The sequence below is a fragment of the Apis cerana genome, linkage group LG2 (genome assembly GCF_029169275.1).
Source record: "Apis cerana isolate GH-2021 linkage group LG2, AcerK_1.0, whole genome shotgun sequence".
NCBI lineage: Eukaryota > Metazoa > Arthropoda > Insecta > Hymenoptera > Apidae > Apis > Apis cerana.
This window is the reverse complement of record NC_083853.1, coordinates 137,832-195,667: the sequence shown is the minus strand read 5'-3', so window position 1 is coordinate 195,667 and position 57,836 is coordinate 137,832. Positions and strand designations below refer to the sequence as shown.

Below are 57,836 nucleotides of genomic sequence, written 5' to 3'. Positions count from 1 at the left end.
AAAATTTAAATATTGAAATGAAAAGAATTTATATATCTATTATAATTAATTTCTATATTCATTAAAAATAATAAATTCAATATTGCATATTAAAATATCATTAATATAAATATGTAGATTCTAATATTTGATTTAATGATAATATTATAATACATTCTTTGTAATATTATATTTTTGGGTAAACATATTTGTGTGATAGATTTTTTACTACCTATTTTACTATAAAAATGTAATTTATTCATTGACAAAATCTTTATTTTATACAAAAAGAGAAATTATTTGATAAGATATTTTTTTTAATATATATATATTTTTTTTTTAATTAATTACAATTTTTAAAAAAATTTTGAAGAAAAAAGATAATGTAATATTTATATTTACAATCTTTGTCTAAACAAATATTTCATACTATTACAAATCTTAATAATTTTTAATATAATTTCATTTTATTATTATTTTTTTTATATTTGGATCAGATGAAATTTCATAATTATATCTAGAACATATATATAATATAATTAAATATATGCTTAATTTATAATATTGTTCCTTATTTATATGAAATTTTTATATATTTAATATTAATTAATACAAGAAAATCCTTTGTTTATAAATATATTAAAAAATTATTACATACAATTTAATATAAGTGGTAAAATATAAATAGAGAATTTTTTATTTTTTTTATCTCTTTTAGAAATAAGTCAAATTATTATAAACATAATTTACAAAAATTGTAATCTTTAAAAGCTATATAATTTATTTTATAGTATATAACTTTTCTTATGTTTTATTAAAATTTTATTTTCCAAACATTATAAGCCAATTATAAAATTTTCTTTTAATTTTAAATAAATATCTATTCTTGATATTTATAATTTATATCAAGTTTTTATAAATAATAAATGAATATATTACAAATTTACTTTAAAAAAGTGCAATAAAGTTTAAGTAATGATCAATTAAAAAAAATTTTTTTTAATAAATATTATATATATTTTTTCCTAAACATATGAAAAATTTCATTTCTCATAATAAAATGTAATTTCTTTTTATTATAAAATTATCATAAATGTAAAAAAATATGCAAATAAATAAAAATGTATATCTAAATACTTGTCAATGTTAATATTAATTATTTGAATATAATTTACTATATAATTTAACATATTAAATATAAATAAATAAAATTATCTAACATTTGATATGATTTCCATATTTAGTATATTAATACATGTACATACTTCGTTCTTGTTACTAATACAATAGTAATACAATATTAATTTAACATGAAAATAAATAAGGAAACCTAACACATTTATTCTAAAATTGAACAATTTATTATAAGACAAAGAGAATGACAAAGGTACTTACATATCTTTTTTACATAATATAGTTTGTAATAGCTGCTTATATATCATATTAAATAACTCAATTCTTGAATTTACAAATTAAAAATTAGTACTATAAATACCCTTATATTTAATTAATTAATACTCTTATATCTAGATGAACCAGTCAAATACGCATTTTTTCCAACCATTACAGTAGAGATAACATTTTTATACACACTATTAATATTTTGTAAACATGATTATTGTTATATAACATTATAACATGATTATTTGAACCTACTTTTGTAATGTGTACAGCATTACACAATTTGAAGACATTTGCTATAATTAAAAAACACTATGAATTCTTTATGCACTCACATTAAATATAGCTTTGATGCTTTATAATCAAGATTTGTAAAAACATACTTAAAATTTTATTTTTGAATTCAGTCAAACAATATACATGTTTTATAATAGAAAAAATTATCTTGCACCTTGCTTAACTTTTTCTTGTTGTTCTTGTTGTTTCTTTAATTGTTTTTCTCTCATTCGTTCTGCATCCCTAAAAAACAAAAATCATTTATTTCATATAATATAATATATATTAAATAATTAAATTAATTATTTAGAAATCTAAATATTATTATTTTTCTAAAATTCTATTAAGATCAATTTAATATTATTAAAAATAAAAAAAGTATATGTAAATTGAATATACGTAAATTATTTATATCATTTTGTACTAATTCATAACTTAAAATCTAAAAATTTTGTTTATATTTATATTATATATATTATATACAACAATTTAAAAATAATAACATTTTAAAAATAGTAACATATATGAAAATGTAAAAAAATAAATTAAATGTATTAAATATTATTACCGTGCTTTCCGTTGTTCCAATGAAAGACCCTTATTACTTTCTTGTTCAGCTGCTGATTTTCTAACAGTTTTTTTCATATTTTTGGCACGTGCTAGCTCTCGCTGATTTCCACCTATGTCAATGAAATATATTTTTAAAATTATTCAAAAGAATATATTAAAAATTAATTTGAATATAAAAAATAAAATATTTTATATTAATTTAAATATCAAAATGAAACAATAAAAATAAATAATATTTTACACTCCAAAATAATCAATCAATGTATCATGTTATTCATAATTATACTAATTATGAATAACAGTTATTCTAACCAATAAAACTTATTTATAAAAGATTTAAATAATGAAAATAGAAATATTTTGAAATATAATATTAATATAAAAAAATCTATTCAAAATTATAACAAAAATAAATTCATGACAAATAGATATCATAATAAATATAAAATATGAAATTATATTTCAGATAAAAATCACATTAAGAATTTTCTAGAAGTATCAGTTTAAAGTTCCAAAATCTAGTTATCGAAATAAAATTATAATGTATATTCTACAAAATACATTTGTATAAAAATATAAAAAAAATTATTAAAATAAAAAAATATAAAATATAAAAAATGCAATACAAAAAATATAAATAGCAAGAAAATTATAAAAGACAAATTACGAATTATTTAATCGTGAAAATATATAAAATTATAAAAACAAAATTATATTTAATAGAACTCATTTTTTTTATAAATAAATAATATAAATATAAATAATCAATATATTTACAATTAAATATTATAATTTTCGATGTTTAAATTATTCACAAATGGCAGACACGAAATACACATTATTCCAAGATTTCTATTATATCGTGCTTATTTCATGCACTTTTATCAAAACAATAATATAAATTACTTACGGGTCATTCTTTCAGTTCTTGACCTCCGATAAGCAAGTACTTAAAAGTTTGGCCCTGATTGAATGACGCGAAAAAGCACGTCCACACACCTTTCCTCTTTACGATCGTTGACTAATTTCTAAACCAAAATAAATCTTGCGTCGTCTCAGTTGACGAATATCGATGTAAATGCCATCTATACATGGGATTGATCTTTTTGACATTTCGAAAATGGAAGAAAATGATCAGTTGATACCATGTTTAACGCAAATATGATTAATAAAATAAAAATAATATTTTTGTAGTATTTTTATAGTAAAAGTCAATAATATCACATATTTTATTAGCAATCAATCTTAAATATTAGAATGTTATATAATTTTATATTTTAAATTTATATAATTTAAATATATTTAAAAAATATTTTTGAAATATTTTTAAGATATTTTTTAAAAGAATAATTTTTATATAAATACTAGATATATATATAAATTAATTTTACAATTAGTAACATTATGAATATTACGTAATTAAATATATGTGGGAAAAAAATTATAAATAAATTTTATTTATTTAAATGGTTTTGTTCAAAATATAATATGTAATTTTAATATTATATATTAACATATATAATAATATATAACATATATAATAATTATTGATTTTATATAAACATTTTTTCTCTCTTTCTTTTTTTTTTTCTTATATATATAAAAATTCAATATTAAATTCAATTGTTTTCTTATAAATGTGTATCAAAAATTTTTGCTTTTAATAAACTGATATTAAAAACTTGTTTGATAAAATAAAAAGCATGTAATAAAAATATATATACTTTTTAATAACAAAATAAAGAAAATTTTAAAAACAATTTTTTTTAAACAATTAAAAAAAGTTCAAATTTAAAAATTTAATAAATATAAAAATAGTGTTTTATTAATAATAAAATAATTTAAATATTTAAAATAAGATAATTATCAAAATCAAATTATTAATATCAAAATCAAACAAAATAATTTATCAATTTTTCATTTTTCTAATTATAATATTTTTAATACAATTTAATATTAAAATCTTAATTATAAAAACTAAACAAATATCTTTTATAGTAATAATAATCATTATAATTTTAATCTTTCATAATCTTTAATAATAATAATAATAATAATACAATAATAATACAATAATAATAATAATAATACAGCAATAATACTCATTGTAAATTTTTTAATTATGACAGGAAAATTAACTTAAAATAGTTCTTAAAATATTTTGCTACAGATTATAAATTATTTGAAATATGTAATAATTATTTTAACAAATAATTATTTTAAAAAAATATTTTTTAAAACAAGTTAATTGTGTTATAAGCAATGTTTAATAATATATCTTTTATAATAATTGAAAAATTATATTTTTCAATTTATTTAATAATAAATAATTTAATCATTGAATAATATAAATTAATAAATTATACATCACTCATTAAAATCAATATAATCAAAATAATTTTTGATTAATTTATAAAAAAATTTTATATTTTTTATTTATTTTCTTATTTTTTATATTTTTATATCTTTGTATTTTTCACTTTGTTTCTATATTTTATGTTATCATGTATCATTTTGATTATTTTACATATTCTAAATTGATATTTCTATGTTTAATTATTATTTTGAAATACAAAATTTAAGTCAAAATTTAATAAATTTAAGTTTTTAATCAAGAAAATTATTTAGACATCAAATTTTTAAGGTTGAAAATATTTATAATAAAGCATATATATATATATATATATATATATATATTACATATATATGTAATATTATATTGTATATTATATATAATATTTATGTTTATTATAATAATTGCCAAGATTTTTCAAAAAAGTCTTTTTGCTGATGAAGAAGTTTTGAACAAAAATTAATCAGTATTCAATTTACAACAAATTACAATAATAAAAACTTTTTTTTTCAATAAAAGGTTAGATTTTTAAGTAAATATTATTTTTATATGTCAGATTTTATATATCAATATATTTTTATATATTTTTATATCTATAATTTTCAATCAAACTTCTATAAATACAAAGTCAAATTATTTGAACTTAAGCAATTCAATGACTAAATAAATGACTAAATAAATAAAATTATTACATATTTTAAGAATAACCATTTATATTTGTAATATATTAATTATTACAATTTAATATATATATAATCAATTATTTCTGCCATCTCATATTATTATTATAAATTATTTATTGAATGAAAAAACAAAATTTTTAAACAAAATCTTTATAATATCAAATAGAATATAAAATATGAGATTTTTAATCTCTTAAATATATGCTATTTAATTCTGTCTATTAAAATTGTAAATTAAATTTAAATTTGAATATTGACCATTGAATAAAAAACCATTACATGGTTTAAAAGCCAATAATTATTAATATATTTTTTAAATGATTTTCAATGCGAATTACAATTATATATTATTATATGAATTATATATTATTTATTAAATTATAAATGTATTATAATGAATTTAGTTATATATTAAAAGTTTTTTTGTAGTATCTCTTTTCTATGTAATTATATTTTTTTTAATATACAAATTGATGGATCCCTATATTTTCTTTAAAAAAAAAAATATTAGAAATCTTAAAAAATTGATTTAGAAATCATGATTTTTATTCGAACACTATTATATTTATGTATTATGTATACAATATATTACGTTGAGCTGATTAAAGATGAAAAGTAATTATTTTTCAAAAAATTGGAAATGGAAATTACTAAAGATTATCCTGAAAATCTCGGACAATTAAAGTATTTATTAACAATAAAGGACAATAAAGTATATATATATATCGACATAGTATCAACAAATACCGGTCAACCCCGTTCGATTTTTTCTTGGTTCGATCCAAGTGGAATTTCGGGTACCAGACACTACTAATTATAATCAATATAAGTATATGTATAATACTAACATACTTTTAAATAAGATATAGACTTCTTTCATGCAATATTTTTTTTTATATTTTTTTTTATATTTTTATATTGGCCAATATTGCTCAAACAATTCCCTACTATAAAAAAAACATAGTTTATTACAAATACAGTATTATTTGATAAGTAAAATTGCAATAAAAATTCTTTCTTGAAAAAATAATATTACATGACTACTTCATATTTCATATCATTTCCACTATCATTCTCTACTTCTATATTTTATATCTATATAATAATTTCTATTTCCACAGTATAATCATATCATAAATACACTGATTACAATAGTAAATTTTTCTTCGAACTTTACTTCAAAATGACAATTCTTGGTAGCTATAATATAAAACTTGGCAACATTGAAGTGTGAATTCTATTTACTATGGTGATAAATGGAAAAACAAATATAATTATAAAATTAGCTGAAATATACATGTATATAAAATATATAATTTTTTTAATAATCATATATAAATAATGTATAAATATTATAAATAAATAAAAATAATATATAAACAATATATGAAGATATATATGAACTTAAATTTAAGGTTATATTGTTTACATTTAAAAAATTTTTTAAATTTACTTAAAATTACAAATTTGATTTAAACAAATATTAGTGTAAAGTAAAATAAATAATTTTGTAAATGAAATTACAATTTTTTAAAATGTTAATCAAACGTCTAAGTTAATAGAAGTAAAAAAAAAATAAAATTTTTAACATTAAACAAAAGGATTTAAATAGACATATAAGCGAGAATAATTAATAATTTAATTCACAAGAAAAATAAATTATAAACACTAAATTGTGTTAAAAGACAATGTTATAATAAATTAATTCATAAGATCTTAATGCTAAAATAGCATAATGATTAATACTGGTATTTAATACTGGTATTTAATATATTTTTAAAAATATAACAATATTTTTGAAAATAGAACATAATTTAAATTAAATACTATATATATATATTAATTTACAAAATTCTTTTATAATTTTTGCAAAAATTGAGAAGATAAATTACTATTATTTATTATGTCTTATAATTGTATATAAAAACAAATAATTTCACTTTTTAATAAATAGAGAAATCTCTATATTTATTGAATCTCTTTATAATCAAAATATACATTATTTTATCTTTATTCTTTATTTTCAATGATTCACAAATGTAATATTTTAGTAAAAATTTAATATTTTAGAAATAAAATGAAATCAATATGCTTATGATTTTGAATTCATTCGTTAGGATTTTCATTAAATAATAATGTAAATTTTTAAAAATAAATGTATATATAAATTAAGAAAAAAGGAAAATATTGCAAATTTTGAACATGTGAATAAAACATTAATTATATCATTAAAAGTTAATTTTATTATGTTATAATATTATTTTATATTATTATAAATTTAAAAAAGCAGAACATTTTATAGAAGATTAAATTTATGAAATAATAAGATACTGATTTTCTTCAAAATTTCTTATTTTTGAAAATATAAAAATAGAAATATAATTTTTGTTCGATTTTAAAATGATATCATTTCTTTTATCAAGAATAATATAGTAATAATTAATCTTGCATTAAATGAAGTTAGAGAAAAATAGATTAAATTCATTTTGTTTTCTATTCTATTGTTCTCATAAATTTAAATGCTTATAACTTAATAAGTAAGTTTTTGTATATTGATTTTTGCATTTATTTTGATTCTTACAATCAATTCTTCGAAGATATCTGAACATATTAATATTCTATATATTTCGAAATATGATTTTACAATAAATAAATTCTATTATTTTTTGATATTTTAAATATTTTTTTACAAATCAATTTTTATCAATTATCAATTTATTATAATATTATAATAAATATCAAAATATTTATGTCTTTTAATATTAAAAAATTAAAACAGTTCGATATTGTTAACAGACAATTTCAATCATAAGATGAATTTTATGATTATTGACTATGATTATTGACTATTATTACAAATAACAATTTTTTATATAATTTTTTTACTTTATAATATAATTTAAAATATTTTATCTTTTAAAATTCATATTTCAAATTAATGTAAATTATCCAGTTCTGATCTCGTATAAAATCAAGATAAGATATTACAGTATACAATATTGTGAAATCACATAAGATTGTACATATCAATATGGTTTAATCATATTATGCGAAAATTAATGTTATTCTTAATAAGATTTTTATATGTATGAATTATTTATTATATATTTTATTTATATACATGTACAATTATATAATTATCTCGATACATAACTCGTCATTAATTTTCAAATTCCACTCAAAATTCCTATGAAAAATCTGATCATTGGAAAAGTGAAAAAAAAATAATAATAATAGAATTGAAATAGAAATGAGGAAACAAATGTTTTATTTATTTATTCATTGTATTTTCAGAGTAAGCACACTCACACTATTTCTCTATTTCCATTTCTAATTTACTACTATTATTTTTTCCCACTCTTCAATAATCAGACTTCATAATACAAGTTTGCTCCCCACCAATGAATTCAAGCTATTCTCTCTTTACTTATTCTTTCTACAGTATTATATTTTCCAGATGATTATTTTTTCTTTACAATTTAAATTTCATGGGAACAATTTGCTTACCATTTTTATATCACGTACGTATCGGTTCATCAGAGAATAATATTTTAGCGTTAATGGTAGTTGAAAAATTAAATGATAAAAAATTATAAATAAACATAGATCGAAAGAATTTATAATTTAGAATAAAATATAAAAATAAAATATAAAAGTCTATACAATTTTTTGTATTTTGTATTAATTTTGTATTATTAGTATATCCGTATTATAAGGTATTTATATATATAAGATATTTATTTTATTTAAATATAATAAAATGTCTTTTAAGAACATAATATTATGAAAAAAATATATTCTTACAAAATTCATTTCATATAAGAAATAATATAATACTAATATGCAATATTAATAACTTTGTAAAAAAATATAGAGATTATAGGATAGAATATAAAAGATTAACTTTTTAAAAGAAATTATATAATTTTTAATATAATTTAATACAATTAATAAAATTTTTTTATATATTATAATATGAAAGCTTAAATATTAAAATAATTTTTTTAATTCTTTGACAAATGTAGTTTTTGAAATATTTAAAAATATTATTTTTTTAAAGTTTTTTAAAATCTTTTTTTTTATTATTATATTTATTGAGTAATTAAAAGTTATATTAATTTATTACATATTTATATGATACGTAATAATATTCCTTTGTAATATTTTAATATAGTGAATAACTGAAATCACGGATAGTAGATTATACAATATGTGTATATTATACGTATTATGTGGCAGAATTTAAAATGAGATATTTATGCTAGATTAATAATTTTTTAAAAAATTTTAAGAATTCTTAATGTATATACGTATCAAAAATCTATTTCTAAACATAATAAAAGATACATAATAAATTATGTATAAAAATACGTAATTGATATTATTTCAAATATGAAAGTGATACATTTACTTACATGTAAGTAAATTGACTGATAATTACTAATTATTTTTACTAAAATTTACGGATATTAATTGGAGAATTTAGAAGTCAATCAATATGTAATTTAAGAATTTTTTTATTATTTAATTGACTTGACAACTGAAAATTTAAATGATAAAGAGAATATAATTTTTGAATTTAAACCGTTTTTAAAGAATGTATACTAATTGATATTTTTGTGTACTAATTTTTGTTTTTTGTACTAATTATACATTTCTAAATTCTCCAACTATCCATGACCATTGTCAGACATACTATATATATCGTATTTCAACTGTCATTTAATTATATCACTTATTATTTTATTATACTAACTATGAAAAGACAAAATCGAAATATACATATATTTATTTATTTCTCAATATTAATTTCAAAAAGCATAGTTTTCTATTTTCGAAAATGTAAATAAATTTATAATATTTTATATACCAATATTATAACATCGATTTTATTGAATTTTATTTATTTTATTAATAGAATTAATAGAATAGATTATTTTATTAATAGATCAATCTTCGCAATAAAATTATTTGTTATTATATCTTTGAAATAAAATTCAGTGTTATTAGATATTTTGAAAAAAAAAATATAAAAATTCAAAATATTGTTTTATGTTTTTTAAATAATACTCTCATCTATTTTATATATTTTTATATATTTATATTTGTAACGAAGATTTAAAAAAAAGGATTTAATTAAATATATTTTGGAATAAATCTATTATTGTATTACTTTTAAGAAAGTATTTTATTGATAATTACTAAGCAAGATTTAGATATTAAAAATATAAATGTAAATTAGATATTAAAGATACAAATAAATATAAAATTATCATAAAGCAGATTTTAATAGATCATTATTTTTATCTATTTATAACTTATAAAAAAATGTTTATTTCAATAAAATTATATGTCTATTATATACTCGTCAAATATTAAAATTCTATTTTTTTCTTAATTTTTAAAAAAAAATTATTTGTTATCTTTTAGCATGTATATGAAATAATATATATATTTATATACATTTTTTAACTAATTCAATTTTAACTAATTCAATTTTTTTTAACTCAAGTTTAATTCAAGTAGATACTATATACAAAGAATTATTAATATTTCAAAAAAAATTAATTTTTTTTATGTTTGAATATAATTTTACTATTTTTAAGTAATATGATTTATTATATCCTATCTCTTAACAAATAGTCTAAGTATTATTTCTGTATTTTTTTTGCAAAATATTAATATTTTTAGACAAGATTTTACGAAATTTTCTCTATAACTTAAATATAAGTTGATATTTAATAAACAAATTTAAGAAATATATGATATTTTGAATTAAACCAAATCTGTAAAGCAAATCTGATAAGTACATAATAAAAAAGTATAAATTAAAATAAAACCTGCTTAAATTATTGAATTTTTTATTAAAATATATGTTAATATATTTATGAATATTTCAATATATAGTGTTTGAAAAATTAAATTATTTAATTGTAATTAGAAAATTGGAAAATTGATTTTATCTCATTAATATTGATATCAACATTGTATAAATAAATATCTTTTTCGAAAATTATGTTATAAAAATTTTTCTTTTTTAAATTTATATAAAAATTGATTTTCAAAAATTTTCAAAAATTTTCAAAAATCATATACTAATAATGATAGAATGATTCTTTTATTCATTACTATTGGTTTAATAACATTAACTTTGAAATCAAAACAATTATCAAAATATAAGTATATATATACAGATTTGCTTTAATTCAAAATATAGGAACTTTTCAATATTTATTAAATATAACTATATAATTCTTATTTTATTATATAATTGAATTCCATATTGCATATGTATTACATATTATAGTAAATTTTCTTCGTATTTATGAATAATAAAATTAGAATGTTCTATTATTTTTATCAATAATCATATTATTTTTATGAACAATCAATGATATGATAAATTATTATAAAATAATGAATTATTATATTCAATTTAAATTAAAATTATTTAAATTAAATATTATCTATTTAAATTAAAATCAAAAATATATTTTAATTTTAAAGAACATTATAAATATAGATATGTGTATACATATATGTATATATATGTATATTATATTATATTATGTTATTAATTAGTAGGAGAAAGTTTGTAACAAAATTAGTAAATTGGTAATAATATATTATTTATTGATTGATTAAATAGAATTTTTACATAAATGAATTAACAGACATGATAAATTTTAATATAAATTCAAATAATGCAGAAATATTTTTATGCGAATATTATATATTTATATAATTTATATTATAATTAAAATTAAAATATAGTTAAATTGATAATTTGATAAAATGAAAATTTGGATAATTGAGATCCTATTGTATTGTGATAAAATCATTTGTATTTTTATGAATATTATCATTGTATTTTAATATCATTCTCTTTTTTTTTCTTTTGAATTTTATTTATAAAAAGAATATTGAATAAAATAATCATGTATTACAAAAAAATATTTCATTTTTTTATATAATTATAATATAATAATATTATTCGTTATGTATTAATAAAATCATTCATAAATTTAAATTATTGTCATTTTTATTGTATTGAAATTATATATTAAATATCAATTTCTCCATTTACTAACATTATCGTCATTTATTTTTTTAACATATCATTCTTCATTTTATATTCATGAAAAAATACAGGGATTAATTCATTATAACAGTTTTTTATTTTTTACATATATATATTAAATCTCATTATGATTATTTCATTATGTTTATATAATGATAATAATAGGATAACGAAACATTAGTAAAAAAGACTTAAAAAAAGAAGAATGATATAAAAGAATAAGGGAAAGCCAATATAGTTTATAGAGTTCTACAAAGAGTGAGGAGCAAAGAGAAACGCAGAGGAGAGGAAACGGGCTATTGCGCCATCAGGAAGTGGCTCACCACTTACACGAGTATAGTTAACTATACTCTAACATAGAGGTTTGTTCTCATTCTACGACAGGCAGACAAACTTAACGCATTGAAATAAAGATAGAATATAGATAGTTAAGAGTGATGAAAAGAACAGGAAATCATAGGATTAGTAATTTTATCCTGATATATATGAATATTAATTATCCAAAAAATACATTTACAATCAAAACTAATATTACTTAATTCTAATATTCATAAAGTCTATACATGATTTTATTAATATGTAAATGCACTAATATATAAATTTTACTAATATTATAAAATTCGTTTTTCTTTTCATTTCATAATTTTCATGTTGTTTATCCATTTATATATACATTTATTTATTTATTTATTTTTAATTTCTTTTTTAAATTCATAGATTTATTCATTCATTCTTTCATTTTTTAATTTCTTCATTTGCTCATTTCTTCATTTTTCATTCTTTCATTTATATATTTTTTTTATTATTCACAATTAAAAAATAAAAATTGAAAAAATATTATTAATTAAAACAATCTGACATTTTTAATCAAAATTAAGGATACCAAAATCTATTTTGTAATCTATTTTGTAGATTAAATTTATAGCAAAATATTTTAACCTAAGTTACTAAATTCACTATATTTTAATATAAGTAACTAAATTTAGCAAATAATATTAAGTAGCATGAAGCCTCAATTATATCCATAATTTATAATATTTATATATTTTTTATAAAAAATATAAAATATTTAATTTTAATTTTGTTATAGAATCATTGTTATGGAAAAGATATTGATATTGTATAATTATATATGAAGATATATATAATTATATATATATTAATAATCATTAAATATATAATGATTTTTCAATAATGAATGATTTTAAATTATTAAATATTCATTATATTTCATTCAATAATTACGATTTAAATATATTTTATATATATATATATATACAATAATGTTTATAAATAAGATATATGAATAAAATTCTAATAATTAAATTCATTCATTGTGAGAACAAAAAAAATATAATGTATTATAATACAATGTATTGATTTATATATTTTATTATTAAAGTATTATAGATATTCATCTTATTGTTATTTCACATTTATTATTTTTACGAAAAAATAATTATGAATAAATATTTGAAATTATTTTAAATAATTGATAAATTAATGACAAATTATTAAAATTATATATAATTATAATATATAATAATTGTTTCTGTTTTAATTAATTATAAATCAAACGTTATTAAATTTTTTTAAAAATCCATATTATGCATATTACTTAAGATTGGGTGCATATATAACTTAATACGGTCCTGTTTAAAATCCATTCACAGAATGAACGTACCGCCTTGTATTCTGTTCATGTACTCACTCAGTAGTGTCATGGAGGTAACATGGCCGAAGAGACGCGCCTAGTTCGCGTTGAAGAAAGATTAAAAATAAAAATTGGTACGAAAATTTATTAAAAACATCGTTTATTAAGAACGTGAAACTTCCAAAAATTATATGATGTGTTAATATCACAAAATGTTGTTATTTAAAAAAATGCAATGTGTTCTTATACGCGTGCTACTTGTTTGGGTTTCATGTGGGATGTCACTAAATTTGATTTCTTTGATTTTATTATTTAAATGGAAAATTCTATTTTATAAGTCATTTTATAATTTCTTATATATATTTGACAAATTTATTATACAATTATATGAGAATGATATTTATGTTAAATTTTACGTGATCAACACGTAAGCGTACATTTTCGACTCCTACGCATCATTGTCTCTATACAAATATATGCTTCTCGTTAGTTAATACTAAAAAGAATTGATTATTTTCATTAATGTAATAGAAAATTATTATTTAATATTAATTAAATTTGTCACAATTAATAATTACATGTTTCTTTCTTTTATTATTTTAATCATAAATGTATCAAGAATTTGTTTTGCTTCTGATATAGTTTTATACACATTAGTATGACAGAATAAATTTTATGAATACAAAAATAATATTTTTTGTATTAGATTTTTTTTATATATGTTTTTAATCTATAATTAATAATCTTGTTAATAATTTATCTATATTTTTTTAAGTTTTATATAATTTTTAAAATAAAATATTATAAAACTGATTTATGTTATAAAATATATAAATTAAATATTATTAAAAAAATTCAGTATTATTACTTTTCTAATTAAATATTTTTTATAAATTTTATTATTATTTGTTAAAATTTTATTAAAACATTCTAAATTTATTAATATTTAATTAGTTAAAATATTTTCTCATTAATTATTAATTTTGTAAGATTTTTATAAATCAATTTTATAAGAAAAGATTTTTGATATTTCAGTAGTTTATATTTTTTGTTTTTATGGGATAAAATACAAAATTCCATTTAATTTGTAAGTGAAAAATTAGTTAATTAATATAATTTTTTATAAATATGAAATATTCATTTATAAAAAAGTTTAATAAATTGCATTTAGGTGAGGTAAAAAATTTACAAAGCAGAAATCATGGATCTCCTGGTGCAAGAGATGTATATTGTGTATTATCTCTTGATCAAGAAGAAATATTTAGAACAACAACAATGGAAAGAACTCTCAAGTAATTTTTAATTTTTAATTTTATTTATATTATAAGATGTTATAAGATGTTATATATTCTTAAAAATGTAAATACATAAAATGTTTCTTTTTTTTAATATAGTCCATTTTTTGGAGAAGAATTTCAATTTGAAGTGCCTAGAAAATTTCGTTATCTTGGAATTTATGTTTATGATCGCGATAGACATTTAAAACAAGATAAAATTTTGGGTAAAGTAGCAATAAAAAGAGAAGATTTGACAACATACCATAATAAAGAACATTGGTTTCCATTGAGACCAGTTGATGCTGATTCTGAAGTGCAAGGTAAAGCACATTTGGAACTTTCTCTCCAATCTCAAATTGGACATGCTCAATCTAAGCTTACAGTAAGGTAATTCGATTTAATAAATAATTATAAAATAAATATAAATGAATTATAAAACAATTATGAAATAGTATTATATTGAATATATAAATATTATTTATATACATGCACATATATATATAATATTATTTAATATTTGAGATAAAATAAATCATTTTACGAAACATTAAAACTATTTTTATTAAAAATACCATCTTTATTAAAAACATATTTCTAATAGATAATCATGATTGATTTTTATAGGGTGATAGAATGTAGTGAATTAACTATTAAAAATGGTGGCTGTGATCCATTTGCAATTGTTACAGTCATCTATAGTAATGGCAAACAAGTATTAAAACGCACAAAAATTAAAAAAAAAACAGTATCTCCATATTTTAATGAAACATTTATTTTTGAGGTAAAATTAAATAAACTAATTTAAAAAATATTTATATATCATTATAGTCAAATTATGTTTTATATAAAATTTTGATTTATATAAAACAATATTTCCTATACAATTATTTGATTTATTTATATGAAATTTTATTTATAGCCAGAAATAACAGAATCTAAAGAAAAAGATATTTCCCATTATTCTCTTGAACATGGAGAAGTGAATGAAGTAGTTGTAGGTTTATGGCATGCATCTTCAGGAATGGGAGAACAACCAGCTTTTCTTGGGGAAGTTAGAGTTACTTTAAGAGGTCTACAAAAACAATCAACTAATTCAACAACTGCATGGTAATTTCTGTTTTTCAAATATTTTAAATTATTTAAAAATGTTATAATATAATAAAATTGGAAGGAATTATTAATATTTTTATTGGCATATAAAAATTTAATTACAAAAAATAAATTTAATTGTTATCATATTTTATTATTAATAGGTATTTTTTACAACCTAGAGCAGTAAAACATCGTCCAAATAAAATTTCAAATAGTTCCACGTCACCTGGTGTACTTCCAGGTTTAGGATCTCTGCGATTAAAAATACATTATACAGCTGATCATGTTTTTCCATCAGCAATGTATGATAGACTTAGAAATTTGTTATTACAAAGTGTTAATATTCAACCAATAACATCTTCTGCTGTTTATATTTTGGGAGAAATTGTATCAAGTAAAATGGAAGCAGCTCAACCATTAGTTAGGGTATTAGTACATTACGGTCAATTGGTTTCTGTAATGAGAGCTTTAGCTAGTCATGAAATTTCTAAATTAACGTAAGTAAATAATATTATTTTTAAATTTTGTATTTACTATGATATATATAGAATGATCATTATAAAAATTTGTAATATAATGATTATGTATATGTATGTGTGTGTGTATTATTAAATATTATTTATACATATATACAATATAATTGTGATTTTTATTAAAGTGATCCAACAACAATATTTCGTGGCAATACATTAGTAAGTAAGATGATGGATGAAGGTATGAGATTAGCAGGTCTCCATTATTTACATAGTACTCTTCGACCAGCTATGAAACAAGTCTTTTTAGAAAAAAAATCATGTGAAATAGATCCAACAAGAGTAAAGGATGCAAATACGATTCAAACTAATTTAACAAATTTAAAGGTATGCAAAATTTAAAGAAATATTTGCTTGTAATCTTATTATTATGTTGAATAGTTTAACTATATACTTATATGATTTAATAGGAATATGTTGAGAGAGTATTTACTGCTATTACAACATCTGGTGTACGATGTCCATCATTAATGTGTGAAATGTTTTGGTGTTTAAAAGAACTTGCAGCAATGCATTTTCCAAAAAATAAAGAAGTAAGATATTCAGTCATCAGTGGATTTATTTTTTTACGATTTTTTGCTCCTGCAATATTGGGTCCAAGATTATTTGATATTACTACTGAACAAATTGTAAGGCTAATATTGAAAAAAAAAATAATATTGATAATTTATAGTGAAATTGAAATACATTATTATTTATTTTAGGATTCTCAGACTAATAGAACTTTAACATTAATTTCTAAAACAATTCAAAGTCTAGGAAATTTAGTAAGTTGTAGAGGAGGAGCAGGTAGTGTTTGTAAAGAAGAATATATGGAATGCGTGTACAGGTATAAAGAAATAAATATTGTTTTGAAACTTGGTTTATAAATAAATAGATTATGTATATTTATATATTAGCATTATATAAATATTACTTTTTCAGAGAGTTTTATACAGAAAAGCATATACAAGCAGTTAAACAATTTTTAGAATTAATATCAACTAGTAGTAATAGTAATATTGCAAAACAACGAACAAATACTCAACAAGAACAACCAATTGTATTAAAAGAAGGGTATGTCTAATAATTATGTTAGCATATTATATTAATGTATCTTTATTATATTTCTATTTTTTTTTATTTCATAATAATTATTATAATAAACAAAATAAACAACAAGCTCGTCGATATAGATGAGCAAGTTTTATTATGTAATTATTTTTCGCACATTTAGTAATTTTGAATTTAAATAAAAAACTGTAAACAAACGGCCAAATCCATGGCGATTTGCGAAGTAATAGCTATAAAAAGATATTCCCGCAATTAAACTTGCTCGTTTACATTGGGTTTTAAATAATTGCAATGATTATAATAAATTAAAATTTAAAAATATTTTATTTAATTATAATTATATTATATTATGTTATATATTTCTTTATTATTTAACTATTAAATTAATTAAATCAAATTAAAATAGTTTTATTCATAAATAAATATAATTATTGCTAATAAAAAGCATTTATAATAGAATATATTTTCTCTTCATGCATACTGCTGATTGTAAGAAGAGGTTTGTAATAATACTTATTTTTAATTTTAAAATTCTATAAATATATATTATCATTATTATTATTTGATTATAGAGTAATGATTAAAAGGGCACAAGGTAGAAAACGCTTTGGTCGGAAAAATTTTAAACAAAGATATTTTAAGCTTACTACACAGGATTTGTCTTATTCAAAAACAAAAGGTATATAACAAATAAATCTTATATTTTATATTTTTAAATAATAGATTGATTTTTAAAAATATTTTTAAAATTAATTTTATAATTTTAAAGAATTATACATTTGACATTACATTTCATAGGCAAGGAACCTTTATGTAAAATACCACTTGAAGAAATATTGGCAGTTGAAAAACTTCATGAAGATTCTTTTAAAATGAAAAATATATTTCAAATTATTCAATCACAGAGGGCATTGTATGTTCAAGCAGGAAATTGTGTAGAAGAAAAGGAATGGATTGATATTTTAACAAAAATTTGTCGTACAAATAGTAATCGATTAGAAAAATATCATCCAAGTGCATATATTAATGGCCATTGGCTTTGGTATGTTATTTAGCATTATTTTAATTGATATATCTTTCAAATTCATAATAAATATTGCTTATAGTTGTAAAGCAGTAGCAGAAATTGCTCCAGGGTGTAGTGAAGTATCACCGGGAGTAGAAGCTGGATTGCGTATGGTTCTAGATCCAGATCGAGATTTGCAACGAATACATTCTCTAATATTTACAAATATGCCACGTCTCGAAACTTTAATGAGTGCGTGTGAGTGTCAAGCTGTTTATGGGGCTAATGATATGTGTATTATACCGGGTGGTGGATCTCCTATAGAAGATGTGCCATCTTGTTTTAAAACTTTAACTGCATTAAGAGAAGCTGCATATGCTTTACAGCATGAACATAGAGCTTATTTTAGGAGATTAGCACGTGATACTAAATATGGAAGCAAGTAAGTTAATTAAAACAAACTAATATATCTTTTAACTATAATCTCATAGCTATAATTGAATTATACTTAATATATAGTATAAAATATCTAAAACATTATTACTATTATAGGCAAGCTCCAATTGGAGATGACAATTACCTTCATTTAGCTGCAAGAGCTGGATTTGAAGGCCAATTAACAAAACGTGCTTATGAAATAGATAATCTAAATCACTATATAGAATCAGATCATTGTTATGACAGTGGACTTTCTAGACGAATAGAGGATCAACAGTCATATGATGAAACATTTAGAAAACGTCTAGATTCTGGTTCAATACATCGTAGGTATGAAAACGAAAATAATATACTACGACGATATGAAAATAATACCGAAATTATTAAAAGTATTCAGAATGATCTCAAAACATTTGATCATAGTCTAAATAATACGTTTAGAACAGATAATTCTGAAAAAAATGTAAATTTAGAAAACAATAAAATTTTAGATAATTCAAATGTTTTAGCAATAGATGAAATTAATATTTCTAGTACATTACACTCAAGAAAATTCAATAGCTATGACCATACTAAAATATTAAATGAATGTACAGTAACAAAGTTTAAAGGTGGTAAATCTGATATATCTTGTAATTCTATAAATGATCATACTAATTAATTCAATTAAACTTTGAAAATGAAAATATGTTCCTATAAAAATTTTTAAGATATTATTTCATTTATATTATATATTCATATTATTCAAGATTGTAACGATTATTTCTTGCAGATATATACAGTATATATGGTTTAAGTGTATGTATCAAATATAATTCAAACTGAATTATATTTAATTTGAAATATAAAAAACTATCTATATGAAAAGATATTATTTAAAAAAAAAATTAAGATTTTATATAGATATAGTATAATTTTATTAATCTTTCAACAATAAGTCATTATATGAATAAAAAAATTTTCAAATGTCGAATACATTTTAAAGAATAAATATTTAAATGAAATAAAAATGATACTACTTAAAAACGTATTTCTGCAAAGTTCAAAATTGGTATATAAAATATTTGATAGCAAAAATAATACAATGTATATACATATATTAATCAATAACATAAAAAGATATAGTCACATGTTATACATTGCTATTGTTGAAAACTATAATAGTTTAAATGTTTATTATTAGTTCATTATATATTGTTATCATTAATCATTTTGATAGATTTTATATTGTCTCTTTTTTCTTTTTTGATAATTAGATAAAATGTGATTAAAAGAAATTATTTGCTTTAAATATTAAAAAGTCAATAACAAATATTAAAAAGTCTTCAAAAATTATTTTTACAGAATTGCTAAAAATAATATGTTAATATCAATGATTAATTGAATTAATTCATGCTAAAGATAAATTAATTTGAGCTAAAAATAAAATCTTCTACAAGATGATCTTCTCGCTAACTGAAGGCAATTAATCATTAATTTTTTCATGATAACAAAATTGTATTAATGTAATATCAGATCTCAATATTGTTCAGATTGGAAAAATATATATTTGTGAAATAAAGAGAATCAATTTCTTTTTTTTTTATTCTTATTTTGATTCTGTTTTTATTTCACAGATATGCAAAATATATTATCATCATATCGCAGTTATTAATAATATAATGGCTAATTACAAATTTATATACAAACACAGTGCAATTATAATTCATAGCACTGAGTTAATTAGTAATGAAATTATTCTATAAATATATATGTATATGAACGTATTCAATGAATTCTCATATATATAAAATCTTTAAAATCTTAATTTATATATAATTAAAATTGTTTAATTATTTATTTTGGTTAAACTTTTTTTTGGTGAACATAAAATTTTTTATTTTTATATTATCTTATAATATTTGTTAAGCATCCTAATGCTAAATATAATATATAATAAATTAAATATATTATATAATATATATATTGTGCAAAAATCATTACATCAAAATTTATTACATTTGTTAATGTACATATATTGTACATATACCTTGTTTGAATTGGAACATTTAACATGTATTTAATTAGATTAAATTTTCTTTTATGAAATATTGTGTAATGCTTTCATTAAAAATCTAATCTATTTATATTACTAATACTATTTTTTTCACTAATACTATTTTTTAATATGAATAATGATTCAATATATAGATTGAATGAAATATAATAATACATATCATATACGACTAGTTAAAATAAGACATAAAATATTTATAATTATGTTTATAATTTTTTATACAATTAAAATTTTTATTAGATTATATCTTTTAAATATAAAAAAAAAAACCAAAAATTTTATGCTCGCCAAAATGAAATTTAATTAATAATAATAATCTTTATTTTTTTTTTACTTTAATTATTTAATTTCCATTTAAATTTAATTCTCAGGTTCTTAAATCTTATGTTATTTATCTTCATATATATATATTTTGTTGCATAACAAATTTGTATACAGATCAAATTTCATTGAAATCTTTTTTCAAATTTATCGCTTTGAAAAATAATTTCAAAATTTTGTTAAAAATTCCTGATAAAAAAATATTCTAATTGGGATAAAGAAGTTTATATATTTTGATATGTTTCTACTTAAATATAATTTGCTTATATTCTGAATATAAAAGATCGATTGAAAAGATAGTTTACTCAATATTAATTAAATTCATCTTTATTTAAAAGTATCTTCATTTTATGTATTCAATCTTCCCATTCTCATTTTCTCTTATATTTTTATCAGAAAACTGTGATTAAATTATTTAAACTCTTATTTGATTCCATTTTGATTTCCATTTCTTTTTTGTATAATCTCTTAAATCATTGTTATTTTCTTAAATAATTTAAATTAGCTTTAACATTTTACTTCTCATCATTATATTCCTTTATTCATTTTTTAAAATTAATTCAAGAAAATTTTATAACATTTATCATTTATTTATAAAAAAATGTTAAAATTTTTTAACATATTTTTATTACATTGAATCAAATCTCTAATATTACATTAATGCATTATAAAAAAAAACAAAATTAAAGAACAATTATAGATAAAAATTTAATATAATTTATATTTGTTAGAAATTAATTTTTTTAAAGATGCAATTTATTTTCAATAAAAAAAATTATTTGTTTTTAATCTATTGATTTAAAAGTTACTTCTAAATTATATAATCAACTATCTGATTATATATTTATATATAAAAAAATTTTTATTTTATAAATAAAATTAAGCATGTTAAACAAATAAAATTTAAAAAAATATTTGTAATTATTATAAATCGCATTGGTAGCTAATAACAACAATAAGTGTCAATAATGCAATTAAATAAATGTCTATAATTGATTTTTATTTTGAAATCATTAAGTTGTTTTGATTTTTTCTTAATATATAAAAAAATATAATAATAGACATTTATATATTTATATTATTTATCTAAATTTTTAAAATTATTGTTGCTGATATAAATGTAAAAAATAAACGAAATAAATAAAATAAACAAGTAAAGTGGAAAGTTTTAACAATCGAATTTGTTTAAAATTGTCAAATTATTGAATTGAAATTAATGTTTTGAAACAAAGAATCAAAATCAAAATTAAGAAAATAAAAGCTGAATTATACACATAAAAAAAAATAAAAATGTATATAATAAATAATGCAAGCATTTTGTAAACTAGTATTTTTTACATTAACATAATAGTGATTTTATTTATGAATATTTATAAATAATGTTAGTTAGAAATATATATATAATAATAAAATATATTCTAAATAATTATTAATTAAAAATATATAAATATAATATGAAATAAATAATAAAATAAATTAATATGAAAATAATAAAAAATAAATAAATAAAAATAATTTATATAAAATTATAATTGTACATCAAAAGAATTAAATACTAAAATTAAAGTAACTTTTAAATTAATAAATTAAAAACATTTTAATTTAATAAACATTTTTAAAAAATATTTAGAAGTAAAATTATAATTATTAATAAATATGTCATTAATAATATAGAACTTAAAAAATTTTTTAATTTTATTTATGGACATTATTTAAATGTCATTATTTGTCTATTAAAGAGAGTACATAAACCTCACAAATGTAATAAAATTTTTTTTAAAATTTCATTTCATTCCAAATTATTAAATTTTATAATAAACATTGTTACCAAAGGTAAAAATTTATAGTATTGTGTAAATGATATAGAAGATTTTTGTATCTGAATACAAAATTATTACAAACAATCTAGAATTCAAATCATTATCAAGTAAAAATTGTCTATGACAATTTTTTAATTTCTTTATAGTTTTTTTTCATGCCAATAAAGTATAGTAATTTTTAAAGAGCATAATATTATTCATTTTAAATTAAGTAGAGACTTTGTAAATATAACTTGTATAACAACTTGTATTCATTTTTTATAATAAAAATATTAGTATTTATATATAATATAAATCTATATATTACACTTGACTTATTTTTATTTAGATTTTTATAAATCTCATTTTAAATCAAAATATTTTGTCAAATGTTAATTTTTTTTTGTAAAAAAAAAATATAATATATATATTTTTAATATATTTAATATACTTTTATATATTTATATAAGTATATTTTATATACTTTTAATATATTTTTTTTTTAATTTCTTTAAACTTTCATTTATTTAGATAATATTATGAATATAAAGCTCTCTTTTATCTTATTTATTAAATTTTCCATTTTAACAGTATTAAATTTTTAAAATGTTAATAAAACTTATAATGTTTCTGATTCATTTCGATTTTTTATATTATAAAATTTGTGATCAACAATTTCCACAAAATTACTCATAATAAAAATTTTCTTTAATATATTAAATTTAATTTTCTTTAATAATGAAAATTTTTTTCTTTTCATAGGCACAAATTATATCTATTTATATTTATCTATATTAAACATTAAAAATATCTATATTATCTACATTAAAAATATTAAAAATTTTATTAAAATCAAAAAACATCATTTAATGTTTTTTATTGAAATATAATTAAAATAAAATCATCACAAATATGTATTTTTCTTTGCTAAGCTAATAAATGCACTGTTATTCATCATTAATTTTTATGTTATTTATTTACAAAAACTTGATATTACATCACAATATATTTCATCATAAATAAATTTTGAAATATTGAATTTTATTATATATTTTATTATATTATGAATTTATGAAATTAAATAACAATAAAACAATCATATCAATAATATATACTATATAACTTCAGAAAGAAACATTATAAGTTAAATTTTTCAATAATCAATCAATTAATATTATTTGAGTACATAAATGTATTTATATTATAGAAAACAAATATTTATTAAAGAATAGAGATATTAAATAAAATAGAATAAAATTAAAACATTTTTATAATTATGTTTCTTAAAAATATTTGTACATCAATGAATCATATCATTCATTATAGGATTGAATTTATTTTTTTTATCAATTATGATAACAAATATAACAATAACAAATATGATAACAAAAACATATATATTACTTTATTTAAAAAAAAACTATAAATAAAAATAATTTCAAAAATTGAAATCTTAAACATAAAAAAGAAATTGGAAATAGAATTTTTATTAATATATTTGAATCTTATAATCAAATTGTTCATATATATAAATATATATAAAACTATAACAAAACTATTTATTTTTAATTATAAATAACTCACTATATGTTTAATAATATATTTAATGTGTTTATTAAAACCAAAAACATTATAATATAAATATTTAATAAATATAATAATTTTAAATACAAAATGTTCAAACAAAGTAGGTAAAAATTTAAGAGATGATTAAGAAATTAAAATAAATACAAAAGTTTATACGCAAAAATGTTCATTCAAGTTTATTTTTTAAATCATGTCGCATTTAATTTTGGATTGAATGAATGAAACGAAATATAATGGAATCGATTTTATTTTTGAAAGATAAAATCACTACCACACAAAATTAAATTTTTTAAATAATTTAAAAAATAAACTTCACTATTTTTGCATATTAATTTTTATATTTGTTTTTTTCTTTATTATATTTTCAATTTTCTATTTTATGTGAATAAATCTATATGAATAGTTACAAATAATTCCACAGTAAATAATATAAAAATAATAAAGTTTGTACTAACATGTAATTTTATTTTATTAATTACAATAATATTTAAATATTATTTTTAATATTATATAATAACATGAATGAAATATTTTTATAATAATTTTTATAATAATAATTAGAATTAATAATTAACATCAGGCATAAAATAAATTTTTTTTTTCTTAAATGAATAAAATTAATAATAAAATAAATATACAAAAATTGTTATTATACAAATTACAACACTTAAACTAAATATACTGTGCAATTTTTTTGTATATATTGTTGACTCTCCTTTAATGAGGAGTTTTCATTTATTTATGCATATTTTTATTAAATTAATAGCTTTTTAATTGCATAAGTTCATTACATATAATAAAAAATATACAATGCGCAATGTTTTAGGAAATAATTCAAATATTTTTAGTTATCATATTAAAATATATTTCATTGCAATAAAATCTTTTCTATTTATTTATTTATATTTTATTCTAAAATATAAGATTTAAAAGATATATATATAAGTATAATAATGAATTATATTATCAATAGATTAAATTAGCAATCTCATTATTAGATAAATATATTATAATCAATATTCATTAAAACATATTACATATTTAATGTACAATACATTTTTAATCAAATTATTGTTTCATTTATATTTTTATAAGATTATAGTACTTCTATTTAATATTATATTTTTATTAATTAATAATTAGTAATATTTATATAATTCTAATTTTTAGATGTTTGTAAAAAGAAGCAAAATACATACTATACATTGTATAGTAGTTTGAATATTAGAAAAATATAATATTAATTATAATAATTTTTATACGCTGAAATCAAATAATACAATATAAATACAAAATCAATATAAATAATATTTAATTTGTAAATAGTAGCATGATAAATATTGTTTTAACAATGGTTTTCAAATTTGTATGTTTTAATGTAATTTACAGAAAAAAAATGTGTATAAAATTATAAATTATATATATATATATATATAATTATATTAACTTTTTATGTTAAACTTCATAAAATTTTCATCTAATTTATTTTTATTTTTATTCCATTCTTTTAATTGTGTACTGATTTATAAACCAGATATATATATCTATTGAGTTGCATTTATTGAAAATCTTTGAAATGAACATTGAAAATATTGAAATGAATATATATTATGTGTATCTTTATTTATATTTTCTCGAAGGATATATCAGGTCTGATTCCAAATGAATATATATTATTTATTTCACAAAAAAAATAAAAAATTTGTTTAAATATATTTATTTAAATATTTTTAAATATACGTGATTTTATTTTTAATATAATATATTTGTAAATAGATATCATTATATTTTAACATTTAAACAAATTATAATTTGTAATTTTGTTTTTGTTTTGATTGTTTTTGAATACTTATTCTAAGTTAACTTGATTATTATTTCGAAATAATCTTATGAATATAGATAAGACTGCTCTTTAATAAAATTTTATTTATGTTTTATTTAATTATTTGTTGAATATTACTATAAAAATTCACTCACTATAAAAATTAGTAACTAATATTATTCATTATTATAAAAAATACATACATATATAATTATTATATATAATAATTTTATATAATTTAATTTTTTGAGGCTGCAAAACTTATAGTCAATTTTTTTATTACAAATTTTATCTTTTATATTTATAAGTTATTTTCAAAATTTATTATATATCAGAAATTGATAACAATTTTCTTTTCAAAAACATATATGCAATAATAATTGCTTACTGTCATATAAAATATTTTATATTCATATATTCATATAAAATATATCATATATAATATTTTTATAAAATTAATAAAATATTTTATAAAATAAACTAAAAATTAACCAAATAGAAAAGAGGAAAAGAGCGAGCAAAAAAGTGCAAGAAAGAGAAAAAAATATGTATTTTTTGCAATAGTTTAATAAATAAAATAATCTATTTAAATAAATTAATAATTTCCTAATGTATATTTTAAATATATTGATAGTATTTTTTATATGTATGAAGCACATTCAGAATTTTTTAAAATTACATATTAAATATAAATAATTTATGATACAATACACGCGCGCGCGTACACATACACATCCACACTCATCCACACACACAATATAACATAAATTACAATTTATATATTTTATTTTATAGTATAAAATATTCTCTAATTTAATATTATTGTAAATAGAATTATTATTGAATTTCTCATTATTTCAATATATAATGTACTATTAAATTACAATTAAATTATGAAATAATTATAAAATATTATACATTCATATTCATATATGTAAATATAAATATATATATATATCAATGCAATGTCTTTAAGTATAAATAGAATAATGAATTTTTAAATATATATATATATGAATTAGTTATATTACAATAAATTTATAGATTTTTAAAAATTTAAAAAATTTTCATAATAAAAATCACAAATTTTTTTCGAAAATAAAATTTTTTATATGTAGAATATAAATATTTTAAACATAATGTACATATTACAAATATATATACTTTTTATATAAGAATATAAATATAATGAAATCAAAAATAGAACAAATTATAAAAAAATTTATTTATTATAAAAATCAATATTATACAAAAATATTTGTTTTGTATTTTTTATTGATGTAGTATATATTAATTCTTGATATAAACAATATTATTTGTGTTATATATTTCTTTCATTAATTATTTTTAATTATTAAAATGATGAATGAATGATAAATTAAAATTTTTAATATGTTTCATAATATTATATGTTGGATATATTATCACGTTAAATATTTAATAATATTATATTCATTTTAATATTCTTAATATTTAAACAGATTTATGATTTATGATTTGTAATTTATGCTTAACAACATGAATTTTTGAATATAAATAAAATCGTGATCAAATTTGAGGAAATATAATCAAATTCCAAAAATATTATAAAGTTTCTATATAAAAAATTGTTTATTAATTGTATAATAGAATATGTTTAACCTTCTAGATCAAAATAAAAAAGAAAGTGAATTCAATTTCATAAAAAGTTAAAAATTTATATCGTATAACTTCATATAATTCATTTTCATAAAAATAAATAAATAGCAACATTAATTATCTCTAAAAATGTTAACACATTTTATAAAATGATACAAATATTACTAATTCACATTAATAATTTACTAAGCAATAACTAAACTTACGATCTATAATATGTGTCACATAATACATTTCATTTACATATAGTGTTTCATCTCGTTATAAATATATATTAGATTATATATATATATATGAAAATCTATCTAATAAAAAAATATCTAATACAGTTATAATATAAAATTTATTTTTGATCAAATAAAATTTAATTTAATAATTACAGTATATCTAACTTTTTGATAAATATTATATATTTAATAAAATATGTGTTTATATAAACATATATATATATATGTATATATATGTATATATATATTATATAGAAAAATTAGAAGTTTGTAAATTATTTTTTACTAAGCATATAAAAATTACTTATTGTTAATATTTTCATAAATTAAATCATAATTAACATTGTAAACATATTATATTCATATGAATATGAAATAATTAATTCATATTATGTAGTTTTTCTTATATAAATATTTTATTACATATTTTTTAAAATTTCAAACATGAGAAAGGAAAATAGAACTTAAAACTTAGATCAAAGAAATATTCAAGTGGGATTTTCTTCTTTTCACTCATAGTTCTTTTACTAGGGATTTTCGTATTATGTCAACACTTGTTGAAATCATTACAAATCAAATTATTATAGAGGCGGTTCTGTGTTCGACTTTTTAAAAAGTTAACTTTTCTGTTTACTCAATTATAAAAAGTATAAGTTTATTTTCTGGTGCAGAAGATGTCTGGTGATGTTCAAGCAAGAAAACGGAAAGAGAAAAAACGTAAAAAGGGTAAAAAAATAGGCTACTGAAAGTGTGAGAAAATTATAATTTAACTTTCGTATTTATTAATCCAAGAAACGGACAGTACTTTTATTAATTTTTTTAAATTGTAAAAAAAAATTATATATTAAAAATTATATATATTAAATTTCTTTCTCTTTTTATTTTTTTTCAAAATATATAAATCACATTAAATACATATATTCATATATATATATATATATATATATATATATATATATATATATATAGAGAGAGAGAGAGAGAGAGAGAGAGAGAGAGAGAGAGAGAGAAATTATTTAGAGTATCTTTAGTATTTATATAATATAGATTATTTTTATTTTAATAAAAATTTATTTTTATTTATGGGCAAATATTAAATAATTTATATAATATATTTGTATAATTTTTTTTACAATTTAAATAATTAAATATTATATAATAGATATCTTATTAATAATCTTTCTTAATATAATATATATATATATATAATTTACATGACATATCATATTTCATAATATATTTTAAATATTAAACAATTGCTTTAATAATTATCTGACAATTATTAACTATTGCACAATTGTTGAAAGATTTTACGAATTATTTTAATATTTATATTTAATAATAAAAAATAATCCGAAATAGTTAAATATCAATAATATTATATAATTTATTTATTATTATACAAATTAATGAATTTTAAGAAGATTCGTGAGTTTTATAGTTTTTTATAAAATTATAATAATATAATTTGTTATATAATTTTTTATTTATTTTTATTTGAAAATATAAAATTATTAATTTTTATTTAAAATTGTTTTTCAATACAAAATAATATATTTTCATATTTTAAAAAGTTATATTTCAAATTAATTATTATATTGTAAAAATATTATTACTATAATGCAATACTGAATTGCATGCAAAGTCTTAGATATTTTGAGGCATATTTGGCAATGTTGCTGAAATTAGAAAATACAGGGTCTTAGAAGTTTGATCAGCCTAGCTTTTGACTTTCAAAAATAGATCTGTATTATCCAGTCCGAAAACATTTTCCGCTAATTTATTTATATATTTTACGTATTTTTAAAATATTGCAATTTATGATAAAAATATTTATATTTTGAATTTGATTATTAAATATATGAAATATATAATTATCACTTTTATTATATAGCAACACATAATAATATATAGAAAATAAAAAATTATCATAATAAATATGATAATATATGTGTATATATTAATAACATTATATCAATATATAATATATATTTTTTATAAATGTATAATATAATATTATATATAAAAAAATATAAAAAAATTGTATCATAAATTAAAAAAATAATACTTAGTATTTATATTATTTTCAAATTTAAATTGTTTCATTATATCACAAATTTTATTGTAAAAAAAGAACTTTTTCTAGAAGAAATAATAATTTATAAAAATAATGTTATAAATAATAATAAATAATAATTATTATTAACATCGCATTTCTATCGCTTTTGTATGAAATATTTAACAAATATGTACATATATGTAAATCTATATACAAAATATTATATACGCTTATTAATTATTATATAATATTATTATATATAAATATATATTAAAAATGTATTAAACAAATGTATAATAAAACAAAACACTTTTAGATATTTTTATTGATTATTTGATTTTTTTAAATTATTTTTACTAATTTAATAAAATAAAAATAAAAAAGAAAATTTCCTTTATTTTTTTTATTTTTATAGCATAAAATTAAAAATTTATTAGATTATTTTTTAATTTTCAATTAATATCAGAATATTAATTATAATTTATGTACATATAGTATGCAATAATTTATAATTTTTAATAATTTTTTTATTGTATTATAATATATAATATATAAATACTTATATTAAGTATTTATTATTATTAAATTATATAATATATCATCATATTTAGATGAAGAAGATAACATTATACCATCACCTACTCTGGGAAATATTAATGAAAATTTAACAGATAATGTAACTATACATATTTATAAAGAAAGTACTACAGGAGGACATTGGTGTGCTCGAATTATATTCTTTATCATTTTAACAATGCTTATGGGTCTAATTGGTATAGTTATCTTTGAGCATAGGGGTACTACAGATAGTAAGTGTTATATATATATTTGTAATATACAAATATTATTTTTCTTTATATAATGTTATTATATATTTCATGTTATAAGTCAGTACTCCATTAGAATCTTCTCGTTGGGCTTTTATATTTGAAGGATGGGTTGATGACTCTGCATTATTATCTAATGAAGAATCACATGATAATGAACAAGAAACTAAAGAAATAAAAAAGGAAACAAAAAATGATGAAGATAATAAAGAAATTACAGAAATTAAAATTTCTAATGAAGAAGAAATTCAAGAAGATGAAATATCAAATGAACATACAGAGGAAGAAAAAGAAACAATAAATGAAAATGAATCAAATGAAGAGCAAAATATTTTTCAAAGTAAAGAAGGTATCAAAATATAATTAATTCAAACTTAAAATATTTTTACAATTTTTAAATATAATACAAGTTTTAATAAAAATTATATATAAATAGAAGAATTAAGTCATGAAAGTGAATATGAAGACAGGGAACAACAAGAAGATATATTGGAAGAAGATATTACACCAGAAGAATTTGATAATATTAATGTGTTAGAAGAAATATACAGTATTAGTACAGAAAAATTTTCAGATGAAAAAAATATTTTATATGAAACAGATAGTCAATTTGATAAAATAATAAAAATGACAAGAAATGAAGATGAAAAATTTGAAAATTTTTTGGATATTCCTGGTATTAATGAAATTAATGATGACAATTTAGAACCTTTAGAAGAGGTAAAATTAATAAAATATTATTTCTTTCTATGCAAAGTATTTCATTTAAAATTATGATATATATATCTTAATTAATAATTAATAATTTTTGTAATTAATTATTTTATTATATTTATTAATATTTTTTTATAAAATAAATCAAACTAAATCAAATAAATTATATACAATAAACATATATTAAAAAATATGATTAAATTTGAAAAAATAATTCATAAAATCTTCACTTTTTTCATTCGTAAAAAAGCATCAAAATATATATTTTTTGGAACCAATTTCCATCTAAACATTCGTTGCTTTAAATAATAATAATAACAAAAATTAAGTTAATATTTTATATGGAACACTTTACATACATATATGTATAATATCTTTTATTATTTATTAATTTATATCATATTCTTAATAATTTATATTAAATTTTTTCTGAAAATATTTATTTTTACATATTTTAAATATTTTTCATTAAATCAAATAAATTTATTTAACAAACAATAGAAGTATCGATTATGTATACTATAAGATTTATTCTGTATATTATAATTTTAATTATAATATTTATCATTTATAATATAAAATTTTATAATTTCATTTTATTTTATTTTCTTTTAAATAGAAATCATAATTTTTTTAAATTAAAATAAAAAATACTTATTATATTATACTTATTATAAAATGGAAAATTAAATTATTACACATTTTTAATTAATTTTTATTTTTTAATATTTTTTTACATGAAGATTACATGGAAAATATTTAAAAATATTTATATATTTTTTTATTACATCATGTATTTAAATTTTTTATTCTATAATTTTTGAAATTTTTTAAAGTGTCATATAACATTATTTGTATTAACATTGTTTTTATATTAGGTAGAAAATATAGAACCTGAAGAATATGTTAATGATATAGATGTAAAGCCAGAAATAGAAGAAATAGAAGAAGAATCTGCTAATGGTATGTAAAATATTGTTATAATAAAATTGAATTATTTATAATTTTCTAATATTGTAAAATTCCTCCATGCTCTTATATATTTTAATATATAAATATAACATATGAAAAATTATTGTAATTTCTAAATTTTCTTTATTTTAATTTTCAAATTTCAATGAAAAATAACATCTGATGATTACAGTGGCTATGAAGTTTGGAGTTGGTGTGGCACTTATTGTTGCTGCACATTTTGTCCTTGTGAAACGGTGGAATAATGGTAAATGTTGTAATATTTTTGTTTTACAAATTATATTATATTTGCAGGTATATAAAATTTTGATTTAAATTTAATTTTTTTAATTACTATTTTTATAATGGTAAAGATTTAATAAAGATTATACAATTTTTATTAAATTATCTTTAATATAATAATATAATATCAATTTTAAATTTTAATACACCTCAATAAATTAAAATTCATTTTAAAAATATGTTAATTTTGTGATTTAATTTTAGAAATATTACATTATTTATTAAAAATTATACAAGAATATATAAATAAAGAAAAAATTATTATTATAAATATTTCTAAACAATTGTATAATATACTTTATATTTAATTTAATCATATAATCCATGCTTTATTTTATACCTGTTAATATAGAGATTAATCATTTTTTTTTTGATGTTTAGAAGTTATCTTTGTTCAAAATCAATCAAAATTAATTTCATCTGAGAAAAAAGATGTGGAAGAAAAAGTAACTCCGAAAAATAAACTGATTATTCAAGTAGAAGAATATGAAACAGGAGAACAAAATAAAAATAAAAAAATAGAAACAAAGGAAGAAAAAAGAAAAATAGAAATAATAAAAGAACAAATTAGTTTACAACAAAATGATAAGATTGAAGATGAGGAAGAAGAAGAAATAGAAGATAAAGATGAGAGAGAAGAAGAAGAGGAGAAAGAATTAATGGAAGAGGAAGAGGAAGAAGAAGAGGAAGAAGAAGAGGAAGAAGAAGAAGAAGAGGAAGAAGAAGAAGAAGAGGAAGAGGAAGAGGAAGAAGAAGAAGTGAAAGATGAAGAAGAGGAAGATGAAGAGAAAGAAGAGGAAGAAGATAAATATAAAACCAATGAAAAATATGACAAAATAGATGATAAAGAAAAAGAACAAAGAAGAATATTAGAAATAGAAAATGAAAAATTGATAAAAATAAGGAGAAGGAGGAGTTCATAAATTTGAGAAGGAAGAGAAATTGATAAATTTGAGGAAGAGAAAGAATTAATAAAAATATTAATGAAATGAAAAATGGAAGAGAAAACATAAAGAAAATAAAAACATTGATGAAATGAAGTAGAAAAAATCAAGTAGGAATTGAATAAAAAACAATATTAAAAAAAAAAGAAATAGAAGAAAAAGAAATTGAAGATTTTGATGATTCTGAATTGATTGCAAAACTGGAGGCTAGCTATGGAAAACTACAAATTATATAAAATGATAATAGAAGAAGATAGTGAACATGAAAAAGAAATTAAAACAAGAAAAAACCAGTAGTTCAATAATATCAAAAAATAAAAAATAATCTATTATATTGTATATATATATTTTAATGTGAAAAAATTTTAGTATTATTAAAATTGCAGAATTTATTTCTGTATAATCAATTTATATTATTATATGATGATAATTTAATATTTTATTACAATTTAATATGATAATGAATTTTGAATGTTTTTTATTGTATAAAAAATAATACATAATATTTTCTTAATATAAAATAAATTAAATATAATTGATTACAATACATATAATTGATTGAAAACAATAAATGTGTATTTATAAAAACTAAATAATATAAATAAATATGTAAGAAAGTATAGATGAAATTACATGAGCATGGAGGATTTTGCAATAATTTTTTTATAGTCTTACATAAAGAAAATATATATTAAATAATCAATTAAGTTTTGTATTATATATTATGCATATAAATATTTAAAAAGAAAAATAGAAATAATAAAAGAACAGATTAGTTTACAACAAAATGATAAGATTGAAGATGAGGAGGAAGAAGAGGAGAAAGAAAGAGGAGAAGGAAGAGAAAAAACAAAAAGAAGAAGAAGAAGTGAAAGATGAAGAAGAGGAAGATGAAGAGGCAGAAGAGGAAGAAGAAGAAGAAGTTAAAGATGAAGAAGAGAAAGAAGATAAATATAAAACCTATGGAAAATATGATAACAGATGATAAAAGAACAAAGAAGAATATTAGAAGTAGAAAATGAAAAATTGATAAAAATAAGGAGAAGGAGAAGTTCATAAATTTGCGAAGGAAAAGTAATTGATAAATTTGAAGAAGAGGAGCAATTGATAAAAATAAGGAAGAGGAGGAATTGATAAAAATAAGGAGGCGGAGGAATTGATAAAAATAAGGAAGAGGAGGAATTGATAAAAATAAGGAGGCGGAGGAATTGATAAAAATAAGGAGGGAGGAATTGATAAAAATAAGGAGGGGGAATTGATAAAAATAAGGAAGAGGGGGAATTGATAAAAGTAAAGAGGAGAAGGAATTGATAAAAGTAAAGAGGAGAAGGAATTGATAAAAATAAGGAGGAGGAGGAATTGATAAAAATAAGGAGGAGGAGGAATTGATAAAAATAAGGAAGAGGAGGAATTGATAAAAATAAGGAAGAGGAGGAATTGATAAAAATAAGGAGGAGGAGGAATTGATAAAAATAAGGAAGAGGAGGAATTGATAAAAATAAGGAGGAGGGGGAATTGATAAAAATAAGGAGGAGGAGGAATTGATAAAAATAAGGAGGAGGAGGAATTGATAAAAATAAGGAGGAGGAGGAATTGATAAAAATAAGGAATAGGGGGAATTGATAAAAATAAGGAGGAGGAGGAATTGATAAAAATAAGGAAGAGGAGGAATTGATAAAAATAAGGAGGAGGAGGAATTGATAAAAATATGGAGGAGGAGGAATTGATAAAAATAAGGAGGAGGAGGAATTGATAAAAATAAGGAAGAGGAGGAATTGATAAAAATAAGGAGGAGGAGGAATTGATAAAAATAAGGAGGAGGAGGAATTGATAAAAATAAGGAAGAGGGGGAATTGATAAAAATAAGGAGGAGGGGGAATTGATAAAAATAAGGAGGAGGAGGAATTGATAAAAATAAGGAGGAGGGGGAATTGATAAAAATAAGGAGGAGGAGGAATTGATAAAAATAAGGAGGAGGAGGAATTGATAAAAATAAGGAGGGGGAGGAATTGATAAAAATAAGGAGGGGGAGGAATTGATAAAAATAAGGAGGGGAGGAATTGATAAAAATAAGGAGGGGAGGAATTGATAAAAATAAGGAGGGGAGGAATTGATAAAAATAAGGAGGGGGAGGAATTGATAAAAATAAGGAGGGGGAGGAATTGATAAAAATAAGGAGGGGGAGGAATTGATAAAAATAAGGAGGAGGAGGAATTGATAAAAATAAGGAGGAGGAGGAATTGATAAAAATAAGGAGGAGGAATTGATAAAAATAAGGAGGAGGAGGAATTGATAAAAATAAGGAGGAGGAGGAATTGATAAAAATAAGGAGGAGGAGGAATTGATAAAAATAAGGAGGAGGAGGAATTGATAAAAATATGGAGAAGGAGGAATTGATAAAAATAAGGAGGAGGAGGAATTGATAAAAATAAGGAAGAGGAGGAATTGATAAAAATAAGGAGGAGGCGGAATTGATAAAAATAAGGAGGAGGAGGAATTGGAATAAATTTGAGGAAAAGAAGGAATTGATAAAAATATGAATGAAATGAAAAATGGAAGAGAAAACATAAAGAAAATAAAAATATTGATGAAATGAAGCAAAAAAATCAAATAGGAATTGAATAAAAAACAATATTAAAAGAAGAAAAAGAAATTGGAGATTTTGATGATACTGAATTGATTGCAAAACTAGAAGCTAGCTATGGAAAACTACAAATTATATAAAATGATAATGAAGAAGATAGTGAAAAAGAAGTAAAAACAAGAAAAAACCAATAGTTCAATAATATCAAAAAATAAAAAATAATCTATTATATTGTATATATATATTTTAATGTGAAAAAATTTTAGTATTATTAAAATTGCAAAATTTATTTCTGTATAAACAATTTATATTTAATATGATAATGAATTTTGAATGTTTTTTTATTATATAAAAAATAATACATAATATTTTCTTAATATAAAATAAATTAAATATAATTAATTAAAACAATAAATGTGTATTTATAGAAACTAAATAATATATATAAATATGTAAGAAAGTATAGATGAAATTACATGAGCATGGAGGATTTTGCAATAATTTTTTTACAGTCTTAAATAAAGAAAATATATATTAAATAATCAATTAAGTTTTGTATTATGTATTATGCATATAAATATTTAAAAATTTTTTACGAATAAGTAATATTCGTAAAGTGTTCGATGCCGATATTAATTAAATTTTTTAGGTTTATGAACCAGGTGCAAGTAATGGATACATAGCTTTTTTAATTATGGTAACTTATATTATATATGAGGTAAAATTATTTTCTAAAATTTTACCTTTATAATGTTATTTTGAAAATTATTAATAAAAAAAATACTTAAAAAAATTTTGTATAGCTATTAAGAATAATGTACATAAAAAAAAATAAAAGAAAATAAAAAATAATGAAAACTTTTCTGAATTTAATTTTAATTAATTCTTTAATAAAAAATAATTATTTATTTTTCGATTTGAAAATAAAAAGAATACTTGATTGATAAGTGAATATTAATTTTTTTCAGATGATTAGAAAGAAGTAACTATATATTAATATTACATTTATATTAGAATTTATTTATTTATATTATTTTTTATAATATTATATATAGTTTATTAGAATTAATTATTACTCATAAAAAGATAAAAATCCGGCAATATTTTAATTCTCTTAACTTTCGCAGTTAAATTTATAGCATCAATTTCAATAATTAACTTATTAAAAAAAACTTATTATATTATTGTGCATTATAATTATTTTATTGTATTGCCATAAAAATATATTACATAAAACAAATATTTCAAAATAACGGGGATGCAAATTAATTTTTAGGAATTATAAGATCCACGTGGAGATGAGATCACAAACCATAATGAAAGTAATTTTGGCAATAATATTCTAATTCTGACTATAATTTAGTCCAGATTTGAATTAGATCATACAACTTCCTTGCTATTTATTTACGACTCCTATCATTAATATGATGATTCCCCCACTATTAATCGTGCTTTATCTAATATTGAATATATATATACAATTATATAAATTTCTAATCTTATATTATATTTACATTCCAAGAAATATTATTTAAAATCTAGCAATAAAAATATTTGATCATGTTTGAAATGATCTTAATTTTACAATAGATCAATTCTTGTGACATGTTAGATATTTTGTAGATATTTTAAGTTCATTCATATGAATTAATAATAATTAAACTACTATAATACAAAAAATTATATATATAAATAGAATTATTTTTTTATTATAATTAAGAATCAGTATATTTTTCCATGTATTTGTCACATATCATTGTATATATAAACAATTATACATATAAAGTGAATTAATTTAAGGAAAATTGAAAAAAAGAGTATCTAAATATTTAAAAAAACATAAAAGTATTTTGTATCATCGAATTAGTATTGCAATAACTAATTTTTTATAACAATAACATTATTTTTATAACGCTATTTGTTTTTTAATTCTATTGACATGTATTTCTCATAATGTAGAAAATATAATGTAAAATAATTTAATATTTATGCTTATGCCTATATTTGCGTGGTGATGGAGAAGGAGGACTATTAGCTCTATGTTTTGAAGTACGTGGTGGAGGTGGTGGTGACAATGATGGTGATCTACCCCTTCTTTTTCTGTCATTTCGTTCATTAGTAGGCGATCTACGAGATACTCTGGATGAAAAGGAAGGCGAAGGTGTTCGTCGAATACGTGGTGGTGATGGTGTCACTGGAACCCGTTTTTTATATGGTGATCGTGATCTACGTTTACCTCGCGGTGATCTACTACGTGATCTGAAATTTATTTTATAATATGATATAATATAATATAATATAATATAATATAATATAATATAATATAATATAATATAATATAATATAATATAATATAATATTTATAATTATAATAAATAATATTTTTTATATCTAAATTTAAAATTTATAAACTAACATTTTATAATAATCTATTAATTTTTTTAATTATTTTATAAATTACTGATCTATAAATTGATTGTTATAAATTGGTTGTTATATTTGAATTAATTCTGATAATTTCATAAAAATAATATTTTAAGTATATACATGTTAATAATTAATATTAATAATATTAAGTATTTTTTTTCATGATTTTAATTATTTTATATTTTTTTAAATAACATATGTTTAATTTTATATTCTTATAATATATAATATAATAAATTAAAATAATATAATGAAACAAATTTAATGACATAATATAAATATGATATATTATATTATTACATGTAATTTTAAAATTATATAATTTATATCTGAAGTATCATTTAAAAATTACTTAATGATATATTATAATATAATATAATGTAAATATAAAATATTCAAATACAAAGAATTTCATTAAAATTAAATATATAAATTGGAAGAAATATTTTATTGCAAAAAATGGAAAATTTTTATGAATAATTTTTATGAATGTTTTAAAGATATTTTTTAAAGACATTTTTATGAAATAATCAAACGATGTTATAATATTTTATAAATAATTATTTTTACAATACAATATTATATAAATATTATAAAAATTATATAATTTATATATAATTATTACATAAAATTATTATATAAATTTTATTATGTTATTATAATAATTATATAATAAAAATTATATATAATATAATTTTATAGTATAATATAATATAATATATATAATTTTTATAATATTTTAAATATTTTTATCTAATTTTTATAGTATAGTAAAGTATAATTGTAATTCTAATTATAATTTTTATTCAGTAAATTCAAACAATTTACTGCATGATGACATTTAACAACTTTTTTTTTAATATTTTAAGAATTATTTTAAAAGGCAATTGATAGAATTTTATTATTAATATTATATTTTATTATATTGTAAAAATATAGTATCAAAATGTGAAAAATGGTTTTTAATATAAGACATTTAAAATATTTTTATGATATTTGTAATACCATACGTCTTTAAAACAAAAATGTCTGTAATCAGAGATAATAAAGAATATTATTTTAAAATATTGAAATCCATGAGTTTAAGAAAACAATATTATATAATATTATATATGTATACAATTATCTATTTAAAAAAACAATAATTATTATTAAAAATATTTACCTATATCTATTACTTTTAGAAGATGGACTTGTTGAATTTCGTCTTCGATCTCTATAATGGTTTGGAGATTCTGGAGTTGTGCTTCGCTTTTTTTCTCTTCGTCGTTCATCATCACGTTCTTCACTTTTTACATCTTTCATCTCTCTTTCACTCTAATAAAAATAACTTATGATATAATTTTTTCAGATTTTAAAATTATTATAATAAAAAAATTTTACCTTTCTTATGAGTTTCTTTCTATAATGTTCTACTTGTCCTTGAATTGTCATACCAGATTTTAATGTTCTTCTACCACTTTCTAATTCATCTTGATATTGCATTATTTTAACTTCAATTTCACGTAGTCGACTTCGTCTTTCTTCATTATAATCCCTACCACTATCAAATTGAAAAATGAAATATAAAGAAATATATAAAGATTTTATATATTTGATTTAATTAACATGTTTATGTTGAAAAAATAAATATATGTTTATTAAATATATATATATGTATATATATATTACCTAGAATCCATACTAGTATCTTGAGAATTCGAATCATCATTTTGACCTAATTCTTCCCATTTGCTAGTTGTCATAGCTTGTGCTTCAACCTAATATAACAAAATAAACTATTTTATAAAACAAAGAAAAATACAAAAGTCATATAATATATATTATTAAAGAAATTAATTTATTATTGTTTAAAACTATTAAAATTTATATTTATGTGAATAATATTTATATAAATTTTAATTTTTATATTTTTTTTATTGTCATTGATAATTATAACTTGAATCCAATCCATCCTTAAAGATTGGAAGGTTTTCTTATAAATTAATTATTTTAACCTGATCAGGATCAACAGTTTCCCAACGAGATGGTACAAATCCTGCAGGAATAGATGGTTTTTTATCATCTTCTTTACTTTGTACATTTGAAGAATCATCTTCATCCATAGGAACACCATCGATATCTTCATCCACTGAAAATAATAAAATATATAATATATAATATTATAAAAAAACAGTAAATATATAAAAATATATATATAAATATAGAATATCATGTTGAATTTAACTGTAACAAGTTATATGTAAATACACTATTTAGTAAATTTTATAAAATGATTAAGAATAAATATGTAAAATATATATATTTAAATATATATATTCTTACTAGGTACACCATCAATGTCATCATAATTAGTTGTTTGTGGTGTTAAACCATGTTTCATAGCACCTTTAAGAAGAGCTGCACCATCTAATGGTACTCCATCTAAATCTTCTGTACCATCTCCATCTACATCTGATAAAGGTGCTCCATCAATATCTTCATCATTTTCAGGTTCTGGTTCATCTACCTATAAAAATAAAATTACTTTTTATTATTATTTTTTATTTTTATTTTTTTTCTATGTTTTTTATAAAAGGATTAAATTTACTAAAACAAGCCCGAGAAAAGTGTTTTGTAATTTAACAAGAAAATCTCGTGGATAAACTGCCCAATCTTCCCATGCTCTAAACATTCTCATTACACGAACTTTAAATCCTTCTGCTTTTAATCTACTATCAAATTGTTTATAAGCTTGATGAACTTCATTAAATATATCCAAAAGTCGAGTTTCAAATCTGCATTAGAAATACATTTGTTAATAAATATTAAAAAATCAATGAAATTTATATTAATTATACATTTAAATATATATAAATAATATATCATATAATTTTGTTATTTAAGTTTGTTATATTCTAATCTATTAACTTACGCTTTACGATAAATTGTAGCATTATTTACTTTTACGCCACAGTTATGTAATATATCGGATATAAGATATAATCTTGCAATTTTTTTATTAACAGGAGTTTGTAATATTGATAATGATTCCGAAATACAGTCACAAATTTCTTCTGCTGCTTCAGCATGTTCTATACAAAATACCATTGCTTCTGCAACTTTTATTCTTTCAGGTGATATGTTTCGTAATAAATCTTCTAATCGATCTCGTTGGCTATAAGTATCAATTTTAAAAATAATTTTTATATTTTTAATTTTTATTTTTATTTTAAATATTAATAAATAAAAGATTATTAAAAATACAATATAAATATAATAGTTATTTATACCTGTTTGATAAACTACCCCTTCTAGGTTCTTGTCTTTCTTCCATTTCAATCAATTCATCAGGCATTCCTTGTGTCCATGGATTAATAGGAGGGGGTCTCCACACACTTCCACCTTTAAACATTCTAAAATCTTCAGTGCGCCATTCTTTTTGTCCATCTCCTTGTAATATAGAATATAATTTCCATCGATAATAAATATGCGCTGGAGAATAATTTTCAAATAAAAATCTACAATTAAAAAATTATTATTTAAATATAATATATTAGAAACATTTTATAATTACATGAAATTATACAAACCTAAACATTGGATTATTTAATTCTCTATTCATGATCATTGCTTCAAACATAGGACCTTCTCGAATTACAAATTCTACCATTCTATGTATTAACATTACTAAATTTCTATAAAATAAAATTTTATTTTTAATTTTTATAAATCAATATATATTATTTAATAAGAATCAATATGTTTAATATTTATATTTAATTAATAAAAATGAAAATATACCTTTCTGTAGGAATAACCACTTTGACAACTGCATTTTGTAAAACCTATGATAATATTCATTACAGTGCAGCAGTTAATCGAATATTTCAGTCCAAATTGATTCATCCCAAGTATAATTATCATCAATTCAGTATAATGTAATTTGTAACAAATAAATTACAATAAATTTTAAAGTGCTAATATACATATAATTATTTATATATATAATAAAAATAGTATATATTATACATTTTTATATTTATTTATAATAATGTTAAATTAATAAATATTAATAAAAATAATAATAATATTAATAGAGATTAATATTTAAAAGTAATAATATTTAATTAATAAAACATTATCAATAAAATAATTATTAATTATTTATTTTTAAACTAATAACAGAAATTAAGAGTAAATAAAACAGAAAATATTATTATTATTATTAGATAATAAATTAATATTTTTTTGTAAAAAGAATAAAAATAACATTAAAAATGATCTAAATTTCAATTTTTTGAATTATGTAATAATATATTTGATTACTGTGTTATTTTTGTATATTTATAAATTTTGAGAACATAAAAAGCAATATATTTATATGGAAAATAATATATGTCAATGCAATTGTTTTTTGACATTATTATAAACTAAAATTATAAATAAGTTTATGTAATTTTAAAATAAAAAATTAATAAATATTAAAAATTCAATAATAGAATTGTAAATGTATTATTATATTTGTAAGAATTAGCAAAAAAAAAAAATCTAAAAAAAAAAATAAAATTCTCTTTACAAGTTATCAATATTTTTTTGTATTGTCTTTGTACTTCTGTAAGATTAGTGATATAATATATATAATATACATATATTATACTATAACTATATATATATATGACTATATATAGTTATAGTATAATATACTTTCTTAAATATTTTAATATATATTATAACTTTTATTATAATTATAACTTTCTTAAATATTTTAATTTGTATTTAATTATTTTTATCAACAATAGCTTATTAAATTATTGAAAAATCTTTCGTCTTTTTTAATTTTATTTTTAAATAATAATATGATAATTCATATAATAATAATATCATACATGGAATACTTAATACATTCAAATTGTTTCCAAATAATGATGATAACTTTTACTCAATTATTATATTTTCTATATTAATTTTTTAAACTATAAATACTATATACAATATATAAAAAAATTATATATTATTTTATTTTAAAAGTCCAATTTTAATTTCAAATAAAATAAATAAAATGCATTTTATTTTAAATATTATTTCGTTTAATATATTATTTTAAATATTAATATCAACTTTAGATAAAATATTTGTGAAATTATAATATTTTTGAATAAAATTTAATTTTTTATCAATAGAAAGAAAATTACCTTTTCAAAATTTTCTTTTTCCTGAGGATCTGCTGTTTGAAGATTACGAATACGAGGTATCTATAATCAAATTTATAAAATTATACAAGTTTACATTTATTTTTGTTATATATTTCTATTACATTATGATAATAATTATATTATTGTAATAATATATTATAGTAATTATAATAATTATTAATCACTTAGATAGATAATATTAATAAAATATACTTATATATATTTTTATATATATATATTTATAAATATTAGTGATTTATAATATTTTTAATTCATTTAATAATAAAATATATAAAAAAGATTAAAATAAAAAATAATTATAGTTAACAACATAATTAAAGATTCCACTTTATGAGATTATTTTGAATAAATAATTATAAGTTATAAGTTAATAATTATAAGTAATTATAAATTATAACAATAAATACGACTTTAAAATAATTAAACAAATAAATTTTATAGCAATTGAATAATATTATAAATCTATCAATACTATATTTATACTAATTATTGTATTTTTCTAATTTTTTTAATTTATATACATTTTATATATATTATTTTCATAAATTTTATTAACTTTATATACCTTATGTCTATCACGGCGATGCGGTTGAGCATTAAATGGAAGACCAGATGGAGGTGGTGGTTGTGTAATTTCCATTAAAGCAGGTGGAATATAAATGGGATAAGGTGGAATTGGAACACTTTTTCCCCAGCCCAATTTCATTTCATACTGCATTATATCACGACCTAATTTACATTATATAATGTTATATTATAATGTTATAGAATGTTCACTGTTTATGTTTAAAATTTTTTTTTATAAAATATAGTAGATTTCTAAGAAAAAAATAAATTTTACTATCTTTATATATATATATATAATATATTATATATATAATATATATACTTATACTATATATAAGATTATAAAATTATAAGATTTTTATAATTAAAATAGATATTTTATCATTATTTTTATAATGAGATTATAAATGTTTTTCAACTATATTTATAAGTAATTATTATTAATAATATTATATGAAACAAATAAATTATTATATTACAGAAATAAATTCAATTTCTAACACTTTTTTATTTAAACAATATAAAGTTCAAAGATATTAATATACAAAAACAACAAAAAATAACAAATTATATGATAATAAAATTTTGTATATTCAATAATAAACTTGTTATAAAATTTTCAAAATATTTACTTAATTTTTATGTATTTAATATAATTATAATATTATATTTTTAATTTTATATATTATATATTAATATTATATATTTATTTATAACATATTTATAATTTTATATGTTTTAATTCCTCATATTATACATTATTGATTTCATCTTAATGATATGTTTTCATACATTAAATATTAAAATATGTTAAAAATTATAAATAAAATTATAGTCTCATTATTATGTGAAATTATGACAAATGAAAATATTTTTAGAAAATATTTTAATTTGAATTTTGGAAAACTTTTTATATAGAAAAAATTTATTTTCTTCTATCTAAAATTTTATTTTATTAAAATAAAAATATTGTTTTGTATATTTTCTTGTTTTTTATATATTAAAAATTTACATATCAAAAATATAGATAATAGGATAAAAGAAATGTTTTATATAAGTTTTATAATATGATTATTTTCTTACCATTCAGATTTTTTAATGCTCGTTCTCCGTCCTTACGACTCATAAATGCAACAAACCCACAATTTCTTTGTCTGGCTTTTTCTTCATCACTGCGTGGCCACATAATTTTAATGCTAGCCAATGGACCATATTTGCCAAATATTTCCATCAATTGTTGTTCTGTAATCTATTATTTACAAGAATAAAAAAATTTAATTCTATATAAAAATTATAAAATTATATTTAAACTTGATCTTGTACCTTTGGATTTAAATTTCCCAAATATAGATTAGTAGTATTAGGATCTCCATTGTCAAATGATCCATCTACAAAAAAGAATGTTTTTATATTTTTTATATAATTTTTACATTAAAAAGGCACATAAAGGAAATTCTAGAAATGGGTATTGTTTACCCTCATAAATCAGGGCTAGGAGACGTGGATCATCAATAAGGTTATGTAGATTATTTTTTCGTGAATCAGGATATGAGGAAGTACAACCTAATGTATTTTAATAACAAATTTAAATTATTAATATAAAGAAAGAAATATCTATTTACACTATAACTTTTATTATAAAATAAAAGAGTGTAAATTCTTACCAGATTTATTTATAAAAAAAACTTAAAAATATTATTATAATTAAATTATGATAAAATATATCAATATTAAATTATTACCTTCAACGCATTTTAAAGCTGCCAACATTGGATCTTCTGATTGAGTAGAAATAACATTTTTCACTACACCTTTATATTTATGTCTTTCTTCTCGTTCTTCTTGTATCATTTTTAATTCCTCTTTGAATAATTCAAGGTTACTTTTCTTTTTTTCACCTTCTTTCTTCTTTTTTCCTAATCTATCTAATTTTCTTTCATTAGATCCTAATAATCTTGCATATTCTTGTGCTTGTTCAGCTGATGATCTGCTATCAACAAGCTCTGATATTTTTGATTGTGGCTTATAAAGTTTTCCTTTTTCTCTTGTATCTTCCTCTATCAAATAAATACATTCACATTTTATATAAAGATAAGCAATCGATTCAACTTAAATTACAAATTACTTATTACAGATTTCTTAAAAAAGTACTTCAATAATATTCAATAATATTTCTTATTTAACTGATAATTGATTTAATTTTGAAAGTTATAATTGATGTATATTTTATAATTAAAAAATATTTAGTTATAAAATAGATACTTACGTCGTTTGCCTGCATCATAAGTTCCTGCTTTTACCCAAACCTTACTAGTTGTTTTATTAGGCGTTTCTTGAAAAGTTGCTACAAATTCTTCAAATGCCTATATATATCATAAATAAGTATGAATTTATACAATTTTATTTATGTTTATAATAATTTCTTAATAAGTTAAATTACATACTTGAGCTGCAGCTTGTTCTTGTTCTTTCTTACGTTGTTCTTCTAATTCTTTTTTACTTAATGGTCTTTTACCCATTGTGCCAATAGAAAATGCTTTAAGTTTTTGTTCTGCTATTTGCTACACATTTTAAGTAACCATTATTTAAAACAATTATCATAGAATTGTAAAATATAAGATAAATTTATGATAATTTATCTTTATTAAAATAAAGATAAATTTATTTAGTTTTACCTTCATAATAGCTTTATCTGCCATTTGTAAATAATTTAACCTAGAACATTGACAATTTATAATTCTAGTAAATAATAATGATTTAAAAATTCTAAAAACTATTAAACATGTACTATTTACTTTTAAATAAAGAAATTTTTGATAAATTTAATGAAAAAATTTATAATTAAATTTAAAAAATTTTATATTATTCAAAAAATATTAAGAATTGTTATTAGTAAGAAATATTTATACCTTGTACGAGTCCTTGAAAAATATTTTTAAAAGTTTTTATAATTCATTATCACATATAGTTTACTGTTATACTTCCAAAAATATATGTATTTTAGGACATTTTACATTAAAGAATTAAATAATTATAATTTACATACATATCCTTTTCTCACACTTTGATAACTATATGATATATGAATAATCATATATAATAAAGATAGAAGATATGCATCACTTTTTTACTTTTGAAGTCATATAATAAAATAATCTATTACATATTCATGTAATTAAATGATATCTTTTCTAAAATATTTTATTTTAAAATTAATTAATAGTTTAAATAAATATGATATTATATATATTAATATGTTATTTATAATAAAAATAAAAATATTTTATATAATTTATAATACATACATATTAATAATTTATATTTTTTATAAACTATATTAAGTTTGCATAATTAAAAATATTCATTAGAAATTCAAAATGTATATTTTGAAAGTTTCATATTTAATCATTTAATTGTTAATTTGTTGATATTTTTAATAATTTTTCATTAGAGACTTTCCTATCTAGTAAAATGTTTTAGTTGAAGTAATTCAAGAGCCCCCTATAAATATCATAGTAAATACAAATGAAAGAAAATTAAATATGGCGGATATTTTGTTTGTGTGTAGTGATTATGTTCTATTATCTTGTTTAATTAACTTTCCGATATAACTATACGTATTGCTTGTGGAACTCTTCAGAGTTCAAGAAAGAATGAATGCCACAAGTCTTTACGTATCAACGTGTCGGTTAGTTTTACAAGCGGATGCTGATGATCCAAATTCATGGACAGATTTATATAGGCTAGTTCCGTATTTGCGACAAAGTTTAAGTTGTACTGTGTGTTCAAATTTGTTAATTGAACCTCATACACCAACTGAAACTAATTGTCAACATCATGTGTGTCGTGGATGTAGAGGTGGACGTAAGAAATTGAAACCTTCGTGTGGTTGGTGCAAAGATTATGACAAATATATTGAAAATGTTCAATTACGAATATTGTTACAGTGTTATAAAAAGTTATGTGAATATTTGACAAATACAAACATTTATCGAAGTTTAATACTTTCAGTGTCCTCTAATAAAACAGCTAATAATGCATCAGCTATTGGTGCTAGTAGCCTTATGGAACTTATCCAAGAGGGTTCTGGGTTTAAAGATGAATTTAAAAGTACTGCAGGCTTGTCAAAATCTGCATATAGTATTTTACCATGTGTTTATACAAGTACTACCTCAACTCAAACTCAAGGAAATACTATACAAAATTCTGAAGCAGTGTCACAAACTATATCTGGTATAGTATATAATATTTACTGTAGCTATAAATTTATTGATCATATTATATTTTTTAATATATAATTACAATTAGAAAATTAAAATTAGAAAAATTAGAAAAAATAATTTAAAAAAAAATTTATTTAAAAATATTTAAAAATATACTGTATATAATAAAAAATAATATATATAATATATATATAATAAAAAAAAATTTTATTATATATATATTTTTTTAATATTTTACATTTTCCTATTATTTTTATTTATTTTTTATATGATACGTAAATGAATTAATATTAAAATTTTATAAATATTCAAATTTATTTCAAATTTCAAATTTTTTCATCTAAATCTGTAATATATTTATATTTTATAAGTAAAGAAAAATATAAAATAAAAGAAAAATGTTATGTAAAAATATAGATTAATTAAAATTTTATTAAATATTATAAATATAATATACAATAATGTATAATAAAATATAAAGAGACATTTTAACTTTTCAATAGATTTTTATGTATAGGAAATTTAAAAAAAAAATTATATATAATATATGTATATTATATACAATGATATTATAAATTAATGTTTATTCAATAATATAAAATTAGAATGAATTTTATAAACTATTAAATAAAGTTTTTTACTTCTTCTAACCTTATACTTAAGGATAGAAATGATCATTTTTAAAATATCACAATAATAGCTAGTAATTGTATTGATTATCAATATATTCTTGTTTATTTAATATATTAATATATATACATATATTAATATTTGATAGATATATGTATTATACTAATATATATATCTATATATATTACTGATATATATTATATATATTACTTATATTATATTATATTACTAATTATGACAATATATTATCACAGGTATATATTTTTTTTGTATTTCATATTTTTATTAAAAATTTTTTTAGTAAGGCTTTATAAGACCAAAGTTTATATAACATTTGTTTTGTCATATCTACTAAATATAGAGATTATTTAGATATAAGATTTGAAATACTCTATAAAAATTATTATATATTTTTTTCATAATTATCAATATATATATATTTTTCATGATTCATCATTTTCATTTAATTATGAATTTTTAATAATTATTAATTTTTTGTAAATATATAATTATAATAATAATAATTATATATTATATCTTAAACAATTAACAATAATAACAATATATAAAAATTCATAATTTTTTTCATATTTTTTATAATTTTTCATATTAAAAGTAATATAAATAATATAAATGATTATTTTTAAATAAAATATATTAATTTAAATAATAATTTTTTTTAAAGAATAATGTAAAAGAACTTGCTTCAAACACAACAATGTGTAATTATAAAATCAAAATAATAGATAAAATAAATGATTTATTAATTATAAAAATAATTATATAATTAAATACATATAAAGAAATAAGATATTATATAAAATTTAAATATTTTATTAAAATAGTATGTATTAATCAATGTACATAAATACAAATCTTTTAATATTGTAAAAGAATTGGTTAAACTCATGCTAAGACTAATAAAATTAAGATTTGAAAAATTTATTTAATGCTTTCTGCTTTTACTAAATATATTTCAAATATTTAGTGGAAATTTTATATTGTATTAAACTATAATCATTCATACTTTTATTTTAATTTTATTCCATTGCAAAAAATAATAAAGATATACATTACATTTTTTTATTGCTTATATAAATAATTTATATAAAATTTTACTAATTATGATATATTATGATATATTTTACTAATTATGAAAATAATATATTTTAATAATAAATTTTTTGTAATTTTTATTGAAAATTTTATTTAGTTTTTTATTATTATGTTTATATATTTCTGTTTTATTAAAAATTATTTTTATATTATTTATTATAGAGGATATTTTAAATAATATAAAATATATTATATACAAAAATTTCTTATAAAATCTTCATAATGAAAAAATAAAAATTTCTTCATAAGAAATTGAATTATTGCTGAAACAATTTCTCTACATAATATTCATTAAATTTGCAATATATTAAATGATCTTGAATTATTTAAATAAAATTTTTATTGTCTTATATAAAAGTTTAAAAGAAAAATGAATTTTATAAATATTAATTTAATTTCTTTAAAATTTAATAATTAATAAGATATTTGCAAAAATTATTCATAGTATTATTATTTATTGTTATGGTAAATATTTAAAATATATATTTTATATTTAATACTTACTAATAAAATATATAATTATTATGTAATTATTAAAAAGAAAAATTAAAATCAAAATATTGAATGATATAACGTGGATAAATTGTAAATTCTGTTCTTATTATCTATAAATATATAGAAACCAATAAATATCATTTTAAATATTTAAATAAATACTGTAAGGTAAGTAATGTATCAATACTTTTATAAACATTTATAATCAATTAATAATTTTAAGACATATTAAATTTAATATAAAATAGCATTTTCTTCAATATTATTTTTATATTAAAAGTTTCACTTTTTAATGAAATGCTTCAGAAATTATAAAATTTTGAAGTGAATAACATTATATGATTCATGTATTATATAATTTATTTGCATATTGATCATGTTAATAAATGAGAAATATATTGAAAAAAGAAAAAAATAATTAAGCAATTTTATTGTATAAAATTTATTTATATATTGTATAGAATCTCCTGCCATACGTACTGTATCAAATGGGTCTTCAATATATTCTGTGATGTATGCTGGATCTGGTAACAAAATAACAATAAAACGGAAAGCAGCAGCTGCAGATGATACAGAAGTAGGACAACAGGATATGGATGGAAGTCCACACAGCTCTGTAGGAGGGGTAAAATGTATTCCATCTTCCCACCTTAAATATGGGACCCCTTCTCAGAAAAAATCTTCAAAGGGCAGCAAAGTAATTTCAATAGATATTCGGTTAATCTTATGCCTTACAGGAAGTTTACATTGCACTATAACTTTTATTTAAATGCTAAATGATGTCCATCCTCGTTAATATTACTTGTAAGGTACAATCATATTTCTAGATTTGCATAACACTTAATGTAGATCATATTTAATTAACATTCTTTAATATCTTTCAATACTAACACTATTAGATCTAAATAATTTGAATATATATTTTGCTAGGTCCCATACCAAGATTAATGCAGATATATTATCAACTTTATATTATATTATATTTTTGTTTACATATTAAATATTTTACTTATTTCTGCATTAATCTATAATCTTCATTTTATTCAAATTTTCTATAATAGTTAAAAGTAAAAAAATATTTTACTTCAAACAGTCATCAGCTTTTAAAAAACCAAGGTCAAGTTCTGCTCGAAGTAAAAGAAAAGGATGTAGATGTGGTAACGCTACAGCAATACCTGGGAAATTAACATGTTGTGGTCAACGTTGTCCTTGTTATGTTGAAAGTAAACCTTGTGTTGAATGTAGATGCAGAGGTTGTAGAAATCCTCATACAGCAGATGGTTTAAAGGTAGAATTTATGGAATTATAATTAACTCTTTGTAAATAATTAATACATATACATATTTATATGTATTAATATATGAGTTTATATGAGTATTAATATATATGAGTTGGAAGATAAATAAATATAATTGATAATTCATTATATATATATAATATATATATATATATATATATATATTATCATCATAATGATAATTTAGTTTTATATTCATTTTCAAATTGCACTATTTATCTTCAAATTTCTTTCTTCATAAAGTTAAATTTATAAAATTAATTTTCCAAATTTTATTATGCAATGTAATTTATATTATATTTTAGATTCGACCACATATACCTGAATTACATAACTTACAGTTACAATTATCTACTTCTTTGGATTGTGATGCATTAAATTCAGATCCTTTAGGATCAGTATCACAATGCCTCTCAACTTCTCCAACAACAATTCAAGTATTAAATGTTTATTCAACTCCAAGATTAGATATTGATAATGTACCACAAAATCTACCTGCTGCCTTGTTAGTAGGAGAAGATGCTATGATAAGTACTGAAAGTGAAGCTGAAGACAGTGATATACAAATTGATGTGTGACAATTCAAGTGACATTACCAGATGTCATATATAATATAATAAGGTATATTATAAAAAACATACTAATGTTGCAATTAATTTTTTAAATAAGACACAATTCAAATTAAAATTCATATATAAATTAATAATATTATTTTTTTTTTAAATAAATTTTTAAAATTAGATTTACAAAACTTTCTTAAACACAGGATATTAGAATATTTGTGTGATACCTTATTTGATAATAAAGTTTCTATAAATCAAAACAAATGTAAAAATTAATCTCATTTATATGTCTAATGCACTTCAATTTTTTATATAAATTTATAACTTAATAAACCTTAATCAATATTTTTATATTTTATTATTATATTTTTATATATTAAATATTTTTAGAATATTTTTTTTGCTTTTTAGAATCTTTAGATCTTTCAAAGATATCCTATGAATATATATATTAATATTTTGTATATATTTTGTATTATTTATATATACATTTATATATATTAAAATGCATGCATACTTTGTTATAAATCATGAAATAAAGTTAAAATAGATTTCTTTAAAATATTATTTTTATATTTAAAAAATTATATGTATTAATGATGAGGGATAATATTATTTTTAAAATAGTTATTTGGAAAATAATAATGTAAAGATTTTATAAATGCAAATAATTACAAATTCAAAAAAAAATTATATTTTATTATTAGTAAGTTTTTTTAATAATATAATTTATTATAATTTTTAATTTTAAAATCATAATACTATAATTATAATAATTATAATAATTATAATAATATTATAATTATTAAAAAAAAATGTTACATGGCTAATTTGTTAATTAGATTTAAATCATCAATTAAGATTATAAAATTAATTAGATATTTTTCATATTTTACTTTAAATATTTTAAAAATATTATATACTAAAAATATTTTATTATTTAAGATTTGAATTTGATCCTATTTAGAAAAATATTAATTGCAACTATCATTTATAAAATGACACACATAGATGTAATATTTAAATTAACAAAATTAATAAATATTAAATTTTCAAATTTCAGAATAATCTATTCATTACTGAAATGACAAATTATGATTTATAATCAACAGTTACACTGATAAATAGCAAATATATTTTTATCGTTCATAAATAATCTGTGTATCGTGAAATTTTAGAAAATTTAGAATATTAAGTCTCTTGTAAGTATAAATAAATTTATTTCTAATGTAAAATGAAAATATTTTGTAATTTCTTAATATTGACATAATTCATAATTTTTAATGTAATTTTTTATGTTTTATGTTTTTGTTTTTACTTAATATTACATTCATATTACAATATACATCTGTAAAATTATATACATATATATGTGTGTGTATGTATATAGCATGTTTTAAACATGCTTACATATATTATACAAAAATTATTTTCATGCCAATATGCATATAAAAATTTGAAAGATTGAAGATTGCATTGAAGATTTTAAAGTATAAGATTTTATAATAATTAAGACTGCTATATCAGGTTTACTGTTTGGATTAATTCAGAAAAAGTTAAATAACGTCTCAAAAGTATTTATTGGGTGTTATTGGCAATGAATTTTATAATTGTTAAATATTTATGGATATATGTGATATAGATAAATATGAATATAATACGAATTTTCTTTACTATAAATTAAGATAATAATATCAAATTGAGAATGGTTGAAAGAAAATTGGTTTAATATATTATATAAAAATACTAAAAATTGGGAAAGTTTAAAAACATCAAATGTTCTTATAGTATAAAATTTGTATGATATAGGTGATGTATCAGTATGATATGAGTGAGATATAATCGAAATGAAAAAGATAAATAATTTTTAAAAATAATAGAAAAAAAAATTATAGTTGATAAATATAAAAATATTGATGTAGTATAATTATAAATTTATGATATAATATTTGTTATTAGAGTTTGAATTATGTTGAGATGTTATTATTTAAAATAAACGTGAACAAATTTATTATGTTTTAAGTTTATGATTTATTATTTAGTATGATTTTATATAAGTTTCATTAATATATTCTAATAATATAATCTAAATCTATATATCTATATAATTTATTTTTTTCTTTGTAATAGTCTTCTAATGTAATAGTGCAATATTATTTTTTTCTTTTAATTATGTAATATATTATTTGAATCTCGGTAATATGAATGAATGAAGTAAATGACGATTACATTTCAACTTTATTAAATTTAAGTCATCTTGTAATTTTTTTCTATTTTGAAAAATTAAATTACATTTTAATAAATAACATTTTGATATCATCAAAGAGATTCAAATTTAATTATTAAAGATTTCACGCGATTGCAAAAAATATTCCCAAAATACATTTGAGACATAAGCAGTAAGATTATTATATCAATAAGATTTATATAAATTTCAACTTTTCAAATTTTCTTTTTTGTATAAATTTATAAATTAATCATAAGCTCAATTGGTTTGGATCTCATTGATCCAAATATTTACTATTGAAATATTTTATTATGTCCGAGTTAATTTTTTTAGTACAAATAAATATTTTTTAAAACAATAATTTTCTAAATTTTCATATGTATTTTTTTCTTTAATTTTTATAAATTTTCATTCATTTAAAAATAATTCTTAAAAATGAATTTTTACTTTTATGTAATTTTATTATATTGTACGTATTTGAGTTATTATTTAATATTTTCAAAAATAAGTATATCCAAAATTAAGTATTACATAAATCATTTGATCGCAGAGAGATTCATGTAAATTCACTCATCAGCATCACAAAAATTGTAAAATTAGAAAAATTATAATTTTTCGATTGCTAGAAACGTAATTCGCACAAAAAAATGAAGTTATAAGAATTTAATTAGTAAATATGTAATTTGATAATAAATTTATGATTCGTATAACGTGCTGTTGTTTATATATTTGTTAATCATTTATATAAAAATTGTATGTTATAATATACATTAATAGATATTATCATAATTAATAATTGATAAACTTTTTTATTGCTAATTCATATAAATATCGAATGATTAAGAATGCAAAAAAAAGGGAGCAAAAAAATACTATAAATAAAATTCAGATGTAGATTTTAAATTTACAAAATTTGAGATCACATTTTAATTGGGAATAATAGAAGAGAAAAAAGTTAATTAAAGAAAGGAGAAAAAAATGATTCTATGTAATTGTTATATTGTCTACTAGATTTATCAGATAAAGTTCTTTCAGTATGTAATGTCATACCCTTATTTAGAAATAATAAAGGAGGAAAAGTTGGGAAGGAAATAATAATTTTTATTATTACCTATTAGAACATATATGTTATGAACATATATGAACATATAAATTTAAGATATATTTTCATATAATAATTGTAATAACGATCATGATTAATGTTCAAGTACGTTTTTATTTTTTTACTATTTCCAAATAAGAGTATAATGTTACATATTAAAAATCAAAACTTTAAATTTTATAAGTTATATAATTATATAGATATACAATGATAGCAACAGCAACAAATAGTGATCACTTTTTGTGATTGTAGATCAGATATTTTTTTGATCTAATATGTGAACAGAATTTAGAATGTATGAGATATTAAAAAAAAAGATTTAGTTTAAGAAAAATATAATCAATCGAAAAATTACATTTAAATATTAGATCTGACTTTCAATAATATTTATAAAAATGATATTTTTGTTACAATGTTTTTTTTACAAGGATGATAATATTTTTAATATTTTAAAAATAAATTCTATTCAAATTTATTATATCTGGAATAATGTCAAAATAAATGAATAATAATGCGATTCTTAAATAAAATTTCAAATGAAGATATATATAAATATGTTGTTATATCTTCATCATATATATTGTATATATTTATATATAAAATTCAAATACTATGAAAATATATTGCATATTGCTCATAGATTGATTTTTAAAATATGACAAAAAGAGAAAAAAATAGAAAGCTTTTCATTAAGAATAAAAAAAATATCAGATTCATTTTGAAAAAAATATAATTATTTTAATAAATAAATAAATATTAAATATAT

General features: G+C 18.0%; 4 protein-coding genes and 1 long non-coding RNA gene across 13 annotated transcripts; 3 read left to right on the top strand and 2 right to left on the bottom strand.

Annotated features, from left to right (window-relative positions):
- Nucleotides 1-5,804: 5,804 nt before the first annotated feature.
- Nucleotides 5,805-8,740, bottom strand: LOC107999611 (uncharacterized). The gene is made up of 2 exons (XR_001766378.3): nt 6,299-8,740; nt 5,805-6,209 (listed from the first exon to the last, which is right to left on the bottom strand). It is a non-coding gene; the product is annotated as an uncharacterized LOC107999611 (long non-coding RNA).
- A 770-nt stretch (nt 8,741-9,510) lies between these two features.
- Nucleotides 9,511-27,939, top strand: LOC107999613 (GTPase-activating protein). Of its 6 annotated transcripts, none has more exons than XM_017059558.3 (17): nt 9,511-9,679; nt 12,582-12,705; nt 14,017-14,131; nt 15,169-15,289; nt 15,392-15,661; nt 15,899-16,055; nt 16,194-16,381; nt 16,528-16,863; nt 17,025-17,226; nt 17,310-17,528; nt 17,604-17,728; nt 17,824-17,955; nt 18,410-18,451; nt 18,525-18,631; nt 18,751-18,994; nt 19,059-19,400; nt 19,511-22,110. In XM_017059558.3, exons 3-17 carry the CDS (start codon nt 14,077-14,079, stop codon nt 20,055-20,057), a joined length of 3,087 nt encoding a protein of 1,028 aa, XP_016915047.1. In that variant the 5' UTR covers nt 9,511-9,679; nt 12,582-12,705; nt 14,017-14,076; the 3' UTR covers nt 20,058-22,110. The 6 variants fall into 6 exon arrangements, with proteins under 6 accessions (XP_016915047.1, XP_016915049.1, XP_061927975.1 ...); XM_062071991.1 differs by lacking the exon at nt 9,511-9,679 and adding an exon at nt 26,330-27,939 and having other exon boundaries at nt 12,510-12,705; nt 19,511-19,726; XM_062071993.1 differs by lacking the exons at nt 9,511-9,679; nt 18,410-18,451 and adding an exon at nt 26,330-27,939 and having other exon boundaries at nt 12,511-12,705; nt 19,511-19,726.
- Nucleotides 27,940-29,324: 1,385 nt separating this feature from the next.
- Nucleotides 29,325-34,629, top strand: LOC133665732 (golgin subfamily A member 6-like protein 22). 2 transcript variants are annotated; one of them, XM_062071996.1, is made up of 7 exons: nt 29,325-29,572; nt 31,517-31,714; nt 31,794-32,081; nt 32,169-32,452; nt 33,325-33,409; nt 33,591-33,665; nt 34,082-34,629. In XM_062071996.1, exons 1-7 carry the CDS (start codon nt 29,521-29,523, stop codon nt 34,621-34,623), a joined length of 1,524 nt encoding a protein of 507 aa, XP_061927980.1. In that variant the 5' UTR covers nt 29,325-29,520; the 3' UTR covers nt 34,624-34,629. The 2 variants fall into 2 exon arrangements, with proteins under 2 accessions (XP_061927980.1, XP_061927981.1); XM_062071997.1 differs by having other exon boundaries at nt 29,355-29,572; nt 31,839-32,081.
- Nucleotides 34,630-37,148: 2,519 nt separating this feature from the next.
- LOC107999569 (U2 snRNP-associated SURP motif-containing protein) lies at nt 37,149-48,506 on the bottom strand. 2 transcript variants are annotated; one of them, XM_062071994.1, is made up of 20 exons: nt 48,327-48,506; nt 48,093-48,132; nt 47,862-47,978; nt 47,684-47,780; nt 47,160-47,474; nt 46,741-46,805; nt 46,501-46,666; nt 45,416-45,579; nt 44,830-44,889; nt 43,439-43,482; nt 43,228-43,332; nt 42,928-43,155; nt 42,570-42,812; nt 42,246-42,432; nt 41,981-42,164; nt 41,653-41,786; nt 41,327-41,415; nt 41,039-41,198; nt 40,821-40,972; nt 37,149-39,487 (listed from the first exon to the last, which is right to left on the bottom strand). In XM_062071994.1, the coding sequence occupies exons 2-20, from the start codon at nt 48,114-48,116 to the stop codon at nt 39,208-39,210; spliced, it is 2,814 nt and encodes a 937-aa protein (XP_061927978.1). In that variant the 5' UTR covers nt 48,117-48,132; nt 48,327-48,506; the 3' UTR covers nt 37,149-39,207. The 2 variants fall into 2 exon arrangements, with proteins under 2 accessions (XP_061927978.1, XP_061927979.1); XM_062071995.1 differs by lacking the exon at nt 48,093-48,132 and having other exon boundaries at nt 48,327-48,497.
- A 394-nt stretch (nt 48,507-48,900) lies between these two features.
- LOC107999576 (E3 ubiquitin-protein ligase MSL2) lies at nt 48,901-54,976 on the top strand. 2 transcript variants are annotated; one of them, XM_062072157.1, is made up of 5 exons: nt 48,901-49,650; nt 52,343-52,506; nt 52,975-53,169; nt 53,484-53,799; nt 54,805-54,976. In XM_062072157.1, exons 1-4 carry the CDS (start codon nt 49,071-49,073, stop codon nt 53,754-53,756), a joined length of 1,212 nt encoding a protein of 403 aa, XP_061928141.1. In that variant the 5' UTR covers nt 48,901-49,070; the 3' UTR covers nt 53,757-53,799; nt 54,805-54,976. The 2 variants fall into 2 exon arrangements, with proteins under 2 accessions (XP_061928141.1, XP_061928140.1); XM_062072156.1 differs by having other exon boundaries at nt 48,930-49,650; nt 52,343-52,578.
- Nucleotides 54,977-57,836: the final 2,860 nt, after the last annotated feature.

Excerpts from the sequence above, each read along its gene's own strand:
- LOC107999576 (XM_062072156.1), top strand. The coding sequence starts at position 49,071 with ATGAATGCCACAAGTCTTTACGTATCAACGTGTCGGTTAGTTTTACAA. Across the intron at positions 49,651-52,342 it reads AGTGTCACAAACTATATCTG|AATCTCCTGCCATACGTACT; the intron begins GTATAGTATATA and ends TATATTGTATAG. Across the intron at positions 52,579-52,974 it reads AATCTTCAAAGGGCAGCAAA|TCATCAGCTTTTAAAAAACC; the intron begins GTAATTTCAATA and ends TACTTCAAACAG.
- LOC107999569 (XM_062071994.1), bottom strand. The coding sequence starts at position 48,116 with ATGGCAGATAAAGCTATTATGAAG. Across the intron at positions 47,475-47,683 it reads TTATGATGCAGGCAAACGAC|AGGAAGATACAAGAGAAAAA; the intron begins GTAAGTATCTAT and ends TTTATTTGATAG. Across the intron at positions 43,483-44,829 it reads AAAAAGAAAATTTTGAAAAG|GTTTTACAAAATGCAGTTGT; the intron begins GTAATTTTCTTT and ends ATATTATCATAG.
- LOC133665732 (XM_062071996.1), top strand. The coding sequence starts at position 29,521 with ATGTCTGGTGATGTTCAAGCAAGAAAACGGAAAGAGAAAAAACGTAAA. Across the intron at positions 29,573-31,516 it reads AGAGAAAAAACGTAAAAAGG|ATGAAGAAGATAACATTATA; the intron begins GTAAAAAAATAG and ends CATCATATTTAG. Across the intron at positions 33,666-34,081 it reads TGTGAAACGGTGGAATAATG|AAGTTATCTTTGTTCAAAAT; the intron begins GTAAATGTTGTA and ends TTTGATGTTTAG.
- LOC107999613 (XM_017059558.3), top strand. The coding sequence starts at position 14,077 with ATGGCCGAAGAGACGCGCCTAGTTCGCGTTGAAGAAAGATTAAAAATA. Across the intron at positions 14,132-15,168 it reads AAGATTAAAAATAAAAATTG|GTGAGGTAAAAAATTTACAA; the intron begins GTACGAAAATTT and ends AATTGCATTTAG. Across the intron at positions 16,864-17,024 it reads CATGAAATTTCTAAATTAAC|TGATCCAACAACAATATTTC; the intron begins GTAAGTAAATAA and ends TTTTTATTAAAG.